General features: G+C 35.7%; 1 long non-coding RNA gene across 1 annotated transcript; it reads left to right on the top strand.

The window, feature by feature from the left end:
• Positions 1-3,428: 3,428 nt before the first annotated feature.
• Positions 3,429-17,758, top strand: LOC112641228 (uncharacterized). Its single transcript, XR_007401166.1, has 3 exons — positions 3,429-3,502; positions 16,512-16,590; positions 17,655-17,758. It is a non-coding gene; the product is annotated as an uncharacterized LOC112641228 (long non-coding RNA).
• The last annotated feature ends 54,331 nt before the right edge of the window (positions 17,759-72,089 follow it).

Raw genomic sequence — 72,089 nt, forward strand, 5'->3', positions numbered from 1 at the left:
AGGCACTATTTATTGAAATTTTAAAGAATAAGTAATAATTAAAATAACTAGAAAAAATCCTCAAATGGTTTAGATGATAAATGAAAACTACTCTAAGAATTACCATTCTGTGTCTCTTTCACAAGAATTTCAGAATAGAAATTCCTGTCTCACAGCAGATAAACTCCTGACAATAATTATAATATGATCTTCTTTTTTCTTTTACATTTTGAGCAACTGTTATTCAAGCTGCCATAAAGTAGATACGAAAATAGTTATTGGAGAATAAATTAATGAATAGGTAGAAGCATCCAGATAAGCAGAAATTCTGGCAGGTCAAATGTTTTTTTGCAGAATTAGAACATATCCTCTGCCAAAATATTTGAGAAGGGTAAGCAGTGGAGCTGGTCTTCGGATTTTTAAACATGTGCGTTTACCCGTACCAATTTTATCTCTCCTCCAGACTGCTCCTTTCAAAATGGGTAAAATACTTTAGAATTAAATCAGTAGTTCTCAGTTATGTTAATGCTTTGAAAAGTATAAAGTGTTATATAAGTATGAGTCATTACTCTTGCTTATGACAGATAAACAATTGGGATGAATATATATTTACTAATCACTGACAATTTTTGATCTACAGAATGGGGGCTTTATGTGAATTACACACAGTCCTTTGAGAAGGACATTGTGATGAAGATTGACCTCCTATCTCTCCATAGTTTCTGTGACAACATAATTAAAAATAGAAGTTGATTGTAAAACAGACAGCATTGAGACAGATTTGTTTATATAGGGTCATTTATTCTTGCTGAAAGCAACAGCTGCTTTGCAATTATCTAAAAGAGTAAGAATATTTATCAAAGGTATTCTGCAAATCACCAATCCAGGAAGAAATTATAGGAAGAGACAGAGGAAAGAAAGAAGAAAAGAAAGCAAATGATGTGGAAAGAAATAAAAATGGAAGGAAAGAAAGAAGACAAAGTGAGAGAGAAGAAAGAAGGAATGAGATTTGGAGTCAATCAATGGAAAAATGCTACACACTATAGCTTTCTGTTATATCATACATAGATACATTAAAGATCTACGATGATTTTTAGGAAAGAAATCTCTTTAACCCAGCTTTTCCTACATTATTTAATCTAGGTTTGACCCACAAATCCTTTTAACATGTAACAATTGTTAACATTCTGACAAAAAAGTGTCTTTCAAAAAGGAAATTTCTGATATGACACCAAAATAGCATTTTATAAAAGGTATTGTACATTAATTCATATTTGTTGTGATAAATGTTTAGAATATTAGGTTATGATCTCATTAATAATGATTACCTACCTGTGGGATGCCTGGATGGCTCAGCGGTTGAGCATCTGCCCCTGGCTCAGGGTGTGATCCTGGAGTCTTGGGATCGAGTCCCACATCAGGCTTCCTCCAAGGAGCCTGCTTCTCTCTCTGCCTATATCTCTGCCTCTCTATGTGTCTCATGAATAAATAAATAAAATCTTTAAAAGAATTACCTACTTGTGAATTCAAATTTAGTTGCTTTGTAGCAAAGGAAGCTGTTCATAAAGTTGTAGTGCATATTTGTCTTTCTTTGTGACAGCCCACCATCTGAACCCCAGTGGGTCTCGGTAAGAATCAGAGATGCTATCTCATCTATAAGATAGATGCTTGCTTTCCTGCCTGATGCTTACTTTCTTGGCTTTCTTTGCAGCCATAATTTGGATGCGTGACTTAAGACTGCCAATCAGATGAACCCATCAGGCTTTGCTCTGCAGTATAGTCTCAAGGAGGCAGATCCAAAAAAAAGATGATTCTGACTGAGACGAATAGTGAATTGTGCAGCCAGTGGTGGTAACAGTATTTGTATTCTATATTCCATTTGCTGTCTTTAGTTGTGCAAGTACAGACATCAGTGTCCTCTTCCCAAGGCAAGTTCCACAGAATAATTTTGAGAATTTATTACTGTCTGAATATCCCCAGATGTGGCCCATTCTTCTGGGTGATTCATGAACTACCTAATATCCTTTAAATAAATTTTTCTTCTGCTTAAATCAGCTATAATTGGTTTCTCTTGCTTGTGACTAAAAATCCTGACTGATACTGTGGGCTTAATCTTACTAATGAGGAAAAAATGAAATGTTAGTGGTGTGAAAGAGCTATAATTCTTCTATGTTCCTGAGATCATTGGTTGTTGGGAAAAATGCTACGGAATTTTATAGAGGAGATAATTTTCAGAAGCAAGAAGGAGGTGACTTACAGGGAGGGTCAGAATGAGCAGTAGTGTGCTGGGATTTAGTAATGAGGCAGGGCATTTCTTTAGAACAGAAAAACAATATACCCTTCTGTTTATAATTTATGGCATAATTTAATCTTGCCTTTTCTTCATTTGGTTACTGTCATTTCTGCCTTTTTATTTGCCTGAATTTAATTGCCTCATAAAAGATTTGCCATCATACCAGATTGTTCTGAGGTTAATAGTTTAAGAGCTATCTTCAACGTACAACAGAAGTTAGCCTGGTGCAGGAAACATGTGACAGACAATAATGTTGCAATGTCTGAAAACAAAATGAAATGATCTTTGACAGGATTATGCTAGATCTTTCAGAGATAATAATAGTACTTTACATTTGCAAATACTCAACAGTTTTCAAGGCTCTGCCAATATATTATCGTATCCAAGGCCCATTCCGTCAAATACAAAGCTCTTAATTTTATTTTAATCATTTTGGTGGAAATCTATTTCTAACTAGATACAAATTTCTTAAACAGGGAAATATTGTATATAAGGTAAAATTTTACTATAGCTTTGCATTATTACTGTGAATGTAGATGAGAGAATAATTTTAGAAACACTAGTTCCAAGTCAACTTACAGAGCACCTGCTGTGCACCCAGCATTATGTTAGATAGAAGGATATAAAAATAAATAAGAGATAGTCTTTGCTTCAAGGAGATAGTAGTAGTTATTGAAATTCAAAAAAGTATGTATGATGAAGAGGCTTAATGTCAGATGTGTAATTATACTCTCCCAGCTTTTTCAGTGTTCTCATGAAGACCAATTTGAAACTGCAAGAACCACTGCAGAAAGTAGTTAGGATTATAATCACAGGGCTGCCACTACTGATGCAAGAAATGGTCATACAGATGAAAGTGTGTGGGGCCATGTGCTGAAGTAGATAGAGCAAGGGTCTTGAAAAGATAAAATCTAGAGTTCAAACCAACTGAATGGAACTCCTGATATTCATGATCTGAATGGATTTGGGCAAACATCCTAACTTGTCTGAGTCTGTCTCCTGATTGGCAAAACAAGAATAATACCTACCTTGAAAGGCTGCATTGTGAGTTAGGGAGAATACTGGCTAAGCAAGTAGTATAGAATTTTAATTACTTCACAAAGGAAACATTCAAGTTTACAGTCTTGTGACAAAATTAGTCTACTGCAGTGCTTGACACATAATCAGCACTCAGTACATATATGTTCAATGGTGAAAAGATGAATATGTTTGAGTCTAAGTTTGAGGCAGGTAAGGCAGCTATTATTATCTTAAATGCTAATATTGTTTATGCTAGAATCATGTTTACTTTAGATAATAGAAACTACATTTACATATCAATTCATTTAAATTAGGAAAAATAATGACATTTTGAACAGAAAAAGAGCTTCATCTCTGAATTATTTATATCATTTATGTATTTTGGGTATTTTCCATTTGTACACATATAGTAATCAAATAAATGGAAACCTTAAATGGAAAAAAGAAAAACAGCTTTTGGCCTATGGTATGGACCATTATTGTTGAATAATAATAATAATAAAAATCTAAAGAAAACTACTGAATGCTTTCTGTGGGAACTCTTATTTAATTACAAAGATTTAGCTTCTAAATATTTATGTGTGAATTTGAAACATGTGAGCAGTTCCCTTGATAGAGTGGACATCTGTATTCTATCCAGCCATTCCATTTATAATGAATCCATAAATTTAAAACAAATTTTAGAAATACATTCAAATGCCATTCGTGAATAGAAAGTTCCAATATACATGCTTTTTGATTTTCTGAATCATTATGCTCAAGAGAATAATAACCTATATAGAGACTTAACGCTCTAAACATCTACCTAGGAGCTACATCAATTCACATGTAGCCAGTCTGCAGCTTAACATTGTATCTCCAGTTTTGCTGGAGATTCACTTTTAATGGTCAGAGGACAGACATGAGTGAGTAGACATGTCAATGGGACAGACTGGGAGTGAAATATTCGGATATTTAAAAAAGATAGTGTGTGTACTCAGAGTGAGTTGAATTACTAAGATTAGGTACAAAACCACTTAGATAACATATCACGGCAGAGGAGGGACCAGAGTGAGAGGAAGTCTGAAATTGACTTCCCAAAAGGAAAGCAGTAGGAACCTATCTGATAGAGTTGAGCACATTTGCATAGATAGCACTTAGTACTGGCCATAAATCTCTGAGGATCCAAGGACCTGCCCTCTTGGTTGTGATTCTTCTTACCTTCCATAATGTTTTCCTATTATCTGGAAATTTATCAACATGATATGTTCCAAGTTATTTGAGTCTTGGATCTCATTCTCTTAGTGAACAGCATTATTACATATGAAAGACGTTCTTGGATTGGGCATATCTAAGTACCTGGTAATATCACCAACATAGTACAATATCCATCAAATGCTAACTTCCCTTCCCTTCAAAGCCTTTGTCCACAACATCTTGACATCCAAATGCTTCTATCATCTTGCCTGTGAAAAGCTTGTTCATTTGTTCTGTTCCGAGGTCAATGTCTTGTCTTCACAATCTCTCTTTCATTCCATTAGGGAATTCTAGTATTGACCTCATTTATGTTTCTTTCCATAAGACTTTGTATTTCTCTTATCATGCAAAACCACTCATCTTATACTATAGATAGAGTGAAATATTAGGGGAAGGAGAAAATACTAACTGCATAACTATTTTTAAGGCTATCAGGGGATGTTGCTATGCATCTGTTTATTTGATGATGTCATGGAAGAAATGGTTATAAAATATTTAATTGTTCAGAGACTAGGATTAAGATTCTTTAAAAAAAGGGGTGTGTAAGAATTACCCCTCAAACTTTAGGGAGATGACCTCCATGAGCAGGGAATTCCTGGTTAGAATGTGAGGTATCCTATTGAAAGTCTGTTCCAGAGACAGTGGGTAATGCCATGCAGATGTCCTCTGACAAAATCTCCTTCCCAGCTATTAACACTGTGTACTTATTTGAAGTACTCATTCTTCTCAGATATTTTATTGTCTATTTCTTAATTCACTTACTATATATTGTCATTCTGTGTTCCATAAGCTCCATATAGTCAGGAATCTTGTTTCATTCACCATAATCTTACCAGGACCCAGAAAAATATTTGGCACGTTGTAAATTTTGGTTGAACCAGGGAATTAATGAGTATGTGAATGAGACACACTGAAATTTTGCAAGGAAAAGGAATAACTTGGGGGCCTAGTATTCCCAGGATTTTTCTGATTATTATTATTATTATTATCATCATTCATTTATTATGATTTTTTTCACTACAATTGCAATTTTTACCAACATTCTTTGATTTTCTTTTCCAGACTTTTTTTGTCCTCCCTTAGATGGGGAGGGGCAGGTATTGTTCCTGGCATCAGCAACTCAATTCTTATTACTCCATAAATAATGTAGATGAAATATGTTAGTCCTTAAATTATTCCAAGAAATTATTGGTATCTTAATGTTATACACCTCTACAATGCTATAAATTCTTGAGTTCAAATTGAGCAGGGGAAACTAGCTAACATCGTAACCATGAACTTGATTTTATTTATCTTTATTTTTGTGCCTTACACATAGACAACACTCAATAAATGTTTAAAGAATAAAGAAAATGGGCTAAATGATTCTACTACACCTAGCCACCATCTATAACACCAATTCTTAAGGAAATGCATTGAAAATGACTTTGTACTGTAGATATATACTTCCTTGACCTTGAACATGTAGCAGCACCTTCCTAGCTACAGTAGTGGGCACTCTCAGGTTAGTGAAAGTGGGAGGAGGAATGTACCTCTGTGTAGCAGGGGAAAGGTGGCTTAGGGCCTTGTTACTCAAAATACAGTCTGCATCACCTGGAAGCTTATTTGGGATTCAGAATCTGGCCCCATCCCAGGACTTTTCAGTTAGAATCTGTGTTTTCATCAAAATCCTCAAATGATTTGCATGCACATTTAAATTTGAAAAGCAAGGATTTAGGAGAAGTAGCTCAACAACTATGTTACCTCAGACATCAGTAATGTCTTAAATATCTGCATCCGTACAAGACCTTTTAGATAGCTATATATTGGCAGACAGTAAAATTCCTCTTCAATTACTCTGAGGAGTAAAACTTCTTCCAAATTCTTATTTGCATATTCATCAATTTCCAGAAAACACACTCAATGTAGTGTTTTGAATTAATCAATTCAGTGCTTAAATGATGAAATTTGCAGCCTCAATAAAGCATGATCAACAGCTGCTGCCTTTCATTTCTGCTTGCATTAAAGGGGACTTAGAAATACTCACCGGAAACTCATCATTTCTCTGCTTCTTGGCAAAAAATATCCTTATCCAGGAGTTGGCACAACTTCCAAGTTGAAAGAAGCACTGGATTTTACATCTAGAAACATCTGCTTTAATCTGTGCTTGAAATAAATGAGAACATAAACATCTTTTATTAATCTTTCTCTTCACATCTCTTCTATAGCACTTAGAGTCTAGGTCACAAAATTAACATCATGTGCTAGAATGCTTTGCACTGTAGTATGTCTCACAATTAAATTGTAACAATGTCAAAACAAGAATATAGAGAACAGGTGCTGTAGAAATTTAATGAAGAAATTTGGATTGCTGGGGTAGTCAAATAAACTATGTAGAAGAGATTGGTATCAAATTTGGTACAGAAGGATGAAGATAGTGGACCGAAAAGGACATGAAAAAGTAAGGACAATGACAAAGATATGAAGAAATAATGAATAGCAAATTCAATTAGCGAGGTAACATGTCCATGATGTGTGATGATGAGACTCTCAATTAGAAATGTTGACCAAGACAGATTGCCATTAATTCCAACTTGAATTAGAATATTATCTGTGGTAAATACATTTTGAGTAAGTAACAAAATGGAAAAAAAGAAGTGTGTTAGGAAAATTCTTAATCAAGAACCATTTGCGGCATGCAAGTTTAGTCCTCGTGTTGGTATTGTAGCACTGAGTCTTATAAATGATTGCTGAATAGCAATTAATGGATATACTGTGTTTCATGTAATTTTCAGGAAAAGAAATTAGGTTCTTAAGCCAATGAACTCTGCAATTTGTTTATTTGTTTCACAATTTTTAAAAGGGTGGTAGTAATTGATACAAAGTCATAAACAGAGACAACAGAGAAAACAAATATAAATGCAGGATATAAACACTTGTCTCAACATGACTGTAATTGGGACTCTGTTACATTCTTGAGAAATAACCACCAGAGTGAATCAAAGATAAGTTTTCCAGGATCAGTTTCTCATAGTATTATTATCCCTCTTCTCTTCACTATGTCAGAAAACCTAAGTTTTAAGACGACCTGAGACATTTTCCAGTCACTATGATAGTTTCTCTGCAGATGTTGGCAGAACTACTACAGAATCACCATGTCAAAACCTCTATATGAAACATTCATCTATAGAATAGTTATGATGATACAGACACTTCCTGGAACAGCATTAATGTTCTTAGGGGAACTCTACTTGACAGATGTGTATTTCCCACTGAAAAGAGTAGGAAGGTGATTTGGACTACTACTGGCCATGATAGGTCCCTTTGATAGAACTGTAGAGTGAATAAAGAGGTTCCTCTCCTTTGGGGAAGCTTCTTGTCAGAGGGAAGAGCCGACTTGATCCATGTAATCCAAGTTTTTCTTCATTTCCACAATTTGAGATTATGGTAAACTAATAGGAGAAGAGATGATAGTGTAGAATGAAGAAGATTGCTTTAATATCCCATTGCATCACGTCCAATTAGGACTAAACAGAGGCAGGCTAGTGATCAAGAAGATATAGAAAATAAAACCTGTTGGGTAGGGGAGTGAAAAGTCTAATTTTATAACCTAACTTATATTTATTAAATTACCTGAATCATTAAATATTGGACTGTTGGAAAAGCAAGAATTGTAATGAATCAACCACTCAATCACCATAAACTATTTTGAGCACCTAGAATGAGTTCAAAATAATCCAGTTAACTTTCTTTCATTTGTTTCATACACTCAGTGATCTTACGTGTTCTTTTAGTGTAGAGCTTAATCCAATGATACTGATACTATGATTTGTCCATCAGAAACACACAATAAATACATGTTAATTTATAAGATAAGCAAGAGCTGAATCTATACTTCCATGGATAATGAGAGTAGAGTTTCTCTCACTGCTGAATTGTGTTTTTCATCAGCTCAATGTGACAGAAACTGAATCTTAAGATGAAAATTGAACAAAGATTGGTATACTGAAAAGGAATCTTAGAGGCTCTCTAGAATAACTTTCTTTTTAGTGCCTGGATCTCTTATTGTTCTACATGTATGCATTCTGACTTGTAATGTGATTCTCACAAGTCTGACTTCATATTTGGTTAAAATACAAAGTCCTTTGTGTAGTGGGATCTGAGAAGCTTCTAAAAGTTGCCCCTTCAGGATACAGATGTATGAAGCTGATGAAGAGTTTTGATTTCTATTTGCAGAGCCAATAAGGAAATGAGAGGAGAAATAAGAAATAAACCTGTTTCCACCAACTGATCCCTAGAATTACTAGATCCCTTTTTGTGTAAATTGAGGAATTTGGTTAAAAGACAACTGAATGTTAACCAGACTGCACCTTAGAATCACATGGGGACTTTAAGCATTTACCAAGGTTTAGTGATTATCCTGAAATACTTTAATTTAACTGGTCTGAGATGCTCCTGGGTATCTGTAAGTTTAAAAGATCTTCAGATTGTTCTAATATGCCATTGGAATTGTGAGATCCTGAGGTGGTCTCCAGTTCTAACATTCCAAGAATCTGGAAAACAACAGGTCTGGTAAATTCCCAGGTTTAAGGCACTATAGCTTTAATCATCTATTGTTACTCGAGAGGAAGAGGTTCCTACATGTCGTATAATGCAAGAATTCACTGTCTCATACTCTAGCTATGGGAAACTTAATGACATTTCCAGTAAATCCAATCAGTCTCCCAAAAGAAGAAATCATGCTCTTTGGTGATATCAAATTTCACCATGAACATGAATCCCTGAGTATTTCTTCCAATTTTAGCTAATATTACATAATCTAAAAGATTATACAGATAAGAACTGATTATTTCTCAAAAGTTGGATGAAATTAACTCCTATCTTATTCCTTCTGTGAAAAACAGAAATATTTGTTGGTAGACAACTCTATAAAGAAAATTCTTTTATGGTGCCTATAAATCCTTGCAAAAACACTACAAATGGTAAAATAATTCGAGTGGGTTATTGTCACACGAAGATATTAGTTGGAACTTATAAAGCTATTGTTGGCCATGAGAGATTGTTATAAATATGTTTTTGTGTAAATTGCTGAGGAAATATAGAAGTGCATTATTATTTTGGATTCTGTTTATTGGGAATATTTTGGGAACTGGAAATTTAATTAGCTGGCTGACTGGATTTAAAGGTGACTGGCAAGTACAATCCTTCACAAAGTATAATTTTAAAAATATTCAGTTTGATCTCAGAGTTTATTCTGTGGCTTTGTCCCTGATTGAATTTGTAGGACTAGTTACTGCAGTTAATCATTCTTAGAAGCCTAGGGCTTAATTTATGTGTATCTTTTGTTTTGAAGAGCTGTGGTTCTCTGCCTTGTAAGGCCTAGCTTAGAGTAACTCCAGTTTGGAGTAGGATAAATGTTTCTCACAGGTGAACATTCCCTACAGTTCTGTTACAGTGTTGTCCTATAAGAGACTGTGTTCTTAGCAGAAGCTAAGACAATTCTCTCCTAGGTTCAAAGAACAAAAAATGTTGACATGAGGAAAGCTAGAGCAAGAAGCACTAGAGGAGGAGGAGAAAGGACTTAGGTAATGGGAATGATGTCAGGAGTCATTCTTAGGTCAGTATCTACTCTGTACTCAGTACAATTGTCTGGCACCCAGTTTTCATCAGCCTGGAGTGTTTTTATATATTGGGTACTTTCCCTACTTGATTTTATTTATTCCTCATCACAAATATCTGGGGCTTTCTGTGTTCCTTTAGGCCCAAGTACCATAGTCTTTGCCTTGGGACTTCTTTAGGTGGTCACCTCTGGCTTCTCTTTAGCAGTAATTTTCTTCTAGTCAAGGGGATTTGTTTATCTGAGGCCCTTTCCCTTTCTAGAGTAATGTTCCAGGTCTTTGGGACTGAGATATTCCTTGTCCAAATGGCTTTGAGTCCACTTCCCAGGACAATGCAATCCTCATGCCCAAGGATAAGTCACAACTGTAAAAACAAAACCTGAAGGGAGGCAACCCAGAGCTGGTATGGAGTCCCATGTTGTGAGGAAACCATTTGCCTTCTATCTTGTTGATCCATCAGCCTCAGTATTATTTCTATCTCATACCTCAAGAAAACTACTTAAGCTCTGACTATCCTATTCTCATTTCAGCCAGGGAGAAGAAGAAATGGATGAAAAAGTCCATCTTCTTCCTTCAAGGACACTTACAAAGCTCTCCTTACATCTCATTAGCCGTAATTTGTGTGGTTGTCTGTGTGTGTGTGTATTTGTGAAAGAGAAAGAGAGAGATAGACAGAGAGAGAGAGAGAGAGAGAGAGAGAGAGAGAGAGACTGAAGGGGAGGTAGAAGAGGTCTCGTTAAAGGCATTGTTATTTTGTGTTACCTGGCACATTTATTGAAATGACATAAATTTATTTAAATTTGATATTTTCATTGTGTACTATTTGTCATGTTTTATTCCTCTCTCTACTCAGAATGATTCCACCACCTTTTTTTTTTATCGCATGACTTCTCTAAATCACTTGAGGTTATTATTGCATGTTTTCTTCACTCAGGATTTCTATTCTTTTAGCGGTTACTATCAACATTCAAATGAATATTTAATAAAGTAAGCCTCTTTTCATAGCACTGGAGTAATATAAAAAGATGGGATGACCTTAAATACCTTGGGATGGGATGATGGGATGGTGAAATACCTTGTCAGTATTTCCTTTCTTCTCTGAGGCTGAAACAAATTGACAGGCAGAAAAGCTAGATCTAGAATCACTGAAAGAGGAGGGAAATGTCTTATGTAATGGAGGGAATGATGTTCAGGAGCCTGGGTACTTGGGGCACTAGGGGCACCTGTTGTCTGCTATTTTAACTCAGCTTTGTTACAAATAAAAAACAATTATTAGGGGATCCCTGGGTGGTGCAGCAGTTTGGCGCCTGCCTTTGGCCCAGGGCGCGATCCTGGAGACCCGGGATCGAATCCCACGTTGGGCTTCCTGCATGGAGCCTGCTTCTCCCTCTGCCTGTGTCTCTTCTTCTTCTCTCTCTCTCTCTCTCTCTCAGTCTGTGACTATCATGAATAAATAAATAAAATCTTTAAAATAAAAAAAAAATTATTATTTTTTACACCACTGATTTATCTTTAGATGTGCAGCATGATTATTCTTTTTACTTACCAGTCTCACTTTCATTTCAGGTATTCTTTCTGGAATATATTTCTTCTTCTTCTTCTATTAGATCATTTAAAAGTTCTTAAATTAAAGTTTTTGTCTGAAAATGTCTTTGTTTTCATTCTTGGAAATAGATATTCTGAGTGACCAAAGTATAATTGGACGCTTACTTCCTCTCTGAATTTTGCACATATATTTTGCTCGTTACTTGCTGCCTTTATTCTCTTGAGAATTTGTCATTCTAATCATGCTTTTGTTAATATTTTTTGCAGCTGTTTTAAGATCTTTTGTACTTTGCAATTTCACTATGATTTGTTTAGATAAGAATTGTTTTAATTTATGTTGTTTGGAATTCTTTGGCTTTCAAATGCCATTATTCATCACTTAATACTAGGAAACTATCAGGTGTTATCTTTCTCACTATTACTTCTATATAATTGTTTTATTATTTCTTCCTGGTATCTATTTTAAAAATATTTTTGCATCTTCTCACTTTATTTTCCATGTCTCTAACATTTTCCTTCATATGTTTTATTTCTCTATTTCTGTGCTGCATTTTGTGCAATTTCTTCTGATCTTTCTCCCATTCACTGATTCTCTTCAGCCCTGTCAAACTGCTATTTAATGCCCCAGTAAATTGTTAATTTTAATTATATTTACTTTTTAAATAACATCTCCCTAGTTCTTAATTAAATATATCTAATTAAAAAAATAAATATATCTAATTTTCTTTTCTATTTTTGGGTAATCTTTTTATCCTAATATATTTTCAATTTGGTCTCATTTTCCTAAATTTGTTAAGCATATCTCTTCAGTGTTCTTTTTTGAACATTTTTAATATCGGAACTTTTGTAATTCTGGTAATGTTGTTTCTATTTCTTCTCATTCGTGGTAGTTTGTTTTCCTTTGTTTTTAGCATATGTTTAATTGAGAGGCCATATTTGTTGACATCCTGTGTTGGGTATGTATTTTTCCAGGTAGGTTTTTGGCTTGCTTTTTCAAAGTACCTGGTTGAAAAAGATTTAGGTCCAATATAATTTGTAATTCTTGGCTTAGGTATTGCGAACTGAACAAATATAGTAGATTTAGACTGCAAAATATTTGAAGGCCAGATTTGACCACACAGTCTCAATGAAGTTCTTATTTACAAAAAAGACTCCACTTAGTGCTAAAGCCAAGTTAAACACGATACTTCATTAATGTTACAATTTACCTGTATAGAGTCTCTTTTTCTGCTATAGCTATTATTGTATGTGATTTATTCAGCTCTTTGCTTTTGAAGCTGTAGGTAATGTGAGATCTAGATATACTCCTACATTAACTTTCAATTCCTGCTAGCATAAATCTGTGGTCCTAACTTCCTGATTATACCTAACTTGAGTTATTTCCTTGATTTTCTGCAAGCTCATCTAGTAGTTTGAAAGAGTATTTTGAATTATTTTTTTAGATGTTCCAGAGCAGGAGAATTTTGCAATTTCTAGGCCATTATAATTTTGGAAACAGAAGACTCATATTAAGCCATAGAAAATTGTTCTATTTTCAGTAGGAATACATTTTAAAAAGAATTTAAAATACCACCAGGCTCAAATAAAATTCCATGATTTTCAAGATGCTTATATTAAATGAGTCAGACAATGATTTTAGGTATGATTAAGTGTTATCAACATGATTGTGATAAAAACCCATCTGAAACCAGGCTGCCTCACTCTTTCACTTAGTAGCTATGTAAACTTTGGCAGATTTATTAGTGTCTTTGAGCCTCATTTTTCTCCTTAAAGGAAGGATGGTAGGAATAACAACAATCTCTTAAGATTTCTCTGTAGAATGAATATATTGGTTCATGTAAAATACTTAGAGAAATGCCTAGTACATGATAAGACTAAAAAAAATGTGATTGTCATTACCTTAATAGGTATTGGTGATAAAAATTAGCAGATTTAAAATGAAGTAGTTTAGAATAGGTCATCCCAAAATGTGTTGCTTTGGCATGTGTACTCTAGCCAGTCAAGACCTGCAGACCTAAGAAAAACTTTTACCTCTCCCTTAAACTACCAGAAAATAATTTAGAGAGGGGGCCTAGCCCAGAAAGAGAGCTACGACCAAGAGATAACTACTTTTTTTTTTAATCTGAGTGACCTGACAAACATTTAATTACCAACATCTACTCTTCTAATCATCCTGTGAATCACCATCTTCTCTTTTGAAGCCCCAGGTCCTTACCCAATTCCTTAGTTCAGTACGGCATATAAGTCTCACTTGCCCAGCTTGCTTTGGGGTCTCCTATTCTTCTGGGGCTCCTATATGTGTGTAATTAAATTGACTTTTCTCTTGTTAATCCATCTTATGCTAATTTAATCATTAGATCAGCCAAGAATCTAGAAAGGTAGAAGGAATTTTTTTCTTCTCCAATACAAATTAATCATGTAATCAACAGCATAAAAAAAAGGAATGATAGGCAACATCATTTAATATTTGGGCCTATATATTTCATGCTTCCTTTAAAATGACCTGAGTAGCAAAGCTTTCAATAAATGAACAAAAGATAGATTTAATAGTTTTTAAAAATAAGGCTTGAGTTAGAGTGTACATTTTAAATATACCTCCAAGCAAATATAGGAGAAATTGACCTTAAAAAGCATATATACTTAACGTATATTTTAGTTAAATGACATCCTGAATATATTAACCTGACTATAAATGGTGTTGCCTTAATTTAGGTTTGATATTCAAAAGTGGCTTTGACATAAGTTTGATCATCATTTTGGAAAACTCAAGTTTGTAACAAATGGTTTCTGATATTAGAATGCATTTTCTATTAATATTTATTTATCTTATTTAAAAATATTAATATTTTACAGGCAAAGAGCACTTCTTATCTCCAGTATTTCAAAAGTAGGGGTTTTCAGCTATAAGTATGTTGTTAAAATTATATTTAATCTCTTTTTCCAACCTGCTGAAGAGAAACAGCCTGAATTAATATTACTCCATATAAAAATATGCACTGTAGGTTTGCTGAAAAATAATTTAAATTCTTCCCCTCTGGAGGAATATGTAATGCATCATTTGTTATTCAGTGCACCTTAGGACATTCATGCTTGAAACTTCATAGAAGAAATATTTAGGTTAGGCATTTTGTTTGGTGATGGCGTTCTCTGGAAATAAAGTAAGCCCTCTCTAACGTGGGATACAAGAATTTACTTTTTTATATGCCTATTCATCAAGACTGATAGTTTGTTTTAGGGCTATATCAATCTTGAATCCCTCATGTTAGACATAGTTATGAAAAAGATGGAATTGAGTGTTGAGGAATTAAAAGTAAAAGTAAAGAAAATGAGAGATAGGAGTACATTTTCCCAGCGTGTTATTTTGAGGTAAAAAGAAATTGTAACAAAATAAAGCTAGCTTTATAATTCTGGAGTGCTGCAGAATTTGCCACCCCAAAATATGCCTTTTTGGCATAAGGATTATTTTAAAGATATAGCAGATATAGAAAAAGCTCTGAAAGCCTAGTAAAAATTATCAATTTGTAAAGACGTTTATAAGGAAAAATCTCTATTTGTAAGATTGTCTCCCTCTCAGTACTAAGAAGAGGAGAATGAACAAATCTCTAGAAACTCTTATCACTGGAGAAGGCAGGACTTACATCTGCATAACAGCCATACTTTTATTCACTGCGCTTTTCCTAGTAACCTTCCATAACTGCATCCTTTCCCCAACATCTTTCTTTTGCCTTAGCTGAAGATGGTATCTAGGGTGGTGGCTTGGGCCATTTTAGTTACTCGGTTCATTTGTACCTTTGACCCCTTCTCACCCATTTCGCCTATTCCCTAACCCTCCCTCTCTTCTAGCAACCACAATTCTATTTTCTATATCTATGAGCTTTGTTCTGTCCATTTGTTTTGTTTTTTAGCTTCCGTGTATAAATAAAATCATATGGTATTTATATTTCTCTATTTCACTTAGCATAATACTTTCAAAGATCCATCCACATTGTTGTGAATGCCAAGATTTCATTATTTTTTATGGCTGAGTAGTATTCTAATGTAGATATATATATATATATATATATATATATATATATATATCATATCTTCTTTATCATTTATCCATCAATGCACACTTTGTTTTTTTCCATATCTTGGTTATTGTAAGTGATGCTGCAATGAACATAGGGGCATATTTATCCTTTTAAAATAATTTTAATCTCCTTTGCAAAAATACCCAGAAGTGGAATTGCTGGATCATATCCTAGTTCTAGTTTTAAGTTTTTGAGGAATCTCATTCTGGTTTCTACAGTGGCTGCACAAATTTACAATCCCATCAAATGTCAGGTGATACCTTGCTGTGGTTTTGATTTACATTTCTCTGATTAGTGATAATGAACTTTTTTATATGTCTGTTGGTCATCTGTACGTCTTCTTTGGAAAATGTCTATACAGATCCTCTACCCATTTTGTAATTGGATTCTTCTTTTCTTTTCTTCTTTTCTTTTCTTTTCTTTTCTTTTCTTTTCTTTTCTTTTCTTTTCTTTCTTTTCTTCTTTGCTTTTCTTTTCTTTTCTTTTCTTTTCTTTTCTTTCCTTCCTTCTTGCATTTTATTTGCTATTGAGTTATATATGTTCTTTATATATTTTGAACATTAACCCTTTATCAGATATATGATTTACAATTTTTTTTTCATTCAGTAAAATGACTTTTCATTTTGTTGTTGGTTTTCCTTGCTATGCAGCTTTTTAGTTCGATTTAGTCCAAATTGTTTGGTTTTGCTTTTTTGCTTATATATATGAGGTACATATAGTATTGAATTTCTGTTTGTTTTTCTCATGTTAATCTGTCTTTTATTATAGGGACATCTCAAGTAAGAGCCTAAAAGTGTAGAGGAAAAATTATTTTTATTCTCCTACAATTTCAAAATCGGCGTTTGTTGTAAGTATTGAGGAACTATTAATATCGGATGAAAATGATTTGCTATATCTTGATGACTGCTTAAGAGAAATTCTCACAATTGAAGCACAGACTCTGCAATTTTTAATATCAAAAACATTTTGAAAAACACAACTATAGCAAACTCAGTAGGAAAAATCAAGTTGACCGAGTACTTCATAGATTACTTACAAATCGGGGGTCACAATGGGAACCTAAAGGTGGTGTCAAAAATTTTTAAAAAGATGGGGCACTGAGGTGGCTCAGTCGTTCAAGCATCTAAGTCTTGATTTCAGCTTAGGTCATGATCTCAGGGTCCAGATTGAGAACCAGATCAAGCTCTGTGCTCAGCAGGGAGTCTGCTTGAAAATTTCTCTCCCTCTCCCTCTACCCCCTCTTCCTGCTCCTCCCCCTGATCTCTCTCTCCCTCTCTCTCTCTTTCTTTCTCAAATAAATAAATAAATCTTTTAAAAAATTTTCAAAACGACATTTTCATTAAAAATGACCAAACAGAGCACCTGGGTGGCTCAGTTGTTGAGTGTCTGCCTTTGGCTCAGGTTGTGATCCCGGGGTCCAGGGATGGAGTCCCACATCTGGCTCCCCACAGGGAGCCTGCATCTCCCTCTGCGTATGTCTGCTTCTCTCATGTGTCTCTCATGAATAAATAAATAAAATCTTAAAAAAAAATGCCTAGACAAAAGCCTAAAATTTCCTGTGAACCAAGAACATTAATTGTATTTGCTAAAAGTTAATTATAATTATTACTGCTAATGTAAGTTTTGAGTTATGATTGATAGTCTCTTTATTTTTATTTTCATGCATGTGAATAACAGTCTTTCTTAGGTTTACACACAGACATGGTCCTCCGGTTTCTTTTTCTCATAAAGGTTAAAATTATTCACGCACACATTTTCTCAGCAAGGTGAATCTCAGGAAGACTTTGCTTTTAGGTAAAGAACATTGTCTCTGAATTCTATTTCAGTAAGATGAGGTTTTAATTTGCATCCCTACAACAACTTTAAGATTCCAAAGTTACCATCGTTCTGCTTATATCTCTGTCTTTATAGGTAATACTTCATGAAGTAAAAAGCTACAAACATAGTAGAGAGATATTCAATAAATCATGTAAGTATGTACAAATTAGCCAAACCGACCTAGCCAAACAGCAGGTTCTTCTAAAATCAGAAATTGACATGTTAACATTATCTCTCTGTGCTCAGCATCAGATGCCTGATGCAACAATGCCATCCAAATATCAGGTGCTTTAACTGATTAGTTACTATAACCAGTTCATTGTTTCTAGGTTAATTGAGTGAGATGAAAGATTCTCACTCAATTATCTACTTTATATCACTATTTTTCAAAAATGAAAGGATCTGTCTTCATTGTCCCTGGCTATCTCAAGTGGGAATCATAGGTTTTCCCACCATTATTATTTAAATACTGTGCCATTTAAATTGATTAACAATCTAACCCCATATAAATAAAATTTTACTGAAGAAAATTCAGTTTAAAGCTTATCCTTTTCACTGAAGCTCCCTACGTGAACCACATTAAGGAAGTGGATCCTCAACACTCAGAACAACCTTTGGCAGGAATTTTCTTCTCTCTAAATGTTTCTTCAAGGCCTTCACATTTCCAACACTGACTACCTTGGATATATTGACTACATTACCATGAAATGACTTTAGGCCACCTTTAATAAGTCCTGCATGGGTGGTCTTTAGGATAGGCGATTACCTGGCATTGATTGTCTTTAGTTATTATTCTAACTCAGGCAGAATCCCTTTTAACATCTTTTTACATTTACTAATGCAAAAAATATTTATACCCAACCGGTACTCCAGACACTGTGCCAAGACATGGTAGCATTGATATAAATCAGGATTAAGTAATGCTAAAATAAATGATATTAATGGAATAATTGTTTTTAAGAAACATGCAAAGCCAGAAAAGTATAATGAATCAGACTTTAATATTTATTCAGAGAAGATTTGATTTTGTTTCACCAGTGTCAGCTGCTTTTTTTTTTTTAATATATAATACATTACTACCACCTACTTTTCAGATCCACTGAAGTTTCATGTAGTCTCAACCATATCTTTTATGGAAAAGGCTCAAGCCTAAGATCACACTTGCATTTAGTGTTTTTCAGTCTGATGCAACACTTTAGCCTTTCTGTGCTCTTATCAATCTTGATACTTTTGAAAATTGCAGGCCCATAATTTTGTAGAATGCCCCTGGATTTTGTTTGTCTGATGTTTCCTCATAATTAGATTGAAAATATACATCTTTGGCAGGCCTGTTAGAGGGTTGATGCTGTGCTTCCTTCCTTGCCTTTCTCGGCCTCATATTTCAGTTTGTCCCATTATTGCTGATGTTTGCTTTGATCATTTCATTAAAGAGGTGCCTTTCAGACTTCTTCATGTAAATTTACTCATTTTGCTTCTGTAATCAAGAGCACTTTATTAATGTGTTTATTTGTATCTTCACGGATGCTTACCTTCCTCTAACTCATCTAATGTTTCTCAAATGATTTTTCAGGGAGAAACGGAATGAGGAAAATAAAGAGTAAAAACAAAAATATTTTAGTTAAACTGAGCTTTTACGGGGCAGGAAACTTGAATCTGGGATCCAGGAGGGTTAAGTGAGAAAGCTGGGGCCAGAAGCCATGAATCCTCACTCCCAGCCAGGACCCTGACATAGCAACAAACTTCAAATCAGTTTTTATTATTGACCATCACTATCATGAGTGAGTTTTTCAGTGTGATTTATGGCCATGAAAAAAATCTTTTTCCAACCAAACTTAAAAGGTTCAAATTTTTAAGGAACGCTCTTGTTACGACTTTTGAGACATGAGACTATAATCTTCTACATTTTGTTCTAGAGTAAGTTATTATCTTCTTCCTAAACATGTATCCACTGAAGCTTTCTCAAGGTGATAAGACTTCAAAAACAATGATTCCTTGTGACAAAAAATAATCCATGTACATGCAGAACCAAAATTTTAGCATGGAAAGAAATCTACAGAACTTAGCTAAAATATAGTGATTCCTGGATCTACACTCAGAGATTTACACAGTAAGTGTGAATTGAGGTCTAGAGGTCTGTATTTTAACAGTGAATCAGAAGTTTCCCATGCAGATGGGCCCAGAAACACACCATGGAAGCACTGAAATTAATGTAAATTAACCATTAAAAGAAATAAAGCTGATAGAGTTCTCATGCAACCTAAGGAAAGGATAGGAGACTGATTATTTAGCTGAGGACTTACAATCAGTTCTTATCCAATGATTGTAGGTAAAAGTAGATTTTATCAGTATATCATAGGGTTAGCTATAAAATAAGAAATCACGGTATATTTCTTGGCCTCATTGCTTCTGTACCAATTCAAGAAATGACCCTTTTTGAAAACTCCCTTATTGCATTGTACAGAACTTGATAGTTCATATGAGCCATCATTTTTTCCCCTTCAAATAAGGAAGTCAGAACATAGAGAGTTTACGGTATTTTCTAAATAGCACAGAAGTAGTTGCTAGAAAACCAGGTCTAGAGCTTATTGCTCCAGTCTTAGGACCTTTTTCATTCTTCCATTGCACTAAGCTATATAGTATAAATCTATATGCCTTGTCTTCAAAATAAAAAGTGGTCATGGTACATGGTAGATATAATTAGTCTTTTTTTGTAAGTTTACCCTCATATTTTGTCCCTAGTACTTATGAAAAAAATATATGTAAGGGAAAATCCCAACTGTTTGTTCAGTTTCCCTTTAGTGTGTCTTACCCTAACTTCTCAGGGCTTTGTGATTTCAAGAATTTCTTTTTTTCTTTTTTTTTTTTTTTTTTTTTGAGAGAATTTCTAAATGTAATTTCAAGGGACAAATCTTCAAAACTGATGAAGCATGCCATACCTTGAATTCTTGCCAAATTGCCAATGCTCTAATATTTTAATGACTGGTTCTATCATATTCATGATTTACTCTCATTTTTCTCCCAGCTCTCTGGGAGATCTTTGCCTGGAGTTTACATTCTTTTGCCCCACACACACTGAAAGAAAAGGACTTATATTTTTCTCAGCATTGGCTAAATTTCCAGTCAGTAATATACTCATATTTCTCTGTGGAGTGCTTTTTTTCTTTTTGTCATCTGTTACATGTTCTAGCAAAAAAATTTTCTTATTGCTTTTAATTAACTTTGCAATGAGTCAGTCTTCTGGTTATCTAAGAATTTTCTGTTGCAATCATATAGCAAAATCAATTGGCAGGAATCAGAAATATAATAGGTTAAGCAATCACATTAACCTTCTAAGTCCACGGCTTCCCAAGGGAATTCAATTTAATTCAATAGCGTTCAATCAGTGTTTATTGATTTTCTCCTTTATGTCAGGTAATTCTCCATATGATGAGAATGTAAATATGCATACATTCTAGATCAGTGCCCATCAAGAAAATATAGTCTTAGAGGAAGAAGACAGGTAAGTAATGAGGGTTTGTAATATTTTAGGAAAAGGTCTGTGAAGATTAAACTCATATGTTATTAGAGGAGGACAGTGGCCTCCAAATTATATTTTAACAGTATGGGAAGACCTCCTTTAGGAGATAATACATGTTCTGAATCTTAAAGCAGGAGACAACCATAATAATGACAGGGCTCTGAGAGAGTAACTCACAGAAAATGGAAGGATAGGAAAGAAAGAAATAACAAAGTATATTAAAAAGAAGTTCAGAAGTATTCCAGAAACCCAGATAGGACTAGTTACATAATATTCAGGACCCAAAATGAAAATATTTTGTCCCTTGCTATATTAATAAAAATTTCAAGATGGTGACAGCTTTATTAAAGTATAATTGATAGATAAAATTATTTTGTTTCCTTTGGATATACACCCAGAAGTGGGATTGCTGGATCATATGTTAGTTCTATTTTTAATTATTTGACTAAGCTCCATACTGGTTTCCACAGTAGCTGCACCAGTTTGCGTTCCACCATTTCCTCATGAACACTCATTATCTCTTGTTCTTTTTGATAATAGATATAACTACTAGGGAACCCTTGTGAGCATGGGGACCTGTACAAAATATATCACACGCCCATGAAGCAGGCTCTGAGCAAAGACCTGGGTTACAAAGGATGGGGTTTGGAGGGATGTTTGTAGAATAGACAGGAAAGTATGGTGAATGATAAGGTAAAGAGAGGCCAGATCAAAGTAGACCCTGCATGATATGTCAAAAAGTTTGAGGTAACCCAAATCTATCTCTTGCTTGAAGGTATATGGATGTATGTATTACTATTTATTTCATATTTGTGAATATGTAATACTTTTTGAACTTTCAACCACAATTTTTTTCCATAAAAATGAAAGAATTGTTTGTAAAGAGGAAAGAAAATGAGATAATAATACTAATAGCAATAAAAATAATGGGATTATATCAATGATTCATTCATATGTGGAATTTAAGAAACAAAACAAGGGGACAAAGAAAAAAAAGACAATCTAAAAAACAGACTCTTAAATACAGAGAACACACAGATGGTTACCAGAGGGGAAGTGGATTGGGGATGGGTGAAATAGGTAAAGGAGATTAAGAGTATACTTATCTTGATGAGCACTGTCTAGAACTGTTGAATCACTGTATTATAACTTAAAACTAATATAACACTATATGCTAACTAAACTGGAATTAAAAGAAAAAATAATAAATTAAGATCACACATTAAGAGTAATGCAGGATTGTCTTTATAAAGCATTCAAACTGCACAGTATCACAGTGTACTTTCCATTACTTCCAAATAAAGAGAACCCTGGAGATCTGAGATTTTTCTTGTCCTTGCTTTCCTTTTGATCCTTCTTTTGATATCAAGATGGCATGAAAAGAAATCCTTAATTATGGCTAAGTTTAACTTATTACCTAATAATTTATCTTTGTCCAAAAAAGTGTTTAGGATTATTTTATCTACCAAGAACTTCTTCTAGCACCCTGCTCCTATCATCAGCTCCTGAACACTCAGCCTCACTCTGCTGAGGGCCTCTGTCTGCTTCAATGGTTCTCAACTAATTCAGTATCTCTGGAGGATTGAGGCCCAGACACTGGTATTTTTCTAGAACCTAAAATACACTCTTATCAAGCTCAAATACAAAATCAGAGAAAATAGGAATCAGACAAAATAATTGCAATTCTGGGACTAGTAACTATGCTCAATTTGTTGTAATAAATGACTTTGCAAACTCTAACAAGGTCTGAAGTATTTATAATAAAAACTTATTATCAAGTATTGCTCCTGGCACTCAAGAAACAATCATAGTGAGTAAGGCAGAAACAGTTGATGCTTTTATAGATCTTATTTCTGGGAGGAAATGGACAAGAAGTAGACACAGCAAGCACAAATAAAATAAAAAAGCATAGAGGTGTCTGGGTGGCTTAGTTAGTTAAGCATCTGCCTTCAACTCAGGTCATGATTCCCAAGGTCCAGGGACTGAGCCCCGCATCGGGCTCCCTGCTTGGCAAGGAGCCTGCTTCTCCATCTCCCTCTGTTGCTCTCCCCTGCTTGTTCTCTCTCTCTCTCTCTTTCTCAAATAAATAACTAAAATCTTCAAAAATATATACAAAATATATTCAGAAAACAAAACAAGAAACAAGTAAAACAATTGTGATAAATGCTGGCAATTAAAATACTCCATTCTAAAATATAATAAAGAAGATGAGAACTGAAGGGTGAGAAAGAGCCCAGCTATACAAAAACAAAAACAAAACAACCAAAAACCTAAAAAACAGCATAAGCTCTACTTCAGGGAAGTGAGGGACAAGAACAATAAATCATGAAATAGGAACAAGATTGGTGTGTCCCAGCAAAGGACAGGAGGCCAATGGGAGGGCATGAAGGACCATAAAGTGAGAGGACAGTGACATGAAAAGGCTGCTAGTAGGCAGGGGTCAGATCATTCATCTGTCTGACCCTTTCCCCTCGTGACTCCTCATGCCTGCTAAAACCCTCAGCATAGCCTTGCATTTTTACTACAGCCTCTGTTTCTGTTATCCTCATTTGCTCACTTTGAATGTCAGACTTAGACCTTACTCAAACATTGAACCTTGCCCATGGCATCCTAAGAAGCCTGATACCTTGGAGTTGGATCTTGTCTTTGCCCTCAACATCCTTTTTTTGTCAGGCATTCTCACTCCTCCCCTGCCTTCCTCTCCTCTGCTGTCAATGTTTCCTGTGAAATCTAGGCCAGGACCATGAACAAATACACTCCCAGCCAGAATGGCTCCTGGTCAGCCCACCAGGGCAGCTTTGTCTAGAATTCATCTAATGTGTCTCTTGCTTTTAGTAACAGCAGTGACCACGAGGACAGGGTCCAGAAAAAAAGCAGCTTCTGGCAGCCAATAATGAGCTACCAAGGAGGAAAGCAACTGTTTAGAACTATAAATCATGAAGCCCTCATTAAAGAGGTTGTCTTGTTTTTGAATTTTAGCCAAGAGTTCTTTCTCTTGCAAATTTAAAACCAGAGTTTTAGGTATTGATATCCATTCAAATATTAGTTCATGGTGTTTTGTTGAAACAGCTTTTGAAAACAGTACTCATGTTTATTAAAAATGAAGCACTTCCTGAATAATATTGACAATAAAAGGTAATGAAATGAATATACACAAAACATCTTTTATTTATTCATATTTCACTTGCTTATCCACTGTGAATAGTTTCATATATTCCGTGGATATGTTTATAAAATTCAGGCTGATCAGTTAGATTTTTCTATTCCAATAAAGCAGCTAGAAAATCACACTGACTTCAATGAGGCCCCTGGGACCCCAGTTAACAAAATAATAGAGAAATTGTTGAATTGCGAACTATACTCACTTGAGCTCATGAAAATTTGAAGTATTAAACTTTGAGTTGTTTTTGTGTCAATAACAAAATTAAAGTAAAGAAATGATAATATATCAACATCTTCCATAGTGTTCTCTTATTAATTACACTTATCACCTAAAGGTCTTACTGCTGCATCATTTATATGAACCAATCTCACTCAATTTGCACATTGAAAAAATGGCATTTATTAAAATATAATGGAAAGATGTTATGTATGGATGATAATAGCTTTCCATTTTGGTAGATAAATAAGAGATAGAAATACTTAGAGCAAACCATGTATTTCAATTCCCTAAAATATTTATGAGGGAAATGTGTTACTAAGTTTTCTTAGGACCCAGAGTAATTATATTTAACTTAATTTTATTGATGTTGGTTATATCAGCTTAGATGTTGTCTGAGATGACCAAGGTATTTTATACCTGAATATAAGTGGGGAGATATAAAACACTGCGGCTACTGGGGTGATAGTAGCATTATTTTTAACACTTGGAGTTATAAGGGAAATATTTATAAAAAAAACAACCTAATACTCAGTGCCTAAGGGAAGTCAGCATTACTCCAACACTGATGCCCACTGCAGCAGGGAGATGAGCTGTCCCTGCTGGCCTGAGACTGTCCAAGTTTTAGTCCTGAAAGTCCCTCATCCAAGAGCAACTTCAATCACAGGCATATTAGGATGTTTGGCCCTCCATATGACAACCAGAAGCCTTAAGAAAACAATGTGCATAGAATAAATAGATTCTGCTGGGTTAGGATTAGGGCAATTTATTACCCATTTTGGGCTATATTTAAGAGTGAAAAGGAGCACTATTAAAATTATACTGTGATAACATACATAATCTGGGACGGACTAAAGCAGGGACCTGCAAACATTTTCTGTAAAGGGTTAGAGGAAGTGCAAAAATAATTAAAGAAGAGTATAATAGAGAAAGGCTGAGTCAAGAAACAGAGAATAAACTAGAAGAACAGTAAGTGCTTCTTGAGGTTAGTGTTGTAAGTTTAGTTTTGGACCCCAAAACCAGTATTTCCAAAATTTCTCTTTTCACTTTCTATTATTCATGTTTGTAATCTCATTTGTCTCCAATGGGGGCTCTTTCTCATTTTATACCCATGAGGCTGAAGGTGCAGTATACTTGAATAATTTAGAGAGGACAATGGGATCTCCTGGTGATTAATTTTTGTCAAAAATCAGCAGTCTAAGTACTGCAGGATGTGAAGGTCAAGATACTTAATAGATATATTGGGATTCCTTACAGTGTTGGTGCTGGGCAAATGGTTAACAACTATCTCAAAAGTCAATTATGAACCAACAGGTACCAGTGGTGTTTGGAGCAGCTGTGATATCTTACAGGTTCTGGCTTGATCTGTATGACAATTTTGATTGACTGTGAGCTGAGGCACAGGAAAAGCATATTTACACTGAAACAATGTAAAATAAAGTCACTTAAGTCCTAGCTTATTCCAGAAATACTAATACTAATTAATGTTTTAAAAATTATTTTAATACTGCCAATTGGAGATGTCATAGCATAGTACTTGAGAGCATATACTGCCCAGGTTCAAATGTTAGTTGCTTCTGTCAGTAATTGTGAGCTTTGAGCAGATCACTTAACCACTCAACTTCCTTGTTTGTAAAATAGCAATAATGGTATTACCTATTTTGTACTGTTGCGGTAAAGAACAAATCAATCAATACTTGTAAAGCACTTAAAGTGATGCATTGTGTACGATGAGCATGCAATAAAATGTTGACTGTTATTCCAAGACACTTTGTTCTTGGAGAGAACCTTAAGTATAGGATCTAGAAGTTTGCACAATTATCTTGCACAACTTCAGGGAAAAAAAAGGATTGTGTACATTTGTTTTATTCAGCAAATATGTATTGAGAGCATAGTGGATGCTAAATATGGTATTATGTTGCAAAGTATATAAAATAAATATAAAAACTGTGAAGGGTCTGGGATTTTGTAGAGCTTGTTGGCTAACAAGTTAGCTTATTACAGTTTCATGGCTTCTGACAGAAGATATGAGATTCCAGGTCAAAGTCCAAGGATAGTTTCCTAGTCACAGCACTAGCAGACACCAGAGAACCAGCATTTTTGCATCAATTTCTGGATCCTCAGTTCCACAGTATAAAAGAGGTTCTGATGATACCTACACATACAGTGGATTATGTTATAGGACAGGGTTTGGAAATCCCAAGTATTTGCCAGTAGGCAATAAGTGTGGCTGCTCCTTGCTCCAGAGAAAGAAATAATCTTCATTTTACAGGGCTGTTAACCATATCAATATCCCTGAAAAGATAGTCCATGAAAAGAAAAAAAAAATGGCACTCATGAAGCTTACATTCATGTAAAGGAGAGAAAAATAAGATGAAAGTGGGGGCCAGAATAAGGATGTACCCCAAGTGTACCCTGGCAAATAATAATCACTTGAGTTCTCTGAGGCCAAGCACCTTAGTGTCATAGCTTGTGTGAATAGCTGTGCTCTAAGGAGAGAAAGGTAGGATAACAAGTGTTCATTTCTGGAAGGATCTGGGTTCTACAGATTTATTTGGCCTGTTGCCGTCTGAATACCACAGGGAATACTCCATAAGTAGTCACAGTGTGTACCTACTAAGAGTTCATTTTCTTCTGACCAAAGAGTATATGGTCTTTCTCACAGTTCTTGTGCTTCATTTCACTATGGTCCCTGGTTGACTTTTCTATATTGAATGGTTCTTGTGCTACACCAGTATCCTCTTGGGTTTCTAAATATAACTTTAAAAAAATTAATTCAAGTAGCATTGGTTTCAAGAGTAGAATTTAGTGATGCTTTAGTTACATATAAAACCCAGTGCTAATTATATCATGTGGCCTCCTTAAGGCCCCTCACCCATTTATCCCATCCCCCCACCTACCTTCCCTCCAGCAATCCTCAGTTTGTTCTCTATAGTCAAGAGTCTCTTACGGGTTGCCTCCCTGTTTTTATCTTATTTTATTTTTTCCCTCCTTTTCCCTATGTTCATGTTTCGTTCCTTAAATTCCATATATGAGTGAAGTCATATGATATCTTTCTCTGACTTATTTCACTTAGCATAATACACTCTAGTTCCATCCATGTTGTTGCAAATGGCAAGATTTCATTCTGTTTGGTTGCTAAGTAATATTCTAATGTGTGTGTACAGGTGTGCGTGTGTGCATGTGTGCATACCACATCTTCTTTATCCATTCATCAGTCCATGGACGTTTGGGCTCTTTCCATAATTTGACTGTTGTTGATAATTCTGCTACGAACATTGAGGTGCATATGCCCCTTTGAATCAGCATATTTGTATCCTTTGGATAAATACTGAGTAGTGCAATTGCTGGGTCATAGGATGGTTCTATTTTTAACTTTTTGAGGAATCTCCATATTGCTTTCCAGAGAGGCTCTACCAGGTTGCATTCCCATCAACAGTGTGAAAGGGTTCCATTTTCTCAGCATCTTTGCCAACATCTGTTTTTTTCCTGAGTTATTAATTTTAGCCATTCCGGCAGGTATGAGGTGGCATTTCATCCTGGTTTTGGTTTATATTATTCCATGATGATGAGTAATATTGAGGATCTTTTCATGTGTCTGTTAGCCATCTGGATGTTTTCTTTATAAAAGTATCTATTCATGTATTCTGACCATTTCTTAACTGGATTGTTTGTTTTTGGATGTTAAGTTCTTTGTAGATTTTGGATACTAACCTTTTATCAGATACATCATTTGCAAATATCTTCTCCCATTCCCTAGGCTGCCTTTCAGTTTTGTTGATTGTTTCTTTTGCTATCCAGGAGGTTTTGTCTCAATAAGGTCCCAGCAGTTCATTTTTGCATTTGTTTCCCTTGCCTCCTGAGATGTGTCTAGTAAGAATTTGCTGTGGCCCAGGACAAAGAGCTGCTGCTTTCCCCTCTAGGATTTTTTTGTTTCCTGTCTTTATATTTAGGTCTTTCATCTATTTTGGATTTATTTTTGTGTATGGTATAAGAAAGTAGTCCAGTTTCATTCTTCTGTATGCTGCTGTCCAGTTTTCCCAACACCATTGGTTGAAGAGAATATCTTTTTCCCATTGAATATGTTTTCCTGCTTTGTCAAGGTTCATTGACCACACAGTTGTGGGTCCATTTCTGTGTTTTGTTTTCTGTTCCATTGATCTATGCATCTGTTCTTGTGCCAGTGCTATACTGTCTTGATGATTACAGCTTTGTGATACAGCTTGAAGTCCAGAATTGTGATGCCTCCTCCCACTTTGCTTTGCTTTTTCAACATTACTTTGGCTATTTGAGGGCTTTTGTGGTTTCATACAAATTTTAGGATAGTTTCTTCTAGTTCTGTGAAAAGTTCTAGTGTCATTTTGATAGGGAATGCATTGACTGTGTAGATTGCTTTGGGTAGTATAGGTTTTAACAATATTTGTACTTCCAATTCAAGAGCATGAAATGTTTTCCATTTCTTAGTGCCTTCTTCAGTTTCTTTCATAAGTGTTCTACAGTTTTTAGCATTCCTATTTTTACCTCTTTGGCTAGGTTAATTCCTAGGTATCTTATGATATTTGGTGCAATTGTAAATGGGATCGATTCCTTAATTTCTCTTCCTGCTGCTTCATTAATGGTATATAGAAATGCAACAGTTTTCTGTACCTTGATTTTATATCCTACGACTTTGCTGAATGCATGTATTAGTTCTAGCAAATTTTTGGTGGAGTCTTTCAGGTTTTCTACTTAGAATATCATGTTGTCTTCAATGAAAGTTTGACTTCTTTCTTGCTGATTTGGATGCCTTTTATTTCTTTTTGTTGTCTGATTGCTGAGGCTAGGACTTCCAGTAAGTACTATGTTTAACAACAGGTGTGAGAGTGGACATCCTGTCATGTTCCTGACCTTAGGGGGAAAGCTCACTTTTTTCCCCATTGTGGATGGTATTAGCTGTGAGTCTTTCATATATGGCCTTTATGATGGTGAGGTATGTTCCTTCTATCCCTACTTTCTTAAGGGTTTTTATAAAAAAAAGGGATGCTGTATTTTGTCAGATGCTTTTTCTGTGTTTCTTGAGAGGATCGTATGGTTCTTATCCTTTCTTTTGTTAAAGTAGTGTATCATGTTGATTGATTTGAGGATGTTGAATCACCCCTGCAGGGATAAATCCTGCTTGATCATGGTGAATAATCCTTTTAAGGTACTGTTGGATTCAATTAGATAGTATCTTGAGAAATTTGCATCCATTTTCATCAGGGATATTGGTCTGTAATTCTCCTTTTTAATGGGGTCTTTATCTGCTTTTGGAATCAAGGTAATGCTATACCATGAGTTTGGAAGTTTTCCTTTCATTTCTATTTTATGGAACAGTTTCTGAAGAATAGATATTAATTTTTCTTTAAATGCTTGATAGAATTCCCCTGGGAAGTCATCCAGCTCTGGATGATCTTGTTGGAAGATATTTGATTACTGATTCAATTTCTTTGCTGATTGTAGGTCTATTCAGATTTTCTATTTCTTCCTGTTTCAGCTTGGGTAGTTTTTATGTTTCTAGGAATTTATCTAATTGTTTCAGATTGCCCAATTTGTTGGCATATAATTGCTCATAATATTCTCTTATAACTGTATTTCTGAGGTTTTGGTTATGATCTCTCTTCTTTCATTCATGATTTTATTTACTTGGGTCCTTTCTTTTTTCTTGTTGATAAGTCTGGCTATAGGTTTGTCAATTTTGTTATTTCTTTCATAGAACCAGCTCTTTAGTTTCACTGATCTATTCTACTGTTTTTTTAAAAAAATTTTCTATATCATTTATTTTTGTGCTCTAATCTTAATTGATTTCCTTCTTCTACTGGGTTTAGGCTTTATTTGCTGTTCGTTTTCCAGGTCCTTGAGGTGTAAGGTTAGGTTGTGTATTTGAGATTTTTCTAGTTTCTTGAGAAATGTTGGTATTGTTACATATTTCCCTCTTGTCACCACATTTGCTATGTCCCAAAATTTTGGACTATTGTGTTTTCATTTTCATTTGCTTCTATGTATTTTTAAATTTCTTCTTTAATTTCCTAGCTAACTCATTCATTCTTTAGTAGGATGTTCTTTAACTTCCGTATTTGTGTGGATTTCCAATTTTTTTCTTGTGTTTGACTTCAAATTTTATAGTGTTGTGGTCTGAAAATATGCATGGTGTGATCTTATTTTTTTTTTTTTTTTGTACCGGTCGGGGCCTGATTTGTGACCCAGTATGTGATCTAGAAAATGTTCCATAAGCACTCAAGAGGAATGTGCTTAGGATGAAATGCTTTAGTTTTTTTTTTTTTTTTTTTTTTTTTATGATAGTCACAGAGAGAGAGAGAGAGGCAGAGACACAGGCAGAGGGAGAAGCAGGCTCCATGCACCGGGAGCCCGATGTGGGATTCGATCCTGGGTCTCCAGGATCGCGCCCTGGGCCAAAGGCAGGCGCCAAACCGCTGCGCCACCCAGGGATCCCAGGATGAAATGCTTTAGGATGAAATGTTCTGAATATATCTATTAAGTCCATGTGGTCCGGTGTGTCATTCAAAGCCCCGTTTCCTTCTTGATCTTCTGCTTAGATCTGTCCATTGCTGTGAGTGGAGTGTGTAGGTCCCCTTATTGAATTATTATCAATGAGTTTCTTTAAGTTTGTTATTAATTGATTTATATAGTCAGGTGCTCCCAAGTTGAGGGCATAAGTATTTACAATTGCTAGATCTTCTTGTGGGATAGACCCCTTTATTATAATATAGCATTTCTAACTATAGTCTGTTTAAAATCTAGTTTGTCTGATATAAGTATCGCTATTGCAGTTTTGTTTTTATATCCATTAGCATCATAAGTGGTTCTCCACCCCCTCATTTTTTAATCTGGAGGTGTCTTTGGGTCTAAAATAAGTCTCTTGTAAGCAATATATTAATGGGTCTATTTTTTTAATTGATTCTTGTAGCCTATGTCTTTTGATTGGAATATTGAGTCCATTACATTCACAATAATTGTTGATAGGCATGAATTTAGTGCCATTGTATTACATATAAACTTGCTGTTCCTGTAGATTGCCTCTGTTCATTTCTCAGTCTTTGTTGCTTTTGATCTCTTGCCCACTCAAAGACTCCCCTTTAGTATTTCTTGCAGAGCTGGTTTAGTGTTCATGAGGTCTTTTAGTTTTTGCTTGTCTTGGAAATTCTTTATTCTCTTTTTATTCTGAATGAAGTCTTGTTGGATAAAGTATTCTTGGCTGCATGTTTTTCCCATTTAGCACATTGAGTATATCATGCCACTTTTTTTCTGACCTTCCAGAAAGAGTAGCTGCTTATAGGGCTGCCTATCTGTCTACCCTTGTAGGTTACAGACCTTTGTCCTTAGAAGTGTTCAGAATTCTCTCTTTATCTTTGTTTTTGCAAGTTTTGCTAAGATATATCTTGGTGTTGACCTGTTTTCATTGATTATGAAAAGAGTTCTCTGTGCCTCTTGGACTTGGATGCCTGTTCCTTCCTCAGTTTAGGGAAGTTCTCAGCTATAATTTGTTGAAATAAGCCTTCTGCTCCCTTTTCCCATTATTTGTTTTTTGGGACTCCTATGATACAGATATCAATGGGCTTTGTGAAATTTCCCCTAAGTCTATATTGATTTTCTCATATTTTTCTTTCCCTCTTCTCATCTTTATTATTTTCCATAATTTTATCTTCTACATCACCTATTCAATCTTCTGATTCGTTCATCCTTATGGTGATTACATCCAGTCAGTTTTGCATCTTAGTTATAGCATTTTTATTTTGGCCTGACTAATTTTTAGGTCTTTTATCTCTGTAGCCATGGTTTCTCTGGTGTCTTCTATGCTTCTTTCAAGTCCATTGTTTTGACTGCTGTTCTAAATTTTTTTTAGATATATCGCTTATATCTGTTTTGAGCAAATTCCCATCTGTGATTTCTTCTTGATCTTTCTTTTGGGGGAGAATTCCTCTGTTTTGTCATTATGTCTAAGTTTGTCATTTGTGTATTATGAAAGCTTGTTATCTTTCCTTAATACTATTTTAAGAAGGGGTCACATGTTGTCTAGGGTCTAGTGCCTCAGGAACTGTTTTTGGTATGTTGTGTATACCCTGCTATTGTGTTTTGACTGCTCTTTCCCACAGGTTAGTTCTCTACAGAGTTCCTCCTTGCTTATAGTGGGGAATGTTTGGACTTTTGACTGAATGTGCTTTGATTTGTTTGTTAAGAGAAGTCTTAAAGAAAAAAAAAAGGAGCTTGATCCAAAAAATGAGACAAGGGAATATACTAACAAACCAACAAATGAACAAAAAATTATAAGCCTGTTACCAAAGGAAAAAAAGAATAAAATAAAATAAATATAAAACATTCAAAAATGTAAAAAACAATTTAAAAGAAGAAAGAATGAATGAAAGAAAAAAGAAAGAAAGAAGGAATGCAAGCAAGCAAGCTTAGTCCTATTTCTATCAGAACTGAAGCTGATGCTTTGGAGCTCTTTATAATCAATAAACTTGGTATATGGTGGGGGCTTGTGTTGTTCACCTGAGGGAGAGGCTCACTTCACTAGCTTACATAGTCAGACCTTCCCTTGTAAAGGTGCCCCCTGTGGGGCACAGGGGGGCAGTGTTTGGTGTAAGCCATTCCAGACTGCACTGGAGTTGCTGTGTTTCCCTCTGAAGTCCCACTATGTTGGTGGGTATGGGGTGGGGGTGGAAGATGGCATCCCAAGGGAGGGAGAACTCTTGGCCATCACTATTCAGGAGGCCCTCACAGAAAAGCAAACAATCTCCTCTGTTATGTCCCAGGCTTTCATCAGTTCCCTACCCCATAGCCTGTCTGTGCCAGGCAATCAGCTACATCCAATGCCACAGTCCTCTTGTGTTTTATCTCTGGCTGGTTGCTGAGATTCAAAACTACAAATCTTAAAGGACCCAGCAAGGCACAACACACTCCCCTCCCCCAGAGGAAAGACTTGCATTATGCTTGGCACCATTCTGTCCCAGAAAAGCAGTCAAAAGGTGGTTGGAGTTTGTTGTGGCACTCAGTGCTGAAAAGCGATGACCAGGTTATCTGCCCTTTATGTGTATCTCTGTCTCCTGCTGTTCAAAGGATACTCAATGGCTCCCACCTAGCTTTTTGTCCTTGGAGAGGCAAAATACCCTTTTCCAAATGTACTCCAGGAAGGGGATTGATCTCTCCCAGGGCAACCCAGGGGATCTTCACTGAGACTTCACACTGTTGTGTGAATGCTACATGCTGCTTCCTCTCTTCTCCCTCCCTAACTTTGCTCCACAAAAAGGGTTCCCTCCCCTTCATAGCACCATGGCTTTTCTCTCCCCCAATTCATAGCTCCAAATCTCAAATCTGCTAGGTTCTCTCCTACCAATTGTGCAGATTGTTTTCTTAACCCTCAGATTGATTTCCTAGTTGTTCAAAATGATTTGGTGTTGATCTAAGTCTGTTTATGAGAGGAGAAAAGCTTAAAGCCCCCCTACTATTCTGCTAATTCCTTCACTAAATATGACTCTTGATGACTTCTTAATTTGCAGTCTCCAATTCTAGAGTTCTAGAATGATCCTATTGTTCCAATTTCCCCCTTCTCAACTCTTGAGGTATATTATCATAATCAACATATTATATCTTTGGAATTTCTGATTAGACACATGTTGCATGTTGCCCTCTCTGTATTCTAAATTCCTTAGTCAAGATATATAACTACATGCCCACATAATAGCAAGCACAACAAAGTATAAAAAATTATAGATATTGATCTTTTGGGAAAATTAAAAGTATTAATTTGTCTATTTGTTAGTCTGCCAATAAATAGTTAAGGGCTTGTTACATGCAAATATATATAAATGCATTTTCTTTGATTCATAGTTTCTCCTCACTAATAGAACATTCTTTTTGTTTAGGACTTGTCATCTTGCTACTGGAATAATTAGTGTCTATGTCTCATGAATTTCCCCACAGTGGTTTATCACCGAAGGTAGGCAGAAATTATCATCCCCTCTTTTTAGTTGAATAGTTAAGTGGCTTACCCACCAACCTTATGATGGCGGTTGGATTTAACAGAGGTTCTCTATCCAATCTGTGTTCCTTCTTATCCATAGTAGCAACTAGCAACTATCTAGAGGATAGTTATTAACTTCTCTAGGGTAATTATTGCTTGAGATGCCATTACCAAAATAATAAATTGCCCTTAAGTTTCCATGAAAATTCATTAAATAAGAAAAAGAATTATATATTCTCTGTTCATTACTAGTCTTTCTTCATTTTTCTATGCAAATATTGAATAAAATAATGCTAATAATTACAGTTATAAAAGTACTTCCCATGTATCTATTTATGATAATACTTATTTATGTATCTCAGAAAACTTTTCTAAGTAGTTTTAAATTTATTCAAACAGTTTATTTTGTGTATCTACTATGCGCAAAATATATTTGAGATGCTAAGGATATAGCAATGGACAAACAAATAAAATTCTTTGCTTTGATATAGCTTGCATTCTATTATCATGAGAGAAGAGGCCAATAAGGCCTATACAAAATAACACAGCTAGGAAGTGGCTTAGCTAGAATTCAACACTGAATTTGTTTGACTGAGAGTTCAAATTCTTTCCCTTTATCTTAAACTCTTGACTCACTTCTTAGATGTTTCCTATGAAAAAGGAAGCTAGAGGTATAAACTTGGCTTTATTTCACAAATGGTAACTAATGAAAAAAGGTTCTAAGATGTCAACAGATACTTGCTGAAAGAGTTAATGGGCGACTTGGGCACTTAAGAGTCAAAGCATTTCTACTTTAATAGGCTGATATATTAGGCTGTTATATAGCAAACTCTAATCCTTGAGAATCAGTCTCTTTTGGATTATCATATGATTTCCCTAAACCTGTATCATTTTGGGTGGAGCTAGGGTTTCTAGCTAGCTATCAGGGATAAACCCCCTTTAACTTGAGAACCTTTATATGAAGTCATTTTCTTTATACTAACCCCAAGATGGATCATGATCACAATTCAAGAGAACAGAGAGTAAGCGACAGAATAAATAGCCATTCACTCCCTTGAATTCCATTACACAGTGGATGTAGTCAGGATGTACCAGAAAAATAACGGAGATTTTCTGAATTCTTCATTTATCCCCTCTTTATTTACAGGAAAATCCACAGGCTTTTACCAGTGTTAAGAAGAATGGTTTCCCAAAGATGTTTGTTCATACCCTAGTTTCTAAACCTGTGAACATGATGTATTACATGGAAAAAGTCACTTCATACATTTAATTATGGTTATGGATCTAGATTATCAGGTTGGGCTTACTCTAGTCATATGAATCCCTAAAAGCAGAAAATTTTCTCTGTGATCAGAGGAATGAAACAGAAGAGGCAAGAAAAGTGATAAAAGGGAAATTGGAGAGATTACTAGCATAGGAAAGTCTGAAGTGCCATTGGTTCAAAGATTTAGGGGCGCATATGCAAGGACTGGGGCAAGTCTCTAGGAAATAAGGGTGGCCTCCCACAGACAGCAAAGTCATGTGTCCCTCAGTCCTTAGCCACAGGAAAAGCATCCTGACCAAACTCTGAATGCATTTGGATATAGATTCTTCCCCAGTGCCTCCAGTTAAGAATACAATTCTGCTAACTTTGACTTCAGCTTAGTGAGACCCATGTTGGATTTCTAATATCCATGGGATGGTGACATAATAAATGAGTATTGATTCAAGTTGCTAAGTTTATGGCAATTTATTAATACGGCAGTGGAAAACTAATTAACTACCTCTAAGAATATTTTATGGGCTTCTTTTCTATTTCTTTTTTGAGACAATTCTGTCTCGGTGGATTGTGTTGAAGATGCTCAGCTCAAACATTATTTTTCATCCTTAGCCTCCTCCTTTTGGAATTGAGGTCTCTTTTCTTACAGTTTCATTATTTCTCACATCTACCTTTAGCTCTGGATATTTCTTTTTTTTTTTTTTTAAGATTTTATTTATTCATTCATGAGAGACACAGAAAGAGCTAGAGGCAGAGACATAGGCAGAGGGAGAAGTGGACTCCATGCAGGGAGCCCGATGTGGGACTCGATCCTGGGACTCTAGGACCATGCCCTGGGTCCAAAGGCGGTGCCAAACCACTGAGCCACCCAGGGATCCCCCAGCTCTGGATATTTCTTATGGTTCCTTCTTTGTTCCACATATGAGGATCACAATACATTTATACTCAGATCATGACCCAAAATCCACTAATTTTTCTTTTCATTCACAAGAATTCTTTTTCTATTCTCAAAAGCCTGTCCTTCCTACCACAAATCAATCACCACCTCTGTGAGGCAGGTGCCCAGGACTTCCCCTTCCCCAATTCTACACCCAATTATTTATCATATGCTTTTTGTGGGGTCAGACTATGGCATATTTAGTTTTACAACCAGCCACCCCAGTTAGGGCCATAGTTCTAAGTGAGTATTCCTGTAAAAGGGCATTCAAGGTGGTCATATAGAAACAAGGGAAGAAAAACGAGAACTGGAAGATATCTAAATACTCTTCTGTTTTATTTTATATTTCATCTTTATACATATTTTTTGTAATTGGAGACTTTTGGAAATAATGTTCCAGATTTAAAGATAGTAAAAAGAATGACATTTTTCGGAGTTTGTAGCATCTTCGGGGAAGATTTCTGGAGCAGGTGAGTTTTTAGCCTTGGAAGCATCATAAGTATTTCCTGACAAATGACAGTCTTCGTTTATCTGCATATTTGAACACCAGTGAATTTAGAATCCAAAGAAAATGAGAAATTACATATTTGAGGATCTTGACCAAAAAATGATGACAATTTCATATTGTAAGTGACCTCCAGGAATCACCTAAATAATTTTCTGGCATCCATGGACATAAATACTACTTTATAAAGTTGAATGACTTTGGATTAGGTTTGGTCACATATACCAGAAAACTCCAAATAGCATTAATAAATCCTATACATAAATCCATGTTGGGCACCTGGACAGTTCAGTTGGTTTAGCATCTGACTCTTGGTTTTGACTCAGGTCACAATCTCAGGATCCTGAGATCAAGTACTGTGTTGGGCTTCATGCTCAGCAGGGAGTCTACTTGAGATTCTCTCTCTCTCTCCCTTTGACCCTTCCTCTGCTCTCTGTCTCTGTCTCTGTCTTTCTCTCAAATAGATAAATAAATCTTAAAAAAAAATTCTTCCTTGTGTAAAAGAGTTCAGATTAGGATGTAGACAAATTAGGACTGGTCTGGTGGCCTTGTGATAATCAGATATTCACTCAAGTTACTTCCCTCTTCTGGATCTATTACCCTACTCAATAGCTTTCATCTTAAATATCACCTCAGGGTTTAGGGAAGTGTTTGGAGCTCCGGAGTCATGGCTGCATTTAAGTCAACAGAAAGGACTTAGGGCTAGGTATGGGGAGCATAAAATTTTGCTCTCTTCATATCAGTTTCTTCTAAAAAGTCTTTATTAAAGTTCTATAAAATGCTCCACTTAAATGTCATTAGCCAGATTTTACTGACCACGTGGCTACAAGGGATGATGAGAACTTAATTCTTTTAGCTGAAAGAAGAAAATAGTGAAAAGCAAATAGCATTTTCTATTATTTCAAATAAAGATTTCCAGAAAAGGAAACTTTCACTATCTCTTTAGGATACATAGTTTAGAGAATAATTATTATCACCCAGATTCAGTTCATTCAGAGTTTATGCAAAAAGAAGAGCAGAACATGAGTGACCCACAGTGGATTTTGTAGCCTTTCCTCTTTTCATTGGAAACATGTGTCTGAATATCCTGGGGGAAACTATCCTTCTTTTACCTACAGCCTCCTTGATTTGGTTGGTTGTAACTCTTCTTTTCCTACAGGAGAAACCATGGTTGCCTTAAGCTAATCATCAGATTTCATATACTAGCTGCAGTGATTCCTTCATGGATGGGCACACAGCCCAATTCTGCCCAAAGAGAGTAGACCACCACAGATTTTGAACAACTCTTTCTTAGTTTCTCTTCTTATCAGAAATGAACCTGGAAGATTGCAGCCATGATGCTGTTAGGAGCAATCCTAAAACCACAAGGGAGAGACTGTTTGAGAATGAAGTCAACTTATAGACTGTTATTTTACTAGGAGAAGACAAAGTAAAACCAGATCATTGGGGGCTCTATATAAATCCCATAGAAATTATTTTATTTAAGTAAATTTGTGTCAATATTTTGTCTCATACAGTAAGAAGTTTTTGCTTTCACAGAAAAAAAAAAGGCTAATTATCATATCTTAGCCACTATACATTTCATGTTGGCATATCTTCTTTAAATAGTACTTGAAATCCAAGAAGGATGTAAATATTATAATTTTAACAAGTGAGGAAACTGAGGTTTAGAGAAAGTTATACCTTGTCCTCATGGCTTTCAAATAGTTAGGTCCAGGTTTATGAGTTAAAGGTTGCTGTTCAAAAAAGAAAGAATTCAGGCCCAGTCACAACTGTGACTGTATTTGTGTGTTTGTGTATCCCTGGGGAGTGTGAAGAGAGGTATGTGTCTTTAAGCACCATAAATATGGTCAAGAAAAATATCCTCCAATCACTCAAAGAAATACTCTATTGTTATTATCCAGACATTTTTCAAAAAGAAGCAATTTCTTGCAATGTTATACATTTCCTTATTTTTCTTTTTTCATTTAAAAATATTTGAACACCAATAAAAAATAAATTTATGAAAAAATAAAAAATAAATGAAATAAATGAAATCTTTTAAAAAAATATATTTATTTATTTATGTGAGACACAGAGAGAGAGAGAAGCAGAGACATAGGCAGAGGGAGAAGCAGACTCCATACAGGGAGCCCGATGTGGGACTCAATCCTGGATCTTGGGATTACACTGTGAGCCAAAGGCAGATGCTCAACTGCTGAGTTACTCAGGTGTTCTCCTTATTTTTCTTTATCATTCGTTATACCACCTTAGATTTATGTTATTTTTCAAAAAATTTTGCAGAGCTATTCAAGTTTGTATATGGCTAAAACACAGATAATTCGAGTGAATTGAGCTTATCAGGTGGCCCTTTTTCCATTCAGCCTTACTTTCTTACTAATTCTACTTCACAGTAAACTTATACACATTCATATCTTATTTATCTTAGCAAGTCAAAAGCTTTGCCTTAGGCTGTAAAAGGCACATAAGAATTAACATCTTCATAACTATTTAGTTTATGTTTATGTCACAAAATGGTTTGAGGAAACATTACCCAATATGGATAATTATTTTTTCAATCTTTGGCTACCTTGCGTATGACCTGCCCCCAATCCAAGCAGCTATCATTTTTCATTTCCGTGGTCCTAAGAATAGTGTTTTATTGCATGAATTCAGAGAAAAAGAAGTGACACTTGGATTTATTTTTTTAGATAGACATTTGAAACCCATGACAGACACAATGATTTTTAGAGAAAGACATTTGAATTTTAAAAGCTTGTCTTTAATGTGTATGAAAGTTCAAGGTCTTACTCTCTCCATAAAAAAGACATGCAAAAAATTATGATTGAGCAAACAGGAGAGGTGTTAAAGGAATAAGAGTTCGACTTTGGAGACACTGCTGTGGGCTTCCTTTTGCTGAAGTTCAGCAGGAAATTTCAGCAGAAAATATTGAAATGTCCACCTCCCAAGTAGGTTAGGGAATTGAGAGGAGAAGACACCTGTGCCTTGTGTCTTGGAGAATCTGGAGAATTAGCAGGATTCTAGAGTGCTCTCCATACCTCAGCAGAAAATATTTGAGAGGTAAAATTTTTTTAGAGAGAGACCTGGGACAGCAGCTGAACTTATCATCCACATGAGATAAAAAGCAGCTTTGTATTTCTCAAGGCTCTTTCTTCTGGAGAAATTGGTAATTGATAAGAGAGAGATAGAGGGAGATCTACTACATCCTTTTAAGTTAATATCCAATAAGAGAGAGAAATTTTGATGAAAAATCAGTTAAAAGCAAGTCCTAAATTTAACTGTCATGCTTTTGGCTAGTTTTCTGTGGGAATCCTATTATTTTGGGTTGAGGATGCATCTTCCTGAGAGAATTTGCCTTTTGCTTCTGACCAAAGCCCTGTGGCAGTATGGATCTCAGATAATACCCAATTCCAAACATATGAGGCCAAACCTATGGTAATAATTTCTTAGGGGATTTCCTCCCCAATTTGGTTTCTCTAACAGTTCAGGCTGAAATCAATACTTTTCTTCATTTGCTTCTGGTGATAAGTGATTTTTTTCTATTTTATTCTTACTTTTATTTTATTCTCTAATTGTACTTATTTTTTATTGAGATGTAATTGACATATAATATTCCAGGTACAACATAATATTTGATATCTCTATACATTGCAAAATGATTACCATAATAAGTGAAGTTAATCCATCAGCATCCTAGTCTATTCTTAAATTAAGGTTACAGAATTTCATGAGTTTCAAGTATATTGCAGTGCTACAGCTCCAAATCTTTATATTGTACAAGCCCCAAATTTTGTCTTCTACAAGGAATTTAAAACTGAAGGCTATGTTTTTGCCAGGATTGGATATGTCTGAGCAAGTGTTGCTGTGGCTTTAAAATGTAACCCTGATTTCTTGTTTCCTCTTTATTATGACTCTTGGGGAGCTCTCTTTCTTTCCGGTGAATTCAGGGCACTGTAGAAGATGCTCATTATATTCTGTCTTGAACTGTGTAAGCAGAAGTTTCATCAAATATCTCATTTGTCTTATTACCTTATGCTTTCAAAACTAGTTCACTTGTGTTATCTCACTTGAGATTAGAGTTTGTAGATCTTTATTATAGAGGAGACAGCAGGTGAAGTGGAAGTTGCTTATTCTCTAAGATCTGCTTATACCTTGTTAAGGAAATAGGGCTGGAAACCTTTTCATTCTCTTTGATAATCAGAACATCACTCTCCTACCTGGTGTTAAAACCCTTGGTAGTCTAGGCTGTACTATTTTGTTGTCCTGGTCATGGCACTCTTTGAGCCTCCTGCTGACTCATTCTCTAAAGACTACAGCGTCTGCTTATAGCCTTCTCTCTTTCACACATACTTTATCACTCTGATTTAATTTTGCAAGTGTTCCATCCAACTTTCAACTTAATATTTAATTGGCCTGTCATCTGCAGTGACTTCTGTCTTAATTTTTCTGACCACATGGCTACATCAAAGATATTTAATCCTATATATTAAATTGAGGCACATGATTTTTTCATCACAACCTTCTAAGTTTTATGCCTACAGTACCTTCTTCTTGTTAACTCTAAATATCCAGTCCCTAAACTCTCACCTGTCTAGCGTTCTGCTTCATCTTGACCATACATCTTTCTGTCTGTAGCTTAGATTTTGTAATTCATTTACTCTTCTAAGTACCTTCAACATGTTCTCTTCATCTTCTTTCCTTTCTATTCAAATAGAAAAGTCCCAACTATGAACAAATCCAACTATATGTCTCCTATGAAATGTCAAATGTTGACGTCTGCTAAAGAAAAAACATACAGCTTCATTGACTGGTTTCAATATAATCTAGAGACACAATGTCATCTGGTTCCTCAGTCTTGTCCAGTACACCTGTCCCTTTGGTTCTTGTTATCTATCTTTGCAATATGGCCCTTTTGAACCTTTCATGCTTTCTCCAAACCTTCAATCAGGTCAACATAATTTTCCATCCTGTATTATCAGAGACATGTTTATATCATCCATCACAAAGAAAATAGAAATTAAGTCATATGCTTCCTGTCCTTAAGTTTTTAAAATAACAGGCATATACATCCATCTTTTTTTTTTTACCTTTTTATCTAGTTATATTGGAAGAGAAGCTCCCTTTTTGCTTTAAACCCAAACATCCCAAACATGTACCCCATCTTTTTCTAAACCTCTTGAGGATACTTCTTAGGATGTCACTCTGGATTTTCATGCCCATCCCATCCTATCCCTTCCATCTGTTCCTCATTCTTAGTTCTTTTTCATTAATATTGACAGCAATAACCTAATTTTTTCCCTATCCCCATCTGAAGGATTTCTTAGGTGTTGCCTCATATTGTGTTTCCCCTTATAGTCAAACCTCTCAAAAAAGATATGTTATACACTTCTAGTATCTCCTATTGCACTACCATTCAGTTTTTGTCCCATTGCCATCTGACTTTTAAATCATTATTCCACTGAAACTCTTGCTAAAGTTGTTGAAAGTTTCATTTGGCTAAAATCTAGAACTTACTTCTTTAAAATTAACTATTTATTTGTTTATATCTCAAGTATATAGTAAGCTCCTGATAGCAGGAAACATTATGCCTTGTTCTTCCCATAACCCTTAGCTAGTATAGTTCCTGGCCCAAAGTAGGTATTCAATGGATATTTTGCACATGAATATATAGCTATCATTAGTGTGTGGAAATAAAAGAGCTAAATCTTCCTGAATTCTAAATCATGCTAAGATATTCTTTCTCAAGTCTCCTACAATGCCACAAGAAAGTATCAGAAACACACTGGTATCTACCTCTTTTCCCATTTTAAATAAAATTTAAAATTAAAATTAAAATTAAAATTAAAATTAAATTTAAAATTAAAATTTAAAATTTAAAAATTTAAATAAAAATTTTTTCTTACTTCTATCAACTGTAATAATATTAAATAACCAAAAATGTTGAATTTATGAACTCTGAGCCCCGCATTCTAACTTAGAAGCAGGAGATTTCAGAATGTTTTCCTACTTTCTTTGGCCTTGAGATTGTCTTCTGCTGATCAAAAAATACTACCCCCCAGGAGATAATTGGGATTGCAAGTACGGTGCACAGCTGCACAGAGCCACAAGTTGGTTAACCACTCTGCATGTGTCCTTCCCTCACCTTCCTTGCTGGACTCTGCCAGCATTTAGGCCATCTGCAAGCTTAGGCTAATAAACCTGAACTACTCTGAAGGTTGTGCATTAAAATGTAAGCATTTATCTTAGCCTGGGAGCCAAGATTTCTGTGCTATGTAAAAGGATCCAGAGATATAGAAAGGAAATGCCCTTTTTAATAGCATGCTTGATTTTTTTCTCAAGTGTTACTGGCTATTTACTTTCTCCACCTAAGGTTGATCTGCTGAAATTTCTATGTAAGGTTAAAAGCACTCTATAGTGGAAGATGTGTAGTAAATTCAAAACAAAACAAAAAAATCAAAGAAAAAAATTAGCAAATGAAATGGCCTAGTGAAAATCCAAATCCATACAGAAATCAAGCTTTTGAATAAAAAGAAATCAAGCTTTTGATATTTCCAAAGTAATTTGAGATCAAAAGTTTCTAATTAATTAATACAGGAGGTAAAAACATTTCTTTTAAAATTTTAATACTGATACTTATTCAATTTACAACTTTACAAAACATCTTGTCTGTTCTTAAGTTAAAATTCTACTTTGTATTAAAAACATAATTGTCATTTAGGTTTATATCAATTAAATTTGGATAAATCATGAATTGAGTTCAATTGAAGCATAATCTCAATAGATTTATAATTTGGAAGTTTCATATGTTATAATTAGTGTTAAACTTAGAGGTGATTGTACATACAGAATCCTAATTTTACACACAGTGTTCCTAGTCCTGGAACGATGCATTTGTTCATTATTTATTTATTTATTATACTGACATATGTCTCTGCTGTGATGGGACCTGTGCAAAATCTTCCAGAAGCAGTGAAATGAGGGTTCTGCCCTTAAGGAGCCTGGAGTGGAAAACACAAAGTTAATCAAACATAGGGCAACATAGGGCAACATAAAAATAGAAGTGTGTCTAAAATAATCTTGGAATATGTTAGAACTAGTGGAAGATTCAGAGAAAGTATCACATATAGAGTGATGATAATTTGAAGCATGATGCCAACCTACCACCCTTCCTCCTTATACTTTAGTAATATAAATAATAAATTTGTAGAATCTCCCATTGTTCCCTCTATTTGACCTCAGACTCTCACAGCTGCCAAACTTCTGTATATACATGAGTATTTTAAAGGGATCTTTCTATGTTAGGAGGCATAAATCAGAAACCCTTCCTGATTCAGATACTTCTTTGCATCTTACAGAAGCATAATGTCTAGAAAGGTTAATATTTTATTACACTGAAGCTCAGACCACAAACTGGTAGCCTGTATATGTGCTGCATATGGCCCCTACATATTTAGTTTGCTCTTATGGTACTTAAAATACCATTTTTTTTTATACAGCTTGCATTTCTAGTTCACCAATATTCACTTTATGTCACTGCTCACTCTAGAAGTTTTCTTCATTTGGTATATTTGTATACCCATTTTTATTAATTTATGATCTTCAAAATAAATTATTAAAAAGCCAGTCCTATTTATCAATCAGGGAGCACAGGTAAACAAAAGAAAAGGAAAAAATGTTATAATTACTAATTTGGTTTTTTTTTTTTGGTGATCCCATTCAAGCTGTTGCTTTCTATCTGGTATTTGATTGGCAATTAATGGAAAGTAACTCATTTAACAACTATATTGATAGAATGTAAGTGGGTGCAACATATTTCTAATCAAAGTATTTTTTACTTATGGTTCTTTGTAATTATATCTTTGGAACAATGTTGTGTCATTCTATATTGGTGAAAAATACCAGGCAAAATACAAAATAAACCATTCAGAGTACAGTCACAAATTCAGAATTACGAAAAAACTCTCTTAAGCTTTAGTGACAATACCTGCTACAAATTTTATGCACTGTAATTCCCCAGAGAAGTTTGAAGTCAGACTTCGTCATGTGTGGAATTAGTTATCTATTACTATATAGAAATATCATTACACACCTGGTGACTTACAACATGCACTGACCATATGACAATTACTATAGTCCAGGAATGTAGGTATGGCTGACTTGGTTCTCTGCTTCCATTTTCTTACAAGGCCATGGGCGGGGTCCTATCTGAGGGCAGACTGGGGAAGGATCTACTTCTAAGGTTATAAGACTCTTGCAGGATTCAATTTTTTTGTGCTTTTTTGAGTACTTTGGTATCTTGCTAATTGTTGTCTGGAGGCTGCTCTCAGTTCCTTGCTGTCGTACCTCTTAAAGTCAGCAAGGAAGCCAATAAAGAGATTCTGCAAGCACTATGGGAGTTATAGTTTTATGTAACATAATCATAGGAATGACATCCAATTACTTTTTTGCTCTATAGGTTAGAGGCATGTCAGCCTTATCTACACTCAAGGACAGGAGTTCATCCAAGGATGTGAATAATGGGAGGAAGGGATAATTTAGAGTCATCTTAGAGTCTGTCCATTACACATATCTAATAATGGTGATAATGATGATGATCCCAGCTAACTTTTCTTGATAACTTAATGTGTGTTGGATTATCTTTTAAGCATATTATTTGCACTACTTCACTTTTTCCTCCATGCTTCTCCAAAAACAGATAAAACAAAGCGGGTACTATTATAATTCTCAACAAACAGTGAAGAAACAGAAAAGTTGGTGGCTAATATCTTACCCAAAATCAAATTAAAAAACTAGTGGAGCTGGAATTCTAATCCAAGCTGTGTGAATCTATGCTCTTTTGTTAATAAACTGTTTTATTTAATTATAACTTACAGGGAGAAAAACTATACATCATGAAAATTTATGTTAATGAGTTGTCACAAACTTAACACCTATATAGCATAACTACCAGTCAGGGAAAAAACTAGATAATTATCAACATCTATGAACTCTTTCATATCTCATCTCAATCCCAACCCCTACTCTCCACTCCAAAGATAACCGGTATCTTGACTTATAACATTAGCTTTGCCTATTTTTGAGCTGTGTAAAAAATCGAATTCACATAGTAAATATGTTTTTGTTTCTATCTTCTTTCATTCAACATTTTTGTAGGTTTCATCTATATTTCATGTGACATTAGTTCATTTTCAAGATGTGTTATACTCTATTCCATACATACTCTACAATTTCTTATCCATCCCACTGTTGACAAATAATTGGATTGTTTCCATTCTTATTAATTAAAATGATAAATTAATAAACATTCTTATACATCTTTTGGTGCACATGTGTATGCACTTCTCTCTGACAGGCTAGATAAAAATAAGTGGAAGTAGGCTAGGCAAAATAGATTTCCCAATTAGTTTTATCAGTAATAATAACACCACCAGCCTATGGTAGATCTTCCCCAGAACTTTATATTCATGGCCTTACTCATATTAGCCATTTTAGTGACTGTAACATTCTGTGCACTGATTTTATATCCTACAGCCTTATTGAATTCATCTATTCTAGAAATTTTTTTGGTGGAGTCTTTTAGATTTTCTCTATGGAGTATCATGTCATCTGCAAATAGTGAAAGTTCGACTTCTTACTTGCCAATTTGGATGACTTTTATTTCTTTTTGTATAATTTTTCATTGTGGCTCTGTTTCTCATTTCCATGAAGAGGTTCAGCGCCTCTTCATATATATTACTAATGGTTTTAATGTCTTTTTTAGGGAAGGTGTTCCAATCTCTTAATTAAATCACCAGTCATTTCTTATTAATATTTCAAAGGTCTTTATTTTAATCATCACAAAATTAAAATTTTGGTTGTTTTTTCACTATATCTAAAATGTCTTTTACAGCAACAGATATACTCAATTTTATAGAACCAAATTTTTTTTTAATTTATTTTTTATTGGTGTTCAATTTACTAACATACAGAATAACCCCCAGTGCCGTCACCCATTCACTCCCACCCCCCCACCCTCCTCCCCTTCCACCACCCCTAGTTCGTTTCCCAGAGTTAGGAGTCTTTATGTTCTGTCTCCCTTTCTGATATTTCCCACACATTTCTTCTCCCTTCCCTTATATTCCCTTTCACTATTATTTATTTTTCCCAAATGAATGAGAACATACAATGTTTGTCCTTCTCCGATTGACTTACTTCACTCAGCATAATACCCACCAGTTCCATCCACGACGAAGCAAATGGCGGGTATTTGTCATTTCTAATGGCTGAGCAATATCCCATTGTATACATAAACCACATCTTCTTTATCCATTCATCTTTCATTAGACACCGAGGCTCCTTCCACAGTTTGGCTATCGTGGCCATTGCTGCTATAAACATAGGGGTGCAGGTGTCCCGGCGTTTCATTGCATCTGTATCTTTGGGGTAAATCCCCAGCAGTGCAATTGCTGGGTCATAGGGCAGGTCTATTTTTAACTCTTTGAGGAACCTCCACACAGTTTTCCAGAGTGGCTGCACCAGTTCACATTCCCACCAACAGCGTAAGAGGGTTCCCTTTTCTCCGCATCCTCTCCAACATTTGTGGTTTCCTGCCTTGTTAATTTGCCCCATTCTTACTGGTGTGAGGTGGTATCTCATTGTGGTTTTGATTTGTATTTCCCTGATGGCAAGTGATGCAGAGCATTTTCTCATGTGCGTGTTGGCCATGTCTATGTCTTCCTCTGTGAGATTTCTGTTCATGTCTTTGCCCATTTCATGATTGGATTGTTTGTTTCTTTGGTGTTGAGTTTAATAAGTTCTTTATAGATCTTGAAAACTAGCCCTTTATCTGATAGGTCATTTGCAAATATCTTTGCCCATTCTGTAGGTTGTCTTTGAGTTTTGTTGACTGTATCCTTTGCTGTGCAAAAGCTTCTTATCTTGATGAAGTCCCAATAGTTCATTTTTGCTTTTGTTTCTTTTGCCTTCGTGGATGTATCTTGCAAGAATTTACTGTGGCCGAGTTCAAAAAGGGTGTTGCCTGTGTTCTCCTCTAGGATTTTGATGGAATCTTGTCTCACGTTTAAATCTTTCATCTATTTTGAGTTTATCTTTGTGTATGGTGAAAGAGAGTGGTCTAGTTTCATTCTTCTGCATGTGGATGTCCAATTTTCCCAGCACCATTTATTGAAGAGACTGTCTTTCTTCCAATGGATAGTCTTTCCTCCTTTATCGAATATTAGTTGACCATAAAGTTCAGGGTCCACTTCTGGGTTCTCTATTCTGTTCCATTGATCTATGTGTCTCTTTTTGTGCCAGTACCACACTGTCTTTATGACCACAGCTTTGTAGTACAACCTGAAATCTGGCATTGTGATGCCCCCAGCTATGGTTTTCTTTTTTAAAATTCCCCTGGCTATTCGGGGTCTTTTCTGATTCCACACAAATTTTAAAATAATTTGTTCTCTCTGAAGAAAGTCCATGGTATTTTGATAGGGATTGCATTAAACGTGGAAATTGCCCTGGGTAACATTGACATTTTCACAATATTAATTCTGCCAATCCATGAGCATGGAATATTTTTCCATCTCTTTGTGTCTTCCTCAATTTCTTTCAGAAGTGTTCTATAGTTTTGAGGGTATAGATCCTTTACCTCTTTGGTTAGGTTTATTCCTAGGTATCTTATGCTTTTTGGTGCAATTGTAAATGGGATTGACTCCTTAATTTCTCTTTCTTCAGTCTCATTGTTAGTGTATAGAAATGCCACTGATTTCTGGGCATTGATTTTGTATCCTGCCACACTGCCGAATTGCTGTATGAGTTCTAGCAATCTTGAGGTGGAGGCTTTTGGGTTTTCTACGTAGAGTATCATGTCATCGGCGAAGAGGGAGAGTTTGACTTTTTCTTTGCCAATTTGAATGCCTTTAATGTCTTTTTGTTGTCTGATTGCTGAGGCTAGGAGTCCTGCTATGTTGAATAGCAGTGGTGAGAGAGGACATCCCTGTCTTGTTCCTGATCTTAGGGGAAAGGCTCCCAGTGCTTCCCCATTGAGAATTACATTTGCTGTGGGCTTTTTGCAGATGGCTTTTAAAATGTTGAGGAATGTTCCCTCTATCCCTACACTCTGAAGAGTTTTGATCAGGAATGGATGCTGTATTTTGTCAAATGCTTTCTCTGCATCCAATGAGAGGATCATATGGTTCTTGGTTTTTCTCTTGCTGATATGATGAATCACATTGATTGTTTTACCGGTGTTGAACCAGCCTTGTGTCCCAGGGATAAATCCTACTTGGTCATGATGAATAATTTTCTTAATGTACTGTTGGATCCTATTGGCCAGTATCTTGTTGAGAATTTTTGCATCCATGTTCATCAGGGATATTGGTCTGTAATTCTCCTTTTTGGTGGGGTCTTTGTCTGGTTTTGGAATTAAGGTGATGCTGGCCTCATAGAACGAATTTGGAAGTACTCCATCTCTGATTATCTTTCCAAACAGCTTTAGGAGAATAGGTATGATTTCTTCTTTAAACGTTTGATAGAATTCCCCCTGGGAAGCCATCTGGCCCTGGACTTTTGTGTCTTGGGAGGTTTTTGATGACTGCTTCAATTTCCTCCCTGGCTATTGGCCTGTTCAGGTTTTCTATTTCTTCCTGTTCCAGTTTTGGTAGTTTGTGGCTTTCCAGGAATGCATCCATTTCTTCCAGATTGCCTAATTTATTGGAGTATAGCTGTTCATAATATGTTTTTAAAATCGTTTGTGTTTCCTTGGTGTTGGTAGTGATCTCTCCTTTCTCATTCATGATTTTATTAATTTGAGTCTTCTCTCTCTTCTTTTTAATAAGGTTGGCTAATGGTTTATCTATCTTATTAATTATTTCAAAGAACCAACTCCTGGTTCTGTTGATCTGTTCCACAGTTCTTCTGGTCTCGATTTCGTTGAGTTCTGCTCGAATCTTTATTAACTCTCTTCTTCTGCTGGGCGTAGGATCTATTTGCTGTTTTTTCTCTAGCTCCTTTAGGTGTAAGGTTAGCTTTTGTATTTGAGTTCTTTCCAGTTTTTGAATGGATGCTTGTATTGCGATGTATTTCCCCCTTAGGACTTGAACGGTTGTATCTTCATTCTCATTAGTTTCCATGAATCCTTTTAATTCTTCCTTAATTTCCTGGTTGACCCTTTCATTTTTTAGCAGGATGGTCCTTAACCTCCATGTGTTTGAAGTCCTTCCAAACTTCTTGTTATGATTTAGTTCTAATTTCAAGGCATTATGGTCTGAGAATATGCAGGGGACGATCCCAATCTTTTGGTATCAGTTCAGACCCGATTTGTGACCCAGTATGTGGTCTATTCTGGAGAAAGTTCCATGTGCACTTGAGAAGAATGTGTATTCAGTCGAGTTTGGATGTAAAGTTCTGTAGATATCTGTGAAATCCATCTGGTCCAGTGTATCATTTAAAGCTCTCATTTCTTTGGAGATGTTGTGCTTAGAAGACCTATCGAGTATAGAAAGAGCTAGATTGAAGTCACCAAGTATAAGTGTATTATTATCTAAGTATTTCTTCACTTTGGTTATTAATTGATTGATATATTTGGCAGCTCCCACATTCGGGGCATATATATTGAGGATTGTTAAGTCCTCTTGTTGAATAGATCCTTTAAGTATGATATAGTGTCCCTCTTCATCTCTCACTACAGTCTTCGGGGTAAATTTTAGTTTATCTGATATAAGGATGGCTACCCCTGCTTTCTTTTGAGGACCATTTGAATGGTAAATGGTTCTCCAACCTTTTATTTTCAGGCTGTAGGTGTCCTTCTGTCTAAAATGAGTCTCTTGTAGACAGCAAATAGATGGGTCCTGCTTTTTTATCCAGTCTGAAACCCTGCGCCTTTTGATGGGGTCATTAAGCCCGTTCACGTTCAGAGTTACTATTGACAGATATGAGTTTAGTGTCATCATGATAACTATTCAGTCCTTGTTTTTGTGGACTGTTCCACTGAACTTCTTCTTAAAGAGGAATTTTAAGAGTCCCCCTTAAAATTTCTTGCAGAGCTGGTTTGGAGGTCACATATTCTTTCAGTTCCTGCCTGTCTTGGAAGCTCTTTATCTCTCCTTCCATTTTGAATGAGAGCCTTGCTGGATAAGTATTCTTGGTTGCATGTTCTTCTCATTTAGGACCCTGAATATATCCTGCCAGCCCTTTCTCGCCTGCCAGGTCTCTGTGGAGAGGTCTGCTGTTACCCTAATACTCCTCCCCATAAAGTCAGGGATTTCTTGTCTCTTGCTGCTTTAAGGATCTTCTCTTTATCTTTGGAATTTGCAAGCTTCACTATTAAATGTCGAGGTGTTGAACGGTTTTTATTGATTTTAGGGAGGGATCTCTCTATTTCCTGGATCTGAATGCCTGTTTCCCTTCCAGATTAGGAAAGTTTTCAGCTAGGATTTGTTCAAATACATATTCTGGCCCTCTGTCCCTTTTGGCGCCCTTGGGAACCCCAATTAAACATAGGTTTTTCTTACTCAGGCTGTCGTTTATTTCCCTTAATCTATCTTCATGGTCTTTTAATTGTTTGTCTCTTTTTTCCTGTTTCCCTCTTTGCCATCAACTTGTCTTCTATGTCACTCACTCGTTCTTCCACCTCGTTAACCCTCGTCGTTAGGACTTCTAGTTTGGATTGCATCTCATTCAATTGATTTTTAATTTCTGCCTGATTGGATCTAAATTCTGCAGTCATGAAGTCTCTTGAGTCCTTTATGCTTTTTTTCTAGAGCCACCAGTAGCTGTATAATAGTGCTTCTGAATTGGCTTTCTGACATTGAATTGTAATCCAGATTTTGTAACTCTGTGGGAGAGAGGACTGTTTCTGATTCTTTCTTTTGAGGTGAGGTTTTCCTTCTAGTCATTTTGCTCAGTGCAGAGTGGCCAAAAACAAGTTGTATTGGGAAAAGGAGAAAAAGAGAGAGAGAAAAAAGGAAAGAAAAGAGAAAAAGAAAAAAGAAAAAAGGAAGAAAAAAAGGAAAAAAAAAGAAGAAAAAGAGAAAGAAAAAGAAAGAAAGGAAAAAAAAGGGGGTGGGGGAAGCAAACAAATCAAAAACAAAAAACAAAAACAAAAAACAAACAAACAAACAAAACAAAACAACAACAAAAAAAATCAAACACACGGGGGAGTATCTTCTGATTCTTTGTACTTTAAGTCCCTTGGCTTCCCCTGGAACTTGTCCGTCTAGCTGGTCTTCTGGGGGAGGGGCCTGTTGTGCTGATTTTCAGGTGTTAGCACTTGGGGGAGCTGCTCTGCCCCCTGCCTGGTGCAGGGCTCAGTGGGGGTTGTTTACCCCGTGAGGCCCCAGGAGGAACAACCGCAGTGGCGGGGCAGCTCTGAAAACCTGGATTCAGCCCCCGCAGGAACTCTGAAGCACTCTGCCTGCAGGGCCTGGAGGCTCCGGGGCGGGGCCGCTGATCTGCTCAGCTGGGGCAGGAGCGTCCTTGCTGTCCTGGGCCCTCCCGGCCTCTGCCTGTCCCGGGGGAGGCCGGATCCTGGGCTGTGTCCCGGCGCCCTGTGCTCCGGGACCTGCGCTGGTGGATTCGCGCTCCCGCCCCGCAGCCCCCTCCGCGGAGCCGCCCCCGAGCCCCCCGAGCTGCTCCGGGTCCCGCCGTGCACTGCAGCCCTTAGGGAGCTCGGCGCACTCTCCCGGGGCGCAGGTGTCTGTTAGTGTCCCCGGGAGCCCCAGGGCATCCCCGCCCTCCTGGGTCCTGCTCCACCTCCCTGCGAGCCCCTTTCCCCCGGGAAGGTCGGTGCAGCTCCTGCTCCTCCGGGACGGGGCTCTCCTGTCCTGGGGACACTCGCCCCGGCCTCAGCCCGGCTCCTCGCGGGCCCCTCCCCCTTGGAGGCCTTTGTTTCTTTATTTCTTTTTCCCCGTCTTCCTACCTGGATAGAAGCGCGAACTCTTCTCACTGTAGCATTCCAGCTGGTCTCTCTTTAAATCTCAGGCCGAATTCGTAGATTTTCAGGGTGATTTGAAGGTTATCGAGGTAATTTGGTGGGGACAGGTGACTTGGGGACCCTCCTCTTCCGCCATCCTGCCTCTCCTGAATATAGACGTTTTATTTCTATAGTTAGATTTGTCTCTAGGTATCTTATTGTTTTTGGTGCAGTTGCAAATGGGATTGATTCCTTGATTTCTTTTTCTGCTTTGTTACTGGTGTATAGAAATGCAACAGATTTTGACACATTGATGTTATATCCTACAACTTTGCTGAGTTCATGTATGACTTCTAGCAATTTTTTGATGGAGTCTTTGGGCTTTCTACATAGAGTATCATGTCCTCTCTAAATAGCGAAAGTTTGAATTCTTCCTTGCCAATTGGATGCCTTTTATTTGAGTTCTGTAAATTATTATTATTTTTAATGGTTATTATATTTAACAGATTTTATATCTCTGGATCAATTTTGAAATATTTTATTTTTCTGAACAATTTGTCAATTTTATCAAAAAATTTAAATATATTGGATTAAAATTATTTCAAAATATCCTTCTTTAAAAAACTTTTTTGTAATATTGGTCATTGTGATCTTTTATCATTCCTGAAATTGGATATATGTTTCTTCTCTGTTTTTAGTGTGGTCAGGCTTGCTGTGTTGATCAGTTTTACTAGTTCTATTAAAAAACCAACTGTATGACTGAATTGTGTCCCCCCAAATTCAGGTGTTGAAGTTTTACCCCCAAATATGACTGTTTTAGAGACAGGACCTCAAAAGGTAATTAGTTAAATGAAGTCATAAGGGTAGGGCTCCAATCACATAGGACTGGTGTCCCTATAAGAAGAAAAAGGGGTTCCAACGAGATACCTCTCAATCTTTCTTCCTCCCCAATCTCTTTTACTCTTTTTCCCAGCCCCCTATTCTCTTTGCATGAGCACAGAAGAAAGGTCATGTAAGGACACATTAAGAAGGGAGCTAGCTGTCTACAAGCCAGAAAAAGATGTTTCACCAGAAACCAATCTGTTACCTTAATCTTGGATTTCTATTCTCCAAAACTGTAAGAAAATAAACTTCTGTTGTTTAAACCACTCAGTCTGTGGTATTATTTTATGCAAGCCTGAGAAGCCTAATAAGTAAATATATGCTTTTATTTTAATCCTCCTCTTTCTACTTTCTTTGTGTTTAATTAAATGCAAAAGACCCCTGTACTTGTGTCAATCCTTTACCTGTTTTAGTCATGGAGTTTTAGCTTTCATTTCTGAAATATAAATTAAAGGTTTCAAATTCCTATTCTTGTAGAGAATAGCTGATTACAGGTTTTGACATCATCTTTCCTTTGTCTTTCAGTTTTGATTTACATAGTGATTTCATATTTAGTTTGTCTATTTGCTTTTAAAGAATTGTTTCTTAAATGTGAGACATTTGCAAACTTTCTTATTATTCTCTTATAATTGATTTCTAGCTTAAGTTTTCAGTGTACAAAAGAATATGCTATATCCAATAAGTTGAATCTATTGAAATTTGTTGAGACTCACTTTATAGCACAACAGTGGTCAATTTTGTTAACTATTCCATGTACACTTGGGGGAAAAAAGTGCATTTTGTACTTTTCAGAGAGTTCTTCATATGACTAAAGTTAAGTTGTGCTCAAATATTCAAATTTTCTTGATATTTTGGAGGCTTCTCTAATAAGTTTTTAGGCTATTTAAATCTCCTGATATAATTATGGCTTTGTGTCTATTTCTCTTTTTAGTTCTGTATTTCTTTTTATTTTGAAGCTGTGTTAGTTAAGTACTTACACATTTAGAATTGGCGTATTTTTCCAGTGCATTGTTACTTTCAGCATATCTGATATTATCATTCATAATACTTGTCTTAAGGTCTACTACTAATATTGCTACATCAGGCTAATTTTGTTTGTTTTTTCTATCTATATATTTTTAAACATTCCACATATTTTAGATGACAGCAATTATTTTTTTAAATCTCATCTTGGAATCTTTGTCTTCTAGTTAGCATATTTACTTTATTAACATGTAATTTATTTTTAAAGATTTTATTTACTTATTACAGAGAGAGTGTGTGTGAGCATAAGCAGGGGTAAGGGCAGAAGTAGAAGCAGACTCCCTGCTGAGCAGGAATTCCCAAGGCAGGACTCTATCCCAGGACCCTGGGATCATCACCTGAGCTGAAAGCAGATGCTTAACTGACTGAACTACCTAGGCACTCCTTGACATGTGATTATATGACATTTTACTTTTTTACCACCTTCAGTTTTCATTTGTCCTAACTGTTCTATGTATTATTCCCCCTTTCTTTGCCCTTTTTTGGTTAACTCACATGTTTTTTTTTGTTTGTTTATAAAGATTTATTTTTTCATTTTAGACAGAGAGAGAATGAATGGGGAGGGGCAAAGGGAGAGCGAGAAAGAATCTGAAGCAGACTCTGCACTGAGCATAGAGCCTGATATAGGTTCTTGATCCTACAACTGCAAGATTATGACCTGAGCCAAAACCAAGAGTCAGATGTTCAAACCACTGAGTCATCCAGGCATCCTGGATAAATCACATTTTTTTGTTGTTTTTTGTTGTTGTTGTTTTTGTTTGTTTGTTTTTTTAAAGATTTTATTTATTTATTCATGAGAGACACACACAGAGGAGGCAGAGACACAAGCAGAGGGAGAAGCAGGCTCCGTGCAGGCAGCCAATGTAGGACTCGATCCCAGGACTCCAGGATCACACCCTGAGCCATAGGCAGATGCTCAACTACTGAGCCACCCAGGTGTCCCATTTTTTTTTGTTATTTTTATTATTATTTTGCTCTATTATCAGATTGTTATATGTTATTTTACTATTCTACAATAATTAGCCTGAAGATGATCATTGTAATCCCTTTCTTTAAGGATTGAATTAAGGTAATTGATATCTGTCAATCTCCAAGCAAATCTAAAATCTTAAAACACTAATTCAATTTATCCCTCCAGATTTTTGTCCTATTTTTGTCAAGTATTTTAGTTCCATATAAGTTTAAGCTCTTTAAGATATTATATTATTGTTTTATATAATCAGTATTCATTTAGAGTTGGCCAAATGTTTTTTCCTAGATGTTGCTTCTTGTTTTTCTACATATTGTTTTACTAAGTGGAATGATTTTTCATCTGCCTCCCTTATTTCCTTTAGTACTAGTTTACTACTGCCAAATCTCTAAGATTTTGTCTCAAAAATGTCTTTCATTCACCTTAATTTTTAAAGTGACAATAACCAAGAAATTTCCAAAATAGACTAAAGCCCTTCAGCTACAGATATAAGAAACATTAAAAATCTGAGTATAATAAACATAAATAAAACACAGCTAGGCATTAAAATTGGATTGATGAAAACTAACATTACTTGTGCCTTATTCTCTCACTCTTTTATTTCTGACACTCAAAATAAGTGTGAGTTAGGCCTTTTTGCGATTTTTGGTATGTCTTTAATGAGCTTTTCAATGTTTTTAATTCCTTAGTCTTTTCATCCTTCAGTTTGAACATTTTCTTCAGACCTGTCTGAAGTTCCTAAATTTTTTTCTTCAGTTTCTCTAATCTACTCTTAAATCTACTTGGAGAATTTTCAAATTATCATCATTTTAATTTTAATTTCTAGAATTTCCATTTCATTCTTTTTTAAAGTTTTAAATTATGTGCCAAATTTCTTTATCTGGTCATTTAAGTTTCTGAACCTATTAATCAACTTACTTTGAAGCCCATGTCTGATGATAACAGTGTCCTTTACATCCTGTTTTTGTTCTGTTTTTCCTTTTGCTGTTTTGTTTTGTTTGGGGTTTTTTGTAAGTTGTTTTCTTTCTGTAGGCCTGATTAACTTTGATTGTGTTGTGGATATTGTAATGAAAAATTTTAGAAAGAATTCAAGGCTTTAAATCATAGAATTTTTTCCACATAAAAATTTACATTTGATTTTAGAAAGAAGTCTGTTTAGGGACAATCGTCTTATTTCAGTCAGGGGCGAGGACATTCAAAGATAAATTTCTTTTGAGGAATGATTTGTTCTGTCCTCTTGGTGAGCCCTAAACTTTAATTTTTGTTTTTTCTTGTCCTTAAGGCTGCCAAGAGTTATGCTTCATTTCCCAGTTCTTCGTCTTTCACTTTTGAAATTGGGAATCACCTTAAGGAGAAAACATTATTGTACATGCTCAGCTTTCCCATGTAGCTTCCTTCTTCAAAATATTGACCCCAAAATTCTTACAGTCTTACTCGGTCTCTAATACCTAAATCCAAGTAATTTTTCTCCCATTATTTATTTACATATTATTCAGATTTTCTAGTTGTTCAGAGTAATCATAAAACAAGTCGTCATTCCAGGAAGCTAGTTTCCAACACCTGTGTTTTTAGCCAAATACTCTAGATATTTCTGATTTAGAATTGTCATTAAGCTAAGATATAAAATGCTAAGTTCCATTTTCAAAATGTTGCATATGAAAATGGAAAATGAGCTAGTTGTTGGTTTGAAGTTTGGAATATTGGTGAAAGGAACTAAAAAGTGCTGACAAGATCACGGTTGAGGAATTTAATCAACATTTAGCATGGTAGCAAAAAGTCTACACACTCACACACATAAACATCATATTTGAGTCAATGTGAGTCTTGTAAGAATTGTTCTCTCTCTTGTACAGATAAGGAAACTGAAATTCAGGCAGAATAAGTAATGTGTTACAGACTGAATCTACTCTTTGATGATTTTATACATTTATATATTCTAATTTACCATCATATGTTCATTTTATTCAGACATATGCATGAAAATATGTAATATATTTTAGAAAGCTTTTTAAATAAATTTTTAAGAATATTTTTTCCTGGTAGATTTAATTCTTAAAATAATGTTTCAGATTATCTGTAAAATTAATTTATGTAATCTAGGAACTAAAGGAAATAATCTTGATGGCAATATTTTCAAAAAATGTACTTGTTGAAAAGAATGATCCAAAATAGTTCCATCTTTCCTTTTACATGGTAGTTCAGATGCTATTGTAAATTTAGTATTCTTACTTCTTTATACATTTAGACCTTGCAAAGTGATATGTTTTCAATTTTTTTATAAATCACATTTGCCTTGGAGATATTTCAAAAAATTAAAAAAAAAAAGTTACACACAAAAAGAACACAACCAAATTAGCGATATAATTCTGTAATTTACGCACATTAGTTTTACCATGATCAAATCTCATTTTTCATTCAGGCAAAATGCCTAGTGAATTCTATGCTGTGGTGGTTCATGACTACATAAATTAACTTTATTATATTCAAAGTCATCATAGATAATATAAGAAATATTACATGCTGTTTAAAGGTTTAAGAAGCACCAGGTCTTTTGAATTCTTCCTGTGAGTTTAACATATTTGGTTAATATGAGCCTTGTTCTTTCTTTGGATAAAAAGGAGAACATAGTTAAAATATTGACAGTATGTGCTAACTACAGTCCTCATTGATTTTTCCTTCTGGCCTATGCCATATCCTAGGAAAAGAGCCAATTTCAATAAAATAAATAACAATACCTTTTATAACACTTTACAAAATGTTTCTCTGTATACATTATTTACATCTCAAGAAAATTCTGAAACATAGCTATTATTATTTCAGTTTAAAAGTTAAGAAATTGAATTAGAGAGGTTTAATGTATTGTCCAAGATTTTACAATTTGTGTTTTGGGATAGAGATTCAAGCACGTTTTGATAATACAGAACAGAATGTAAAGAGTGTGCTATAAAACTTATTAGACTTAGCCAGTAAAAATACAAAATGTTAATTCATATCCAGGGCAACATATAAAGGTCAGAAAAATTATTGTGGAGAATCAGGTAAGGTAACAATGAGAGAACCTTGAAATGATTGCATTCTTGTAACAAGTGAGTCAGATAAGCCAAAAAGACATTTGGAGCCTGAGCAATAGAACAGAGCCCATCTGGCTGCTAAGGCCTTTCCATGGCTTCCATTCCTGTGTAAGCCTAATCAGTAAAACTCAGAATCCTTAATCGCTAGATAATATTTTAGTAAGTAGATAACAGTCCCTACATTTGTTTGTTTGTTTCATCCATTCAACACATATTTGTTGAAAGCCTATGTTGTATTAGGCACTACTCTAAATGATGGAGATGTTGCAATGAACAAAACGAGAACAATCCCTGCCTTTGTGGAGCATACATCCTAAAAGAAGACAAATAATAAACAGAACAATTAAATCATATAGTCTGTAAAAAGTTAGTATGTACAGTGGAGGCAAAAGTAGAAGAGGGAAAAGGGCCTGAGGGATGTGTGACTGGGTGACACAGCTTTAAACAGTTACACTAGCCTGCACTGAGAGGGTTTACTCTGAAGGAGAGGCATTGTCTGGATCCCTGGAGAAGAGCCTTTCGGGCTGAGTGCCAAACCATGTGGTGGAATTCTGCTTATTGTGTTGAAGGGAGAGCAGGAATGTCAAAGGGGCTTGAGAGAGAGGAGGGGGAAAGATAGCACCAGAGCTCAAAGATGTCACTGGGCAGCCAAGCCTGTTGACCTTTGCCATTTCCTGAATGAAGGGGTGAATCTGTGGCAGCTTTTGAGAAGCTGAGTAGCATAATTTCACTGATAACTTAACAGTGTTGTATTAGCTGCTGTTTTGAGAAAGTAAGGACAATTAGAGAGGTTTAACAGAAAGGAAAGTAAGGACAGAAAAGGGGAAACCGGTTAGAGGGCTTTGGCAAAAATCTGCACAACAGATACCTGTGGCTCAGATGAGGATAATCGCAATAATATTTATAAGTGTTCATAGTCTAGATATGTTTATGATAATAGACCAATGAAACGGACTTTTGCACTATTATTTCTCAAAACATTGACATTCTATTTTTCATTAAATCACTTGTATACATATTTGTTAAGGATGGTTACATATTCTATTTTAATTTCTGTGTCAAATGGTAATATTGTAGGCAATCTGTGAAGACTTGTGAGATACACTTTCATGGTTATTGAAAAGTAAATGTTAGGCTTTTAAGAGAGATTGTTGAGGACCCACTATGATATGAATAAAGGCATAAAATCATCAGTGTGTGATAATTCTATTATTTTGCTGATTATGGGTAGTGTGTTTATAAAAGCTAAGAAGGGAAGCACATGAGAATCGTCAGTAGATAAAATGGATTATAGATTATGAGGCCAAAACCTCTATGCCTACCTGAGAACTATTACTATTATGTCAGTTTCATAATTCTTAAGTATGATTACATTATAATGCTCAGTATGACTATGAGCACAGCTACTGAAAAAGATAAATTGCATTACACTTCAGAAGCATCAGTACTATGAAACTAATAAGGAATAATAATAGAAATGGCATAAACTTGCTCTTTTTCTAAGGGAGCTTTCCCTCCATTTTGCATATTGGGGGGAAAAAGTCTAACAAGTGAGTATTCGCAAAAACCTTCACTCACTCTTCTTCCAGATTATCATGACAATGAGGCTGGAGATGCCAGTGTGTTCTTGTGGTCCCTCTTGCACGTGAGGGTTTGTCAGACTCCAAATCAGTTTTCCTTTCTCTTAGCTGCCAATTTGGAAAGAGAGAATTCTAAAATTTAAGCCATTCTTAGAAAAAGTATCTAAATTACTTAACCTCTCTGATTCTAAGTCTTTCTCTTCAATATATTAAAAAAAACAATTCATGGTTCAGAGTCACAATGAAATGTGATTTTTGTCTGCAGTGAGAATAGGAGGCATTCATTTTTTTAAAAATTTTTATTTATTTATGATAGTCACACACAGAGAGAGAGAGGCAGAGACATAGGCAGAGGGAGAAGCAGACTCCATGCACCAGGAGCCCGACGTGGGATTCAACCCCGGGTCTCCAGGATCGCGCCCTGGGCCAAAGGCAGGCGCCAAACCACTGCGCCACCCAGGGATCCCAGGAGGCATTCATTGTACATACTCAGTATGCACATAACTGTCTTACATTACTGCCTACCAGGTAGAAGCTGGAGGGTGAGAAAGGAAGAGGTGTGAATATTTCACAGCGAGGACCAGGACTGATTTTTTTTTTTTTTTTTTTCTTTTTGGCTTTCAGATCGGTCTATTGTAATAGGAGGCTATGGTGGTTAATTTCATTTGTCAACGTGTCTGGGCTACAAAGTACCCAAATATTTGATCAAACAGTACTCTGAATGGGTCTGAGAGGGTGTTTCTGGATGAGATTAACTTGAATTGGTAGACTGAGTAAAGCAGATTGCACACCCTAATGTAGGTGGGCCTTATCCATTCATTTGAAGGAACTGCATAAATTAATTCCTCAAAATATCTTTCTCTCGAGAGATAGGTAATACAGATACAGATAATCCTAGTCCTAGCCATCTGCCTGTCTTTCAAAATATGTATGTACACATATTTCCTATAGTGTACTGAAGAATTCTGGAGAATTCTGACTAATATAGAGACCTCTGGTCCTAGCATGGAAAGCGCATATTTTACCATTGACCTGAAAAATACATATGTGTGTGTGTTTGTGTGTGTGTGTATCTGTATGTGTAATCTATTCCCATCATATGTGCATAGCAAGTGTTTCCAAGGGAGCCTAATTCTGTGAACAAAATTAGAATTCTGGCTTAATTTTGCATGTTGAGGTAGAAAAAAAATGATGTGTGTGTGTGTGTGTGTGTGTGTGTGTGTGTGTGTTTTAAAGAATTTGGAAAGAGAAGCTGTATGAAAATGCTGTGTGAAAAACAAAGAAATTAGACTCAGAAAACCTAATGCCCAATTTCATTGTTTTGTAAACCATCATACATTTGATGTTCCTCAGTTAAGAAAGAGTGGATTGTAAAAGAAACAGAGGCATATAGCAAAGGAAAGACCATGAAGAAATGATATGACTTACATTTGTGAGACTCAGCCAAGACCAGTGAGGTCTCCCCTTATCACCTGTCAACCACCAAGGGGCAGCAGATCTAAGGCATTGGAAAGGCCACTTGACGTAAGTGTCTATAGCTGCAGGACAGAAACAGAATGACTCCAAGAAGATTGGGTGAGCCATCCTGAGGCCCTATAGGAGAATGGGAGAATTTATCCAGGGTGAGATGAGGTCTTGCTTCAATTGATTTCTCCGGTTGGCACTGAAAAGACATGGGTTTCTTGTATTTTCTGTATGACAGAAACATACCGTATGCATACAACTATGGGAACAAATAATAAATCATTAAATAAGTCTAAGTAAAATCTGTTGCTTTCTGTGACTAAGTAGCTTCACTCACTGATACTTGTTAATGCTATTTGGAACCTAAAGAAGGGAAATCTCATTCGAAGAAACATGTTTCCAAAGTTGATGATTTAAATTTATAACTTTGCAGCTGCAGTTACATACAAAGATCAGGGCAGTACTAAGATCCAAGCACCAGTTTCCCAAAACAACAGAGATGAGAAAGAGAATTCAAACCTTAAGATATTAGTATTAATTTAGTCCATGTATTGTATCAATTCCTTTGCCTCTCAGGCAATAATAGCACCACATTCTCTCTTAATGACAGTTTTATTTGCAAAAACATTTATTTGCAAAAACATCGTAGGTTTAGTAAAAATTTCTTCTATTGGACATTACATATGCACCACTGGCCTTGTGTGTATACAACACACTCAGTTGTGAGTGCTGTCCAGTAATAAGGAGAAATATGCTCTTGTGAGAGGGAAGAGGCTGTGTCCTTCAGGCATCCCACCCTGTCTCTTGCCTTCTTTTCCTAGTGCTTTGGGCTAACCCTGTTTCATCTAATAATTGATTCCCTCTGCCTGACTCTCTAGAAAAGTGCCCTGATCACTCTCTAACAAGCTAATGCTTGTTTATTACAAGAAGGATTATAACCTGAATTATATATTTTCTTCTATGAGGACAAGGTCTTCCTATCAACAGACAGGCTGTATAGATTACTGAATATACTTCACACTACACATTACAGATTGCTTATTTGCTGAAAATGACTATAGGTATATTATCTAAGAATTAAATATGCAACTGAATGAATGGTGAGAAAGAAAACATTAAAATAAAGTATAAGTTAACCTGACTCCTGTCTAAAAGCTGATGAAAATAAATGAGAGACAAGGCCACTAATATTTATGGAGCATCCACTCTGTAAATGTTTCTGATCTGCTTAATCCATACAATTGTCTGATAAAGTAGGTAATATTATCTGCATTTTCCAGATGAAATCCAGGTAAGACACATAGTACTAGTGGTAAAGCAAATACTTGAACTCAGGTCAATCCACAATAATGAACCTCAGAAATACATAAGGAAGACAAGACATGGGAATGACTTGGAGGTTAAGTTGCTAAGATCAGAGCGGATTTCAAGGAAAGCATATGCCAGTATTGGCCTATGAACAGTTGTCTGAGAAGAACTGAATCTGGAGCTGATATCTGGGCTAGAGTACAAATACCTGGGTGCTGTGGGGTGTGGGGGACTTATACATCCCTCATGACTAGAACAGCTGAAAATGTAAAGTGGATAGAAATGCAATAGAGAGATTTCTCAGCTGGTGGGTAAAAGTAATAAATGAACCGAAGGTTATATAAATAAAATCTTTAAATAAAACTGATCAGAAGTATTGTACCCTGAATGATGATCCCCTAAAGATGTCCATGTCCTACTCCTTGGCACCAGGAAATATAATAAATTCCAAAAGCAGCTTTGGATATGTGATTAAATTAAGGCCCCTGAGCTGGGGAGATAACTCTGGATTATCTCAGTGGGTCCAACATAATCACGAGGGAGGCAGTAGAGTTACATTCAGGAAAGAGAGATGATGGCAGAACAGAAGTGGGACTGATGCACCTCAAAGATGGAAGAAATGGTCAGTAACCGAGGAATACAGGTGCCTTTTAGAGGCTGTAATAGATAAGAAAATCTATTTCCTTATTTCCTTTAGAGGCTTTTCCTCTAAAGTCTCCATTGGGATCAAGGCCCTGCTGACAACCTTACTTTGGCTCAAGGAAACTGATTTTGGACTTTCAACCTCCAGAACTATAAGATAATAAATTTGTATTATTTTAAGCCATTAAGTTCGTAGTAATTTGTTATAGCAGCAATAGAAAATTGAAATGATAATTCTATAAGAAATATCAGTCAAAATTATGTCTAATGCTGTATATTGCTGGATTTAGAATTGACCTATTCTTAGGTGCTCTTTTACAGATTTTATTTCCTTGAGCTATTTTTTTTCTCAAGAATGTGTTGGGAATCCTTGCCTTTTTGCAAGTGAGCAGTAGCACAGGCAAGGGAAAAAAAAATGAAGCTAAAGAATTTTAAAAAGTAACAGCAGAAAAAGCTCTTTTCTTTAATCAGTAAGTTAAAAATAGGGTAACAGGACAGCCCTGGTGGCCAGTGGTTTAGTGCCGCCTTCGGTCCGTGGCGCGATCCTGGAGACCCAGGATCGAGTCCCGTCGGGCTCCCTGCGTGGAGCCTGCTCCTCTCTCTCTGTGTCTCTAATAAATAAATAAATCTTAAAAAAAAAATTAAAAATAGGGTAACAGTTTCTGGATGGTCAGCAGACTGTTACTGTTATTTAGATACTTATTTTTTTTCTTTCTCCCTGAATTTTCTTTTGATTTGTTTGCACAGAAAGAAAACTATTCTTTTTTTAAATTTTTTTTTAATTTATTCATGACAGACACACACACACACACAGAGAGAGAGAGAGAGAGAGAGACAGGGAGAGGGAGAAGCAGGCTCCATGCAGGGAGCCCGACGTGGGACTGGACCCCGGGTCCTCAGGATCACACCCTGGGCTGAAGGCGGTGTTAAACCCGTGGGCCACCAGGGCTGCCCAAGAAAACTATTCTTATTTTCTTTTTTTTTTTTTTTTTTTTTAATTTTTATTTATTTATGATAGTCACACACAGAGAGAGAGAGAGAGAGAGAGAGAGAGAGAGGCAGAGACAGAAGCAGGCTCCATGCACCGGGAGCCCGACGTGGGATTCGATCCCGGGTCTCCAGGATCGCGCCCTGGGCCAAAGGCAGGCGCCAAACCGCTGCGCCACCCAGGGATCCCCTATTCTTATTTTCATTATAGTATTAGGATGAACTCTGTCATTGTATTGGCTCAGCTAGGATACAGGTTATTTTGAATTAATGCCATTTTGTGCTTAATCATTACCATGTCTATATTTTTATTCTATCATGTCCAACTAATTTCCATGCCTTTAACAGCTACTTTTCATTCATGCACTCAAGAAATATTTATTGAGCTCCTAATCTATATGGAAGATACTGTACCAACAACTGGGGATAGCATGATGAACAGAGCAAGCATTGTCCTTACCTTTTATTCTTCCTCAAACTACCTTAGACCACACTGGTATAACCCGTTCTGACTCTGCTTTCACTTATATCTGCTAATACATGTTTAAGGACTTAATATTATATAATGGATATTAGCACGTTTCTCTGTCTCAATTACTCATCTAAATCACGCTTTCAGGGGACAGTTATTATGTTTCAGATGGTAGAGATCACACTTAATAGACACATACTTTCTTAATAACTAATAAACATGTAAATCACTGAATATTAAAAAAAAATCACCGAATATTATCTTGGTGAATTATGTACATTCAAATGTTTTTGCTGTTTTTAGCATTCAGAACACTGGTTGGGAGTGCCTGGGAAGTGGGGTGAGTGGAGCTTCCATTTGTCCCATAGGTTGCATGGTAGGGGCTGATTGTGTGGGGGACAGCTGCTGAGGAGTTTGCAATAAGCAGCCCCAGTCTGTGTTGCCTGGGTGCTCACTCAGAGGGACTGTCATCTGGGACCCCGTTCCCCCTGGTCCCTGAAGGTCATGGCTCATCTCCAGCCAGTCCCTCTGCCCTCCTCTGCCCCGTCACCACCCTTCTGGCCAGAGCTAGAGCCCATTCTTAGCCTTACCCATTGATCATTTCAAGAAACCTCTGTTTACTGTGCAGCACCCAAGTAAAACCTACTCTACAAGTCTAAGTTGTATATTTGGCAGATTAAACGTGACATTATCATAAAAAAGTATTATATAATGCACCAAGAAAATATTTATTCTTCAACAGTTTACATAGACTCCCCACTTGGCCCCTTAAAGGAAAAAAAAAAAAAAACATGATAGTTTAGCTTGATAGGTAAGAATTGTCCAGGTGGTCACAGAGGAGAATGAGTTTCAAGCAAAGGCAAAAATATATACACAAGAATGAAACAGGAAAATGTGTGATTTTTTTTTAAACAAAAGAGTGAACATTTATTGTGTTACAGGGACATTATACATAGAACATCACCAAATGAAAGAGCCATGCTGAGGTTATATTGAAAAAACTTTTTGTGTCATAATAAAGTATATAGATTTAATCTTAAAAATCTTATTTACTTAGTTTATTTTTTTATTGTGTCAAAAACACATAATGTGAGATTTACCATATTAGCCATTTTCTAAGTGTAAAGCTCAGTATGTGAAGTATATGCACATTGTTGTGAAACAGATCTTTGAAACTCTTCTATCCTGCAAAACCGAAATTCTACTTTTTAGGCATTAGAGTAGCCCATGGAAGGGAAGAGTTTAAAATAAAAGAATACCAGATTCTGACTCTCTCTCCTCTTGTCTTTTTAACAAAAGATAACTCTGGCATCTATATAGAGAATTATCTGACAAAAGAATGAGAGAACTATAGAAGCTTGTAAGTAACATGTTATAATATAATTTTGGAACCAGATGAACCTAGGTTCAAATCCTGACCCCTGCACTTACATGCTGTATTAAGTGAAGATCATGTGGCTACATTTTCTTTAGTCAAGAATGAAGTTCACATGTTAGTAACTTACTTTGATGTTTTAAGAAATTACTATTTTTTTTCATTTAGACAACCAGGTATTTTTTTTTTTATAATGGCTTTGTAGCAAAACTATTTGACGGATGAATTGGCTATTAGCAGATTAAATTGTCTTCAGTGTTCTACGTGAGTTATATTGACCTATGCTTCCATTTTCCTGAATTCTTAATTGTTAAAATAAATTCTTGAACAGCTTTTACTTAACTGCCAGGATATGACTACATAATCCACTTTGTATTTCAAAATGTAACCTAAAATTCACTTTCACAATTAGGGTTTTGAGGCTAATTTTCTCTGGCAGCTGTCACAATCCTGAGGCTAGATTAGAGCCACCTAGAAGCTTTTGATAATATGCTGGTCTCCACCACAAACCAACTCAGTCAGAATCTTTAGGTATGGACCTAAACATTTAATCTTCTAAAAATTTCCCCAAGTGTATTTAATGAATGTAAAAACTGGGCTGAAAATCAACACTCTGTACTTCTCTATTTTCCAAAGCACCTATTTTATACATTGAAACCGAGTTATGCCTTAACTATGGCTTTTTGTAGTACATTCCTAGTTTTCCATAATCATGGAAAATTGGGTAAGAAAATGAAATGTTTAGCTCTATTTTATCATTTTATTTTTTAAAGATTTTATTTATTCATGAGAGATACAGAGAGAGAGAGAGAGGGAGAGAGAGAGAGGCAGAGACACAGGCAGAGAGAGAAGCAGGCTCCATCCAGGGAGCTCCATGTGGGACTCGATCCCGGGTCTCCAAGATCATGCTCTGGGCTGAAGGCAGCACTGAACCGCTGAGCCACTGGGGCTGCCCTATTTTGTCATTTTAAAGTAAACATTTTTTTTCTAAATTAATCTTGCTATGGTCACAAATTAACTTGATATTTAAAAAAGTTATTGTAATGTAGGAAAAAATTCAATGTTTGATGAGTTCATCTGGACCAATATAAATCTTTATATTGAACAACTGTGTCTATGACTTTCCATAAGGTCCCAGTGGTGTCAAAACCAAGGAGTGGGTTGTGAGGGAATACTTCCTTTTGCACATCATTAAATTAATAAAATGTAATCTATAAGCTTAGTATAAACAGCTTGTCCTCCGTGCAAATATAACTTCAAAACAAGTCCTTTCTCCCAGCTTTCTAGACTAATTAACTCTCCAGTCTCCTTCTATGTAGAATTAGACCTCTGATAATCCTAATTTATAATTCTTCTGGTTTGGAAAGATTACGTCTTATAGCTGGTCCATAACCATATTTATTATAGGGATTTGGGGCGACTCGTGTCAGATGGTTCTTAAACGTAATTTACAAGTGGCCTTTGATTGTTCTTTCAACAGAGGAGACTGAATATTTCCTGCTTTGAATTAATAAGAGAAAAGGTCAGATTTGCTGTTTCAAGCTTCCCTTCTCTTCTTCTGCTTCTTTTGGATCTTTATTATCAACCATAAAGATAAAGAAAAGTACTGCAGTCTGATGACACAGGTCTGCATAAAATCTCCACATTTTTTTCTACCTGCTGAACTTTGAAGTTTAGTTCTATATTATTTAGAACCAGATGTTTCCTTTGACTTTTTTTATAGCTGTTTTCTAGAGAACCTGATATTTTGCTCAAAACATTTTCTTTCACTTTTGTGTAAAACATAGAAACATTTTAAAGCCTGAATGCCTTTATTTGACAATATTATATTAACCATAAATTATTTTCTGCCCCTATACTAGGCACCAGAGGTTATTAATATTTAAGAAATTATTTAATATCAAAGTTTGAATAATAAAAAGATAACTTATGGCAAAGAATCATAGAGTACAAATAAGAGATACAGACATATAGGGCAGGGGAAATCATAGCCGAATAGTAGAATGGTCAGAGGTCAGAGTTGAGTTTTAAATTGGCCCTGAGACCTGAGTATCTACAAGGCAATTTCTTCATGCCAAACTCAGGGGAGGCCAAAACTTACTCTTAATAGGAAACTAACTTTCTTTCTTTCTTTCTTTCTTTCTTTCTTTCTTTCTTTCTTCTTTCTTTCTTTCTTTCTTTCTTTCTTTCTTTCTTTCTTCTTTCTTTCTTTTTCTTTTTTTGTCTTATGGAATAATAATTGATATCCATCATTCTATGAGGTAAATGATGCAATGATACTTTGATTACATATGTTGTAAAATAATTACCACAATAGCTTTAGCTAACATCAATCTTCTCATATAGATAGAATAAAAAGAAAGAAAAAAGAAAAAAAATCTCCTTATGATGAGAACTCTTAGGATTTACTCTCTTGACAACTTTTCTGTACCTTCGAGCAGTTATGGCTACAGTCATGCTGTACATCACCTCCCTAGTACAATTGACCCTGAACAACCTGGGTGTGACCTGTGAAAGTTCACTTACACAAGAATTTTTTTATTTTTTATTTTTAAAAAATTTTTATTTATTCATTCATGACAGACACAGAGAGAGTGAGATGCAGAGACACAGGCAGAGGAAGAAGCAGGCTCCATGCAGAGAGCCCGACGTGGGACTCGATCCTGGATCTCCAGGATCACACCCTGGCCTGAAGGCGGCGCTAAACTGCTGGGCCACCTGGGCTGCCCAAGGATTTTTTTAATAGTACAGCACTGTAAATATATTCTCTTCTTTATGATTTTCTTAATGACATTTTCTTTTCTCTAGCTTATTTTATTGTAAGAATACAGAAATAATACATATAACATACAAATATGTGTTAATTATCTATATTATCAGTAAAGCTTCTGGTGAACAGTAGGCTACTAATAGTTAAATTTTATGCAGTTATATGCAAATGTTTGACTGTGTGTGGGGCTGACATTCCTAACTCTCGTGTTCAAGGATCAACTGTACTTATGTATCTTATAAATGGACATTTGTATCAATGGACATTTGATCACCTTCTTCCAATTTCTTGTCCCCCCATCCTCTGCCTTAAGTAACCACAAGTTGGATCTCTCTTTCTATGAGGTTTGTTTTTAATTTTTTTGTTTTTTGTTTTTCTGTTTTTGTATTCTATATATAAGTGAGATCACATGGTCTTTGTCTTTTCTTTGTCTGAATTATTTCACTTAACATAATGCCTTCAAAGTCCATCCATGTTATAGTAACGTGGTATTTCCTTGGGGAAATATTTTTGATGGTCACCTAAAATTTATAATTTTGTTTTGTAATTCTGTGATGTCTCCTCCTGGAGGAAAACTTTATATTCCCTTTATCATATCCATAGAAGAGACTGGGGTCGGTCCTGACCCTGCATTGCATCTCATGCATGTGCTTTAAGAATGTTAAATAGGGGATCCCTGGGTGGCGCAGCGGTTTAGCGCCTGCCTTTGGCCCAGGGCGCGATCCTGGAGACCCGGGATCGAATCCCACGTCAGGCTCCCGGTGCATGGAGCCTGCTTCTCCCTCTGCCTGTGTCTCTGCCTCTCTCTCTCTCTCTCTCTCTGTGACTATCATAAATAAATGAAAAAAAAATTTAAAAAAAAATGTTAAATAGTTACCTTCTACGTAACATAAAAAAAAAATGCTATGTTTGTCACTTTAGTCAAAGAAACACAAACTATAGCAGTAGGTAGAATTTTATATTCCAGATGGTGATGAATCACTGATGGTGCCCGTAGGGTCTAATTGTACAACTTTCCTAGATACCTATAAAGCATCAATTATGCAAAACAAGTGTTTTCTCTTAATTGTTTCTCTCAGGAATTTTTAACGTAAATCGAAACATAAAACAAGCTTTATTTTGAATCTGCAAACTCTTTAGTTTTGGCTAGATATCTGCATCTATATATCTACATATCTATAACTCTCTACTGTCTATTTGGAAAGCTCCTACAGGATTATTCAGCAAAAATGCAAATTATGTCACCTTAGGTTTCTATATTATAATATTGAAAACAATATTACCAATTGTGTTATTTACATAGGTTATGCAATCTAGGACAAAGTTTAATGCTTTATAAGCTCTACGTGTATACTTGATTTCATACAATGTTAGAATAAAATCATTCCTATTTATATCAAAAGCTATTATGATAGTCCCTTCTAGGGATGCCTGGGTGGCTCAGTGGTTGAGCATCTGCCTTTGGCTTATGTTGTGATCCATACAATATTATCCCTAGCATCCCGGGATAGAGTCCAGCATGGGGCTCCCCATGGGGAGCCTGCTTCTCCCTCTGCCTGTGTCTCTGCCTTTCTCTGTGTCTCTCATGAACAAATCAATAAATCTTAAAAAAAAAAAGATAGTCCCTTCTATATCATGTATCCTAGTGTTTCTCTGCCAAGGCATCATATGAAACATTTTAACTTTATAGACAATGATGAGCAAAAGCACCAAAACTGGAATGAAAAGATTTCTAAGCCCTATTAAAATATACATGCCATCCAAACTCTACATTAATATCTTTCCTCCTGTTACAGCAGAGGAAGTACCTCTCTCATTTAAGTTCAACTTTTCCAAAAAGGTGCTCAAGAGGCATTCAGCAAACATTAGTTGGATAAATAAATTATTAGGTAAATGAATGAGTTAGTAAATGAATCTCTCCTTTATTTTTACATTATCAACTATCTCTTAACTTTCTTATAAGTTCATATTTCTGTTTCTCTTTGCTTCCTTTTATTAGCATTTGTTACATCTTTAAGATTCTAAGAGGAAAGGAAAATCAAGAATACACCAAAACAAAACAAACTTTTGTCTATGTACACCTCTATTAATAGCTCTCTTTCTTCTGCATCAAAATAAAAATTCTCAAGTGTTTTCCATGTTCCTACATTTGATTCATTTCCCAGACTATAGCAGTATGGTTACTTTTCTCACTTCTCGAAACATTTTTCCAAAGGTAGACCATAATTTCCATATAGCCTAATTAAATGCTCCTTTTCATTATACTTTATCACTCTGCAAATATTTGACATTGACGATTTAATAAGAGATACATACTCTTGTCCATTATACTACATTGTATTCAATTCTTCATCTCTTTTATTGTTCCTTTACCACAACTTTTACTTAATCAAAACCATTAAGGGGGTGCCTGGGTGGCTCAGCTAGTTGTGTCCAACTCTTTGTTTTGGTTCAGATCATGATCTCAGGGTCATGCAATGGAACCCCATGTAGGGCTTT

The sequence above is a fragment of the Canis lupus genome, chromosome 12 (assembly GCF_003254725.2).
Source record: "Canis lupus dingo isolate Sandy chromosome 12, ASM325472v2, whole genome shotgun sequence".
In the NCBI taxonomy this organism is placed as follows: domain Eukaryota; kingdom Metazoa; phylum Chordata; class Mammalia; order Carnivora; family Canidae; genus Canis; species Canis lupus.